Source organism: Oxyura jamaicensis, chromosome Z (assembly GCF_011077185.1).
Source record: "Oxyura jamaicensis isolate SHBP4307 breed ruddy duck chromosome Z, BPBGC_Ojam_1.0, whole genome shotgun sequence".
Taxonomy (NCBI): domain Eukaryota; kingdom Metazoa; phylum Chordata; class Aves; order Anseriformes; family Anatidae; genus Oxyura; species Oxyura jamaicensis.
Window position 1 is genome coordinate 74,316,282 of NC_048926.1, and position 72,089 is coordinate 74,388,370.

Sequence of the window (72,089 nt, forward strand, 5' to 3'; positions counted from 1 at the left end):
CCCAAAACCACTCACAAGAAAAGCAGGAGACAATCCTGGTCCTCTGAGCTGTTCATTTCCCTCTGATCCCAACATCCCAGTACAAACCTCCTCCATGAAGTGCAGCCCCACAGTAGCCATAGGCATATGCTCCTGAATCACTTTGCTTTTGCTTTCTTCCATTGCTGTTTTTCAGCATTCAGACAGCTGTTAGTATGATTAAAAAAATAAAATAATAATAATAATAAAACACTTTTTTTTTTTCACTTGGACATTGATTTTTATTTCTAAAATTTTTAATACCAGCTCAAATTCAAGGGGCTAACCAAGCTAACAACACACTAATCCAATTGTCTTCAGTAGTCTTGAAAAGATGAAACCCTAAAATATTTGTAAGCTGAAGAAAATTAACTGCAGCCACAATGTCTGTAGCCAGTGGTGTCCTCTGATGCTTTATCCCATCCAGACTTGCCAATCAGCAAGACAAACTTGAACTGCTGGTGGCGTTCCTGGTGCTTTCCAAGCTCTTGCTGCATCTGGCTGGTCGCTGTCCTTATCCTTCATCCCCTTGCTGCGGATCTGCTCCCAGCTGCATCTGGATGACCACATCGCTTTGTCATCATCACTGACTCGTTTCAAAATGACATGTTAACTTTTGCTGCAAAAAGTGGCAGTGGCAGCTTTTGGGTGAATTGGCAAGAAAATCTTGCAAGCTGCTTGTCTGCAGCTGCAAGCCTTTCAGTGGGTTTTGCTGGCTTCTCCCTGGGTGCTTGTTGCAGGGTGGGAACCAGCAGGACGCCTCCCTGCCAGGCTCACCCTGCAGAAAGCCTTGGGATAAACAGGAAGATTTGGCAGGACAGGCTGCTGCTGCTGCAAACACAGGCTTTCAGACCAAAAAAAAAGAAAAAAAAAAAAAAAAGAAGAAGAAAAAAAAAAAAGGAGTGTTCTTGGCAGATCTAGCAAAGTGTTTGGGAGTGAAAGTCCCAACAGAACCCTGTTTATGGGCATGTGTAAGCAGGAGACAGCTCATGGGGTGTGTGGCTGGTACCTGGATGGGGCTGCCCGGGGAAGACTTGCTCTGAGGGGCAGGACAGGGGCCAAGCTGCAAAATGCAGCAGCTGGAAGCAGAAATGCTGGATTCCCTTCGATTAAAATGGCCCAAGCCCAATCTGTTGCTCAGGGATGATGACAGGAGCTGATCTCTGTGGCTTGTGGGGGTTTTGCCCAGCTCTGGCTGAAGCTGTCTGGGAGCTGATCACCTCCAGGACCAGCATCTTCCCCCTGCTCATGCCCTGCCTGCCCTCTGCCCCTTCCTTTCTCCAGAAGGGGCAGCAGGGCTCAGACACCTTGCTCTCCCTCCTTCCACAGCAGGGCATGGACACACATCCTCACAGGGCAAACCAAAGTATTTTGGGGCATCAGCCTGCTGAGCTAAGGAGATCCCTCCTTGCAGAGGACAGATTTCTTGGACTCCCCCAGCACATCTTGTCCTTTTACCCTTCCTCCCTCTCTGGGATGAATCATGTGCTTCACATTTTTATTTATGAAAAAAAAAGACAGATCTCTCCTTCCCAGCCAAGCTTTCAAACACAACATAACAAGAAACCTCCTGGGCTTATTCCGGGACACATGCTTGCAAAAGGAGGTGTGTGGGGGAGAAAAGGAAAGCAAGTAAGTACAGACGGAGAAAGATGAGGAGGAGGGGAAATGTGCAAACCACTTCCTCTCAGTTGCCCCACAGCCAGTTTCATTTTTCTTTTTCTGTCCCTTACAATCTGAAAACATCATTACTGCAATAGGTCAGGGCTCAGCCAAGAAAAGGGGCCTTGGACAAAAACAATTAAGCAGTTTAGAAAGATCAGGTCTTTCCTGTTAACAAAATAATACACATTTCTTGGGCTAGTGAAATCTTAACCCTTTGGCCTTAAAATCTGTTTGGTTCTCTGTGCCTTATAAAGAGGAAGTTAAAATTCAGCATGTAGAGATACTGAGAAATAGCTACACGTAAGAAAATCAGAAATAGATCTATTGTGACGAAACTTGCCTGCCTTATGGAGCAGGAGGATGTTCACCACCTCAAAGGCTTCCCGGTGAAATCAGAAACCTGGAGCAAGCTAACCCCTGACCGAGTAAGGAGAGGAATTCAGCCTGCCAGGCTCTCCCTCCCTCCCTCATCACTGCTTGGCTTTCCCTTCAAGTCACCTCCCTGCTGGTGAATCACAGCAAGAATGACAAGGAGGAAAAAACAGGGGTGCAGCACTGTGACCAGCCTCAGTGCAGAAAACATCCTGATCCTGCTGTCAGGCTATGCTGGGGACACAGCTCTGCCCCATGGGTGACACGGCCAGGTGGCCATGGGCACCTTCCCTCCTCCCATACCATGACAGCCTTCAATCACCACCTCAGGGTGATTTAAGCAAGCCTCCTCCTCATGCATTTGAAGGCCAAATATTTTCATTTCATTAAGTTTGACATTTTGTACAAATATAAATTGAACACCAGCCCTTAATGCTATTTCTTGATGCCTCCCCTTACCCCAAAACAAGCCAGTGGGTTGATACATGGAGCTGGAAACAGCTTCTCAACACCAGTCTGCCCCTGCCTCTCTCTGGAAATCTGATCACTGCCCTCATAGGAAGCAGGTGCTTGGAAATGGTGAACATCATCAAAGTACCTGGCACATACTGCAAGCTCTGGGCACAAGGGTTTGTAGACACCATGCTGGTTAGCTCCATGTCAGCTGCTCCAGTTCACATTTTTCCCCCAAATTCTGAGTACGCATTCATGGAAATCCTTGCTGAAAGCATGCTTTGCCAGTGGGAGAAGCTTGTATCTATTCAGCTCTGTTTTCTGAAAAAGGGGTTGTTAAACACAGGTGGGGAGAGGCTCAATTTCTATTCATGTGAATTGACAGTATTCCAGCCCTGATGTTAAGTAAACGCCACTCCTAAAAGTGTTCCAGGTGGCAAGGAGGAGGCAGAGCACCCATGGCCCCATTGCCAGCAGCAGTGAACAGGTGAGGATAAATTTGTTTGGTTTCAACTCCAGCAGGGCTCACCCAGTGACACAGCTAGGTGTGCTGGTGCTGCACCCTGACATTGCAAACTCTGGGTTTGCACTCATCTTCATTCATGCTTTACCCACTTCTTTAACACATGCTTTACAGGAGGAAATAGATCTGCAAAACCCTAGTGCTTCACAGAGACAGGTAAAAGCTGGTGCTTCTGTGAAATGCTAAGGAAGATTATTGGGGCAGGAGCCAGGCTGCATATTAAAGGGCCTGGTGTTTCCTCTAAACCTTAGCTATCCTTCTTGGATATCAAGGATGTGGACTTTGTGCATTTTAAAAAAAAAAAACATTAAATAATATGGAGGAGGGGAGCACAACACCTGTGAAAGTAATTGTTTTCTGAACAGCTCCCATGAGGGTTCTCAAAAATGTCATATTTAGGGTGAACAACCCCTTCCTGAATCTAAAACTCAGCTTACTGTCCACATCTGAGAAGGAGGTAGGTGCAGTTCTATGGGTTGTAGGTTTTACGAATTACAATTTATTATCAAGCTCTTCTCCTTCCTCTGCCTCTCCATCCTGCCATTTTTCTCAACTTGCAGGAATTTACTAGGTGAGAATAATCACAGTTTGAAGCACTGATCACAGAAAAACTTCTCGGGGTCTCTCTCACTAGTCCTGCAGGCACCAAAGAGGTAGAAAGCATCATCAGAGACTTACTACAAGACTGATAGAAGAAGCCATTGCAAGTGGGCAGATCAGACACCAGACTGGGATGGTCCCTCTGGCACAGTACATCTCCACCAAAAGAGAGTAGCTTACTTGAGGTTTTCCTTTTCCTTTATTTTTTTATTTTTTATTTTTTTTTTCACAGCACTCTGAATCAAAGGTGAGTTGGACATTTATGGAGAAATTTTCCGGTTTCATTTCAGGCTCCTGGGTTTGAAGGAACAGTGTTCCCACCAAAGGCTGCAGAGCCCAGTATTTGTTTTTCTAAATGGTAACTATTGAGACCTACTGTGTTCTTGGCACCGCTTGGTGTATATCGTTAACAGTGAGTTCCTGTTGGCCAATGTCCCTGTCTCAGAGCATGCCTTTCGTTCATTAATATCACAAAGCTGAGCAAGAAGCTGGGAGAAGGAGTCTGTCATGGGTTCAGAAAGACACTCTGGGGTGTGAAAATGTTTTCAGACAGGATTTGAAGGAAGGCAGATGGAGGCCACGAGGTGGACAGTTATAGTGGGAAGCAGGGATGTGAGAGGAGGACAAGGGTTGGTGTTACTTGGAAAGAGATAACCCCACTGTGGTACATCCTTGCTATCAAAAATATCTTCAAAACACATGCAGATAGGGAAGACAAGTTGGGATTACAAGGTAAGTGTTCTGTGTCTCTGCTGGAGAATCAGCCAAGCCTGTGCCAGGGAAGGGACAAAAAGCAGCAACAGTTCAGGCAGCACAGTAGGAAAGGACAAAAAATGTGGTAGATGTGTGGTGTTTCATCCTGATGGCCAACTAAATTCCACCTCACTCCACCCCCTCAGAAAATACAATGAAAAAAGGGCTGAAGGTTTGAGATAAGGATGGAGAGATCGCTCACCAATTATCCTAACAGGCAGAACAGACTCAGCATAGGGAGATTAAAGTAATTTATTGCCCATTACTAACAGACTAGAATAATGAAAAACTAAAAGAAAGATACAAACATCTTCCCTCCAACCATCCTCTCCACCTCCTCCCCCTGACTGGAGCAGGGGAGCAGGGAATGGGGGCTGCGGTCAGTCCCTGACGCTTCTTCGTCTCTGCCACTCCTTCATGGCCCCTCTCTGCCCCTGCTCCATGCAGGGTCCCTCCCACAGGATGCTGTCCTTCCTGAACTAATTCTGCAGGGGCTGCCCACAGGCAGCAGCTCTTCAGGTACTGCTCCCACATGGCTCTGTATCACGGCGTCCATCCATCCCCCAGGAGCAAACTGCTCCAGCACAGGTCCCCCATGGACAGCAGCTCCCCACAGAACCCCTGCTCCTGTGTGGGCTCCTCTGCACAGGTTGCAGCTCCAGCCCAGGGCCTGCTCCTGTGGGGACTCGTCCACGGGCTGCAACATAGAGATTTGCTCCATGTGGGACCCATGGGCTGCAGGGGGACAGCCTGCTCCACCAGGGACCTCTCCACAGGCTGCAAGGGAACTGCTGCTACGTGCCTGGAGCAACTCCTACCCTCCTCCTGTATGGACCTTGGACTGTGCCAGGCTGGTTCTCACTCCTCACTCTCCCGTCTGCTGTTGTGCAGCAGTTTTTTTTTTGTTTTTTTTTTTTTTTTTTTTTTTTTTTTTTTTTTCCGTCTCTTCGATCTGCTCTCCCAGAGCAGCATCTCACACTGTCTCAGCTCTGGCCAGCAACAGGTCCCTTTTGGAGCAGCTGGAGCTGGCTCTGCTCTGACATGGGGCATCTGCTGGGCTCTGCTCACAAAGACCACTTCTACAACCATCCCTGCTACCAAACTCTTGCTGCATAAACTCAATATACGGGCAAACTTCCTTGCTTGGAGCAGAGTGCCAGTGACATTTCTCTCTCTTCTCCCAAGCTTCTCCCTTTTTCTAGCAGGAGAGGTGGCAGATGTCCTGCAGCAGTGTCTCTGGAGCTGCTGGGGATGCTGCAACACCAGCAAATTTCTGTCTTGCTGCTGAAAGCCATCTCCAGGCAATCCCCTCCTGCAGCACTCCTTTCCTGCTCCTCCAACGCACGAGGCCGCAATGGGATAGTCTAACAAAAAGAAGAGAAGCACAAGAAATCAATGATGAAGGCTTTGAAATTTCCCAATAGATGTTGAGAAATATTTGCCTGATGAGGATACTGAACAAAAGCATTGGCAAGACCTTCAGGATTATATTAGAGAACAATTTAATAGCTGAACGATTTCACCACACACCCAGGGTTGCAGCCCCTACGCAGACCTGGGCAGGTGATGCTTTTCACAAGAGCTGTCCCCAGGCCACCAGCCTAGGGATGCAGCTGCACCCCCATCAAGGAGCCCCATGAGTAAAGGAGGAGGCACTGTCTTCATTCCCCAAACCCTAAACACTGTAAAAATGGTTGCTGAAGCACTGGGAAGGTGCTGATGTGTGGCAAAGCTTCGTGCCGTCTGCCTTCAACACAGATGTTCTCTAATAACACCTCAGCATGGCCTTCTGCAGCATGATAACCAAGAGAAACCACCTGAGCACCATAAATGAGAAAGAAAGTGACCTGGGACCCCAGTGCTGCAGATCAACAAGGTTGTATGAGCTCTGCCAGCAGCAGTCCTGGTTTCTCGGTGCCTCTCTCTCTTCTTGTGACAGGGCTGTTCAGAGAGGCACACACAAAATGGTGAGGAGGAAGAAAACAGTGAGGTGAGGAGGAAGGAAGATTGCCAAAGTGCAGCAATTCCTGTTTCTATGAAGTCAACTACTATGATTCAGGTGAGCCCTTTCTCCAGGCGGGGCTCTCCTGCACTGTGCCAAGGAAGAATTGCGTGACTGCTGGGTTGCATCATTTCTAGCCCTGGGGACAAGGGTGTCCACAAAGGGCACTGTGGTAGTAATGAAAAAAAAAGTCTTAGTTATCCAGGAGCTGTACACAAACCCAATGTCACTGGTTACTCCCTTCTCAGGGGAACAGAGGGCCCTGTATGCCAGCCTGACCCTACATGTAGCTAAGTCTGCTGCCTCCCTGGGGCCAGGGTCAGGGACATTGCCAGAAACCTTCTAACTTGGTTCGCCCCTCTGATTACTATCCTCAATTGATAGTTCAGGCTAGCAGTTATGAAATTGCTGAGAAAAGCCTGAAGGCTATCAAAAGGGACTTCAGCGGGGTGGGGTGATTAGTAGATGGAGTGGGAGTACAGGTGGTGTTTTCCTCTGTCCCTTCGGTAGCAGGGAGGGACATAGAGAGGACGTAGAAAGCCCACCTGATAAACAGGTGGCTCAGAGACTGGTGCCAACACAAGAATATTTTTATTTTTTATTTTTTATTTTATTTTATTTTATTTTTTTTACCAAGGGGTGCTTTACTCAGCACCCATTCTGATAGCTGCAGATGGGTCCCACCTATCTCTAAGGAGAAAACAGATCCTAGCCCAGAAGCTGGCACGGCTCATTGAGAGGGCTTTAAACTAGGTAAAAAGGGGGACAGGGATGAAATAAGGCTTGTTAGATGTGAGCCAGGGGGAACAATGTCAGGATCTGAGGAGCAGGCAATGGCTCAGCTGAAGTGCATCTACACTAATGCACGCAGAATGGACAACAAACAGGAGGAGCTAGAAGCCATTGTGCAGCAGACTAGCTATGACTTGCTTGCCATCACTGAAGCGTTGTGGGACCACTCCCATGACTGGAGCGCTGCAATGACTGGCTATAGGCTCTTCAGAAGGGACGAGCAGCACAGAAAGGGTGGTGGTGTGCTCTCTATATTAGAGAGTGTTTTGATGTTGTGGAACTTGAGGCTGGGACTGGGAATGATGAGTCCCTGTGGGTTAGGACTGGCGAGAAGGCCAAAAAGGCAAGCATCCTGGTGGGGTTCTGTTACAGACCACCATACCAGGATGAGGAAACTGATGAAGAATTCTACAGGCAGCTAGCAAAAGTTGCAAAATCATCAGCTCTTGTCCTCGTGGGGGACTTCATCTTCCCAGACATATCCTGGACATGCAATATAGCTCAGAGGAAGCAGTCTAGGAGGTTTCTGGAGAGCATGGAAGATAGTTTCCTGACACAGCTCATTAGTGGGCCTACCAGTGGAGGTGTCCCACTGGACCTTCTTTTCACAAACAGAAGGACTGGTGGGAGATGTGGTGGTCGGGAGCTGTCTTGGGCAGAGTGATCACAAAATGGTAGAGTTCTCTATTCTTGGCAAAGTCAGGAGAGGGACCGGTAAAACTGCTGTATTGGACTTCCGGAGGGCAGACTTTGAGCTGTTCAGGACAGTGGTTAGCAGAGTCCCTTGGGAGGTGGTTCTAAAGGGCAGAGGAGTCCAGGAAGGCTAGGCACTCCTCAAGAAGGAAATCTTAATGGCTCAGGAGCAGTCTGTCCCCATGTGAGCCGGCATGGAAGAAGGCCGGCCTGGCTGAACAGAGAGTTGTGGCTAGAGCTTAGGGGAAAAAAAAAAAAAAAAAGAAAAAAAAAAGGAAAAAAAAAAAAAAAAGAGGGGTTATGACCTTTGGAAAAGGGGGTGGGCCACTCAGGAGGACTATGAGGATGTTGTAAGGCTCTGCAGGGGCAAAATTAGAAATGCCAAAGCTCATCTGGAGCTCAATCTGGCTACTGCTGTTAAAGATAACAGAAATGTTTTTATAAATACATTAACATGAAAAGGAGGACTAAGGAGAATCTCCATCCTTTACTGGATGTGGGGGGAAAATTAGTGATGAGAGATGAGGAAAAGGTCGAGGTGCTTAATGCCTTCTTTTCCTCAGTCTCTAGCAACAAGACCAGTTCTTTGGGTACCCAGTACCCTGAGCTGGTGGAAGGGGATGGGGAGCAGAATGTGGCCCTCACAATCTATGAGGAAATGGTTGGTGACCTGCTACAGCACATAGATGTATGCAAGTTGATGGAGCTGGATGGGATCCACCCGAGGGTGCTGAGAGAACTGGCAGAGGAGCTGGCCAAGCCACTTTCCATCATTTATCAGCAGTCCTGGCTATCGGGGGAGGTCCCAGTTGACCAGTGACTAGAAAACATGATGCTCATCTACAAGAAGGGCCGGAAGCTTGACCTGGGAAACTCTAGGCCTGTTAATTTGACCTTAGAGCCAGGAAATCTCATGGAGCAGATTATCTTGAGTGTCATCACATGGCACTTGCAGGGCAACCAGGCAATCAGGCCCAGTCAGCATGGGTTTATGAAAGGCAGGTCCTGCTTGATGAACCTGATCTCTTTCTATGACAAGGTGACACACTTAGTGGATGAGGGAAAGGCTGTGGATGTGGTCTACCTTGAGTTCAGTAAGGCTTTTGACACAGTTTCCCACAGCACTCTCCTTAAGAAACTGGCTGCTCTTGGCTTGGACTGGCGTACGCTTCATTGGGTTAGAAACTGGCTGGATAGCCGGGCCCAAAGAGTCATAGTGAATGGAGTTAAATCCAGTTGGAGGCTGGTCACTAGTGGAGTTCCCCAGGGCTCAGTACTGGGGCCAGTTCTCTTTAATATCTTTATTGATGATCTGGATGAGGGGGATCGAGAGCACCCTCAGTAAGTTTGCAGACGACACCAAGTTAGGTGCGTGTGTTGATCTTCTCAAGGGTAGAAAGGCTCTGCAGGAGGATCTGGATAGGCTGGACCGATGGGCTGAGGCCAACTAAGTTCAACAAGGCCAAGTGCCGTGTCCTGCACCTGGGGCACAACAACCCCAAGCAGCGCTACAGGCTGGGAGATGAGTGGTTAGAAAACTGCCTGGCAGAGAAGGACTTGGGAGTATTGGCTGATAGTTGGCTGAATATGAGCCAGCAGTGTGCTCAGGTGGCCAAGAAGGCCAACAGCATCCTGGCTTATATCAGAAACAGTGAGGCCAGCAGGGCTAGGTAAGTGATTGTCCTGCTGTACTCAGCTCTGGTGAGGCCGCACCTCACTGTGTTCAGTTTTGTGTTCAGTACTGTGTTCAGTTTTGGGCCTCTCACTACGAGAAGGACATCGAGGTGTTCAAGCGAGTCCAGAGAAGGGCATCGAGGCTAGTGAGGGTCTGGAGAACAAGTCTTATGAGGAGCAGCTGAGGGAGCTGGGATTGTTCAATCTGCAAAAGAGAAGGCTGAGGGGCAACCTTATTGCACTCCACAGGTAACTTAAAGGAGGCTGTACCAAGGTGGGGGTTAGTCTGTTCTCCCATGTACCTGGTGACAAGATGATGGGGAATAGGCAAAAGTTACACCAGGGGAGGTTTAGCTTGGATATTAGGAAGAACTTCTTTACTGAAAGGGTTGTTAGGCATTGGAATAGGCTGCCCAGGGAAGTGGTTGAGTCACCATCCCTGGAGGTCTTTAAAAGATGTTTAGATGTAGCACTTAGTGATATGGTTTAGTGGAGGACTTGTTAGTGTTAGATCAGAGATTGGATTGGGTGATCTTGGAGGTCTCTTCCAACGTAGATGATTCTGTGATTCTGTGGTGGGAAGTCAAGCTCTACAATTAGCAGAGCAGAAATGTGAGCTTCTTAGATCCTTTCAAACTGTTTTTAAATGTTTTGTCTTCCTAAAAGAACACCAAAATCCTGCTTTCAGCACTCTGGTTTGTGCTGTCTGCCACAGGCTGGGCCCTGCACATACACTTGGCGTTATCTGCTCCTGCACTACAGAACCAGATTTTTCTCCCATCCAGGTAAGACACTGAGAGCCATCACAAGGATAAAGACCAATGAGGTGTTTTGCCAGATTTCTTCTTTCACTGCATCTTGGTTAGTTACAAAGAAGCAGCACAGAAAATATACATATATATATATATATATATATATATATATATTTGCTTTACTACTTGTCTTCTGCAGCACACATCTTGGCACACAGGGATGGCACCTGAGGGATATTCACACAAGCTGAAACCAGTCCATCCGACAAAGAGAGGGGCAAGGGGAAATCTGTGGATGTTGCTCAAGCCCCTGCATGCCCAGGGCTCTTGCAGAGGCTGGGCTTTGGCTGGGAGATGTGTTGGAGGCCAAAGCTCTTGTGCCACCAGGAGCCCCTTACTGATGAGCACAAATCATCCACGTGCCCCATGGCATGAGCATTGCTCTCACAGCCCTCAGTGCCAAGACCCAGCCCTATTTCCTGATCAAGAAAGAAAAGAGGGAGTGAGGCTGCTCCAAAGGTTAAATAAATAAATAGCTCACAACTTCCTTCCCTGGTCTATCACTGATGCTTGCCACACTGGTGGGTGAATGTTTCTTGCCCTGTGACCCTGATGCACTGTCACTGGTACCCAGGAAAGGAGGCCAACCCCCTGAGAGACGGTCTGGCTGAGGGGTCCTCCTGCTTTTGTGGAGGCCAGTGCCTTTGCAAGAGGGCAGTCTTGGAAATTAAGACAAAGACATCGTTCTCCAGTTCAGCTGAGACCCCTTCCCTGACATAGAGGAACCCAGGCTTGGGGAGTTGTCAGGTCACTAATGTGAATTTAAGGCATGAAAGAGCAGAGAAATAACACTGCAGAATGTCCTGCTGCCTGTTGGGCATGGACATCCTCTGCGGTACAGCAGCTGCAACTGATTTGAAGCCACTTTTAATGTCAGACTACAAATACTCCTAACTGCAGAGCTGCTTGTAAGTAATGCCAGCGTGACCAGGATAGTGCAAGGCTTTCCCTTCATTCTTATTCTTGGTAATTCCTACTGCAGCCCCAAGCAAAGGCAGGTAGATCCTGTGTTGCAGCTCTCTAGAGAGTGGTGGTTTAGGCTGAAAACCAGATGGGACTGTGCTGCAGCACAGTAGCTGTCTGCGTGCACCTATTTATTTGATGTAAAAGTGAGATAAGGCGTTATTAGCTTGGTCTGTAATAAAAGAACATTGCACAACATTTTTCTTGTCATGGGCTGAAAATGTGTACTCTGATATTTATGGCAGCTGGGCTTATGCTCAGCAATTTCCCATAAAAGCTGTCAATTAACTTATTTCATTCTTGTACGCAGTCTCAGAAACAGCAGGGAGCGTGATCTGTTGTTGATGGCTTGTGCAGGGTCCAGGGCCATGCTATGCTTCTAGCACTGCTGTTCTTATTAATGAAAGTATTACCAAGGTAATGAAAATGCCTTTAAGTTGAGAACCAAGCACACTAACAAAGCTCTGGAGTGCCATGAAGTAAAGATGTACCCTGCCTCCAAAACACATCATGTTAAAAGGATAACGTGAAAAAGCAGCAGTGGAAGAGGAGATCAGCAGAATGAATTATGCTTTGCTTGGTCCAAAAATGGGAAAAATTAAAGCAACAGGATCTTGGGACTGGAGAAACAGAGGGGGATGAGAAGAAATCTTTCTCCAGAGGAGTGCAAGGTTATGCCTGCTGCTGATGCAGTAAGGTCTGCCCACCAGTGTTTCTCTGAGCTCATGGGGCACTCTGGAAATAGCAGGGATTAATGTGCAGGGAAGATGAGTCGGACAACACCTGTAGAATATGCCTAAGGTCCAGCATAGCCCAACAGGAAAATCTTATATCACACACAGTCACTGCAGCTGAGTCTTTCTTTTCCTTCTAGGTCTGGTCTAGGAGCCCTCTTCCAGAGATCTAAAGCTGAAGACTCGGGTGCATTTTCAAAACCCTGGTAGTATTTCATTTTGTGGTGCTCAACATCCATCTCTAGGACAGGTCAGGTCTGTCTGGAGGCAGATAAGAGGAAGAAGAGTTAGGAAGAAATGCTGTCTGAGCAGGAGGTGGGTTTGGAGAAGGTCTCCTGCAGGCCCAAAAGAGGGTTTAAGATTTCCCAGGCTCAGAAAATACTTAGAGGATGGTATTGGTGTTATACAGCAACAATTTCTCTTCACGCTGGCTTGGTGTCACAAGAGGTGAGGTACAATTCTGCCTGGTTCAGGCTGCTGATTGTCTCTTATCCTTTTCATCAATTAATTCTTGAGAGCTCTCTGAAGCTTAGCTACTTTTACCTTACATCACCTCAGAAGACATTTCTTCAGCTTTATAGCCTGGATTCATGACCCAAATGATGCATGAGATCCCTATTCATGATGCAGAGGGATATTTTTGTTTTGCATTTTGATTTCCACTAAGAAGCCTCCCTCTGGAGACTCCAGCAAACATTTTCATGCAATATTTACTGCAACCATATCACTTCCAGCATAGCTTGCTCTCACGGTTTTGCTTATTGCCTGTAGCTGGACACTTCTGTCCCTCTGCATGCAGGCCACAACCCATGAGATGCTCATGGAAATGCCACACTGCCTGAAATGCAGCTACACTCACATTTCCCAGGCCAGAGCTAGGTAATTAACAAATGCAGGTCCCTGTTCCTGCAAGGGTTGAGGATCCTCCTTGCTGACAGCCTTCATGGAGATTGAGCCCTTCGCTTCTGGGCTCCTGGAGGCCCCTGGTCATGCTCATGGTGGAGCAGATGCTGGCAGCTGGTGAGGTGTGGGTGACAGCTTTGTGTCACCCATCAGAGGCTGGTCCTGTCCCCGGCACTGAGAAGCTTTCTCTAAGGGACCAGCAGTGATCTCCAGTGCTGGCTGGTGCCTCGTGTGGTGTCTCATCTCCTTCTGCTTCTGCTCCCCCCTGTGCTTGCCTCCCACGTGCACTGCATGGTGCTGATGGTCCTCTCTGAGAACAGCAGCAGCTTGATTTCCTCAGCAAGCTAGGCCAGCACGCTCAGGTTTCCATTAATTGCCCATCATTTGTCACTGCTTGCAGCACAGCCCTTACAGGGCCGTGGCAAGGGTTTGAAAGTCCATGATTTAGCTGATGAGTCATTATGGAAAGGCTGAGATTGTTTGGTGGAAATTAGACTCAGACTTTCCACCAGCTGAAAATGAAAATAAAATGTGATTTTCCTCTGAACTGCAGTGATACCTGAATAGTAGGTGTGGGCAGATAAAACCTAAACCTTGCCCCTTTGTGTGAACAATAATGACCTTTCCCAGCTGTACCAAATGCAGCCACACGTATGTCAGAGAGATGTGCTGATGTCATCATCGCATAAAGGAGAAGAAGGAGCTGACAGGATTTTAATGGGAAGTGTCTCATCAACAGAAATATGTAGTTCAGAACTAGATATGTTATTGTTTTCTGTACACTTCGTTTTTTCACTGAAAACATTAAAACAAACAAACCAAGCCAATTTAGAATGTTGGGGATGAAAAATCTCTCTGGTTCCTGACATAGCTTTCCTGTATGAACATTTTCTTATGAATAAAACTTATCTCTGTATTGTCTTCTTCCTTCTTCCTTATAGTTTTTACTAGTCTTTTTTTTTTTTTTTTTTTTTTTTTTAGGTAATCATAAATGAAGATATCTTTAGATGGAGATGTCTTACAATGGCTAGGGAAAGAAGTAAGAGGACAGAAATTAATGATAAACAGAATAGATATATAAATAGATAGACAGATAGATAACATAGATCTCAAAGCTTTTACTCTGACACAGGCTGGAGTCATAAGAGACACAAGAAAACCTGCAGAAGAAGTAGTCAGTTGAAGAGAGTTATACTCAAAGTAATGGCTAAGTTAAGAATTTTTTTGTGTAAACTGCAGTAATTAAATAATGTACACAGTGTCATAAAATGGATGTTGTTGAGAGAACTGCTGGAGTGAAACAGATTTCTCACTGTGGCTATGTACACTCTGAAACATGCTTTCTTTTAAATGGGGCTCCTGAACCAAACACACCTCTAAATGGACCTGATTTACATGATCATGCAGACCTGCTGTGCTATGGACCTTGGCTATGCTACCCAGATTTATTGTCAAATTGTGTGGGTAAATCACACCTCAGTGCAGCCCAAGTGTCCAAAGAAAAAGGGGGCTACACAGGATTAAGGTAGAGGATGCAGCAACCTCAGGTTGTCCTGGGAGGTGTGAGTTTTCCTTGATAGATGGGCAGAAGGAGTCTGGCACACCCAGGGGCAGACATGGTCCTGGTCCAGTCTTCTCTACCCTGAACAGGGAAAATGTCACCAGGGACCTTAGCTTGCCTTAGGGGTGTGGAAGGAGGTGGTGGCACCATAGCAGAGAAACTCCTCTCTGGCCAGGAAGTGTTACAGCACCCTGATACCCCAAGTGCCCTCTGTGGGGGGGTCTGCCAAAATGTACTACAAGATGAGTGGTGGAGGTGCACCTCAGGGAGTAGAGGAAGACTGAAGCACAGGGGAGACAAATGCTCCTGACACCCAAGAGGCAAAGCCTGTGGTGATATGAGCACCCCATTTGCTGGAAAAGGCTCTGGTGACAGTAACTGCTGGAGTCACACCAGAGGTTGGAGAAGGCAGCTCCAGGGGTAAAAATTGCCAGGGGGCAACTGCTGTCCTTGCTCAGTCACGTCAGAGCACAGGACCTTAAAGGTAAAGATAGAGCTTAATTAAACCACAAAGTGCATGAATCTCAATGGTTGTGCAATCTAATCGTGGTAATAAGGAGAGCCTGTGCAAACATGATATGACAATTCTGTCATCCCTCCTATCGCAAGCACGCGATGAATCAACAGCCACTTTGAGTTTTAAGGTCATCAAGCCTATGTATCTGGAGCAATGGATCTTGAGGGTAAATGTTCCATCTTGTACCAAAACACAATGCCCAGAAAGTCCTTGGCTGCTCAGCTAATGAAGTTCAGCTACACATAGCATCCCATCACTGATTCTGTTTGCTTCCTGCCCACTCCATCTAGTTCAACCTTTTTTCCCTTTTCCCTCTTTATGTGCCAACTTTCCCTCTTTCAGATCCTCTTTGCAAACCTCTTCAACTAGCTGTGCAGTGCTAGTTCCCTCTGGGTAGCACCAGACCCAGCAGTCACATTTCCTTGCTACCACTAGTAAAACACCTTGGAACTCTAAAATAGAGAATAAATAAAGGAAAATAGGATATCATGGAGCCATAAACTCAACAGGAATACAACTCTAGAATCCAAAGTATTGGTGAGCTGGATCCTATCAGCTTCAAGGTGTTTTGTGTAGCAAGTCTAAACCCAGTAATATGAAAGTGTCAGAGAACTGGAGTGAGTAAAAAGAAAACCAGACTTGCCTTTATGCCCTTTAATGTTCTTGCTTTTATGTTCTGCAGGTGCTCATTTCCCATCCCTTAAGCTACCTCCCACCCCAATTTCCACCATGAAAACTGAAGAAAGGAGAAGGTTTAAAATTTTGCCTTTCTCTGGCCAAGACATGAGCAAGCCCTCAAAATTTCATCTGAGAGGAGGATTTGGAGGAATTACTGTTCCCCCTGAACTAATCTACACATATAGAGGGATGGATGGTTGCCTCTGCATGCCAGTGTGGGTCAAAAACCTGAAGATGACTTCTCAAGGTGCTTGCTGTGAATCACCAAGCACCAAATGATGGTTTTCTTCTAACTATGAAGCTCAAAACAGCTTCCACATGTGGCGTGATGTGGTGCGAACCCCACAGGAGTGCCACCACCCAGAACTACACTAAGGCACACTCCCATGCCACAGCTCACAACCTTGGCCAAGGTCCTGCCCGTGCCAGTCCACCACTGGGGGCTGACACCCACCAGACCCACTGGCAGAGCCCATCCCCAGCCAGGAGGTTCTGCTGTTCCTGCCCTCGGTGGTGGCCTCCTGCCAGCATAATGAAATAGACGATGGGGCTCAGCAGGCAGCCCACATAGGATTCAGTGTGAGACTCTTCTCCTTCTCTATTCTGATCCTTATCCTTATTATTATTATTCATACCTTTTTTTCTGTTGCAAGCTCATCTGGCACAAATGTGAGGGACTGTGAAGGAATGCTGTGAAGACCTGTTCATTTTGCTTACGCAAAGAAATTGTTCTTGAATTGGAGAAAGCAGTCACTCAAACCATTGTGACGGGCACAGAATTGTAAATAGAGGCCATCTTAGCCATAAAAGATGGAATTTCTTTTCCTTCCATGGGGATTGTGTTGCCCACAGCCTTGTGTGCACCACGTTGACAGATTTCGCAGGCACTGTTTTGCCCTTTGGCTTCTTCTCACAGAAGATCTAAGCCCTGCTGTTTTTCCAGGTCGTCGTAGATTAAGAAATGGTGTAACTGAAAAAATCACACAATGAAATCAGGGCAAAACTCCTGAACAGACATTGTGAAACAGACTTAAAGATTCCCTAAATCCGCATAGATTCAAAACAAACACAAGCCTTGGTTTACACTGAATTCAGAGCATTTGTCTTCTTGACCCCTCCCAAGCGACATTGGAGCTGGTTTCAGCAGAGAAGGCCCAGACCTGAGGGCATGGGATTCTGCTCTCCACAGGACGACTCCAGCATGCTCAGGATGCCAGCTGCTGTAGGGACAGCCAGCATCCCCTGGAAGCCCTGTCCTGGAGGACATGGGACTGGTGTCCATAAAGTAAATTGAAACCAACCATGTCGGTGCAAAACTGACTAGGCCTGAGCAGGTGTGTCCCATGATATCCTACACAGGTGGCCTGCACCTGCTGCTGCTGCTGCATCAGAGCAGCTGCTCATCATGAAAATAATGCTTCCTTCGGATGTGGGATCTTGTCAAGAGCTAGGGACTGCACTTGAGGAGCACCTGCAAAGTGTACAGATGAAAGAACATGCCTGCTTTTCTTTTCAGATACCCTCTGCTTCAGAGTTTGCTCTGTGCTGGCCACTGGAAAGGCCTGGCACTACACCAGTTCTCTGGGCAGCATCTTCCAATGCTTGACCACGCTCTCCATGAAGAAATTCTTCTGAATGTCCAATCCAAAGCTCCCCTGGTTTAACTTGAGTCCATTTCCTCACATCCTATTTCTTGTCACCTGAGAAAAGACCTACACCTCCTTCTGCAACCTCCTTTCAGGTAGTTGTAGAGACCAGTGAGGTCTCCCCTCAGCCTCCTGTAAGTCAAACTGCTCCTCTTGTGTAATAGGCTACAACTTCCTTCATCCCACAAAAAATCTCTATTTCAGGTGTATTTTAGGATATCAGACAAGCAAATACCCTGTGCATATATATCTGTTGTTCTGCCTTACTCCAGTTGCTACAGAAGAAAGACCAAGAGACAGCCCCAGAGGTGGGGAAGTGCTTGCCAGGAGAAAAAAACACTGCTGGTGTCCCTCTTCATGGTCTTTCCAGGATGAAATTCCTCACACCAGGAGGAACCTTTGCCAAAGTTTTTGTCAAACCTTTGCCAAAGTTCGTCAAAATGCAAAAACTCCCTTACCCTCACCAAGGAGCACAATTATTCCTCTGAGCACAGGACCATACGAAAATGATCAGTTTTCACCTTTCCAAACTCTTAATTATACCCTGATAAAAGACAGGTATGTGAGTTGCCAAAGTGGAGGCAAACCTGAAAGGGGCAGCAATACTGGAGGGGACAAAAGTGGCAGTCCAAAGGTGACAAAGAGCTAAGGGACCCTGGGAGCTGGGCAGCCACCACCCAATGGACCTGGCATGGTGGTACAGTAGAATTCCCACAGCATGGGTGGCATGGGGGTAAAATAAGCAGAGAACATTTCTCTTTTTCAAGTAGGTGGGAGGATAACTGTTGTGCACTGCCACGCCTTGGGGCAGTCTCCCCAGACTGGGGTTGTCCATGCTAAGACAATGGGCAGGCACCATCACAGCTAGATCTGCTCCTCACGTCCTTGCAAGCAATAAAAGAAAATACAAATGAAACTTCTACCCCTTCCTCTGCTGAGGTTACGGGGCCATCAGGGGACAGCACCTCTGCGGTTGCTTTGCACAGGAGCTTGTTGTCCCATACCAGATATTTGCCTGCACAGCCCTGTGGGCTCCTGCACACACCACATTGGTGCAGGGAAACATACCTCCAGGTGCTTTGGAGTACTGAGAAGAGATGAAGCTCTTTTTAGAGACAAATTTCACATGAAGAGTGCTTTATCTGTGCTAAAACTACCTAACAATAAATACCTGAAGAGAAGTGTCTATATAAAGAGACAGGCTCAGCTTTGCATAGGGAGCATATTCCCTCCAGAATTTTAAGTTGTTAACCTGCTGGATGGCCTGAAATGGTCTTACAATTCAGAATAAACATTACAACAGAGAAAGCAGAGATAAAGCCAAAACCCAGAGAAAAGCAGTCAGCCCAGTAGGCAGCTCCTGCAGAGCACACTTAGCCTGCCAAGCTGGGTCCTGCTCCCAAGATGGTGATGGGCACCCCAAACTCCAGGTGTATGTCTGAGCACCCTGCAGACCACATCAGGCATATATAAGGACCAGGATGGGTGACCAGCATCTTGCACTGACTGCATTTACCAAACACTGCCTAATCTGTACACCTCGCCAGAGTCTGGCATTTTATATGCAACCAAAACTATGAAAGAGCAGCAAAGGTTCTCAGTAGCTCCAAAAGGTGGTTGTGTTTCTGGAGATGCATTTTTCTCCACTTTTTTAGGTCAAAATTTTGACTATGTGTATTATTCTAAGTCCTTCCACTTGGACCTTAGGAGGGAGGGGAGGGAAATAGAGGATTTCCAGACTTCTGGAGATCAGCAGCCTTACCAACTCCTCTCCAAAATAAATATGCTTTTGTTTCTCTTCTTATATGAAACCATTTATTAGATCACTCACTGCAGTGGATTTTAGGGGTGCTCATTACTTCATAGGAAGAAATCCCGGGAAGAAAAACCACAAGGAGGTTGAGATATTTCCTCTCTCAGGAACCAGAATAATCCCAACCACACTTTAACATGCAGATAAAATCACAAACACCACATTTGTACACTAAGCCCTCTCAGGGCACCAACATTATTACGGTTGCACCACCAGGAAATGTCACTACCTACAAAAGCATGGAGAGGTTTTCCATGGCCATAATGCACAGGCAGACATTAATGCATGGAAGTAATAGGAATATGTCTGAGCACCTGGCAAGGGAATGCCACCAAGCAGATCTACAAGGGTGGTGTTGAGTTAGCAGGAGCATCAGGCTGGGGAGGTGTGAGCATCCTCCCCAGCAGAGGTGTGAAAGGCTCGTGGCATGTCTCTGGGGACGTGCAGACCCTGGAGGAAGGGGGCACCAAGGAGGCAGCTGTGTGGCCCAGCAGGGGGTTAGGTTAATGCTGCTGAGCACCACTGCTTCCAGCACAGACCGCAAGGAGGAGGTGAGCAGTGTGCATGCCAGAGCAGCTGTGCAGGGGCTGCATGGTGCTGTTGGTGGACTTCCCCTAAACAGCACGTCTCGCATCACTGCCACAAACCTCAGTCCCTGCAAAAAGTTTCCAACAGCCACTTTTTCTGGTGGTGCTATTACTTTCTTCCCCTTTTAAAAACAAAATAGCAAAACAGACCTCTGTGGCATCCAGCCTGTGGGACTGAGCCTCTAGCACTGCTGCAACTTCTCTGAAATGAACCAGTCATGGCAAAGGCTGCATGCACTACAGTGTCACTTGCTGAGAGGTGAGGCCACTCCTTTCACCTCTCTGGTCTTGCAGGACAGACATCCAAGGAGGATGCCAAGAGCACTGATGAGGGCCATGACTTGCTCCTCCAGCTTCCTGTTGCTGAGACCCATGGAGAGCAGGCAGATGATTTTGGGTGCATCCTGCACTGCCAATAGGGCCACAGGCATTGCCTTGGGGAATTGTCACAGGCTGATGCAGTAGTACAGCCTGTAATTACAAATATAAGTGTTCAAACAAGACACAGGGTTGGCACATCCTCCGCCTTCTGCATCTCTGCACCAGACAGACAGAACAAAGAAGTGTGGAGGACACACAACTTTGAACAGTCACCGTGTTACGGGTTTCTCCTCTCTTTTGCACAGGAACAAGGAAAGAAGCAGAGGAATCCAGCCCTGTGGCTGCCAGATAAATAAGGCAGCCTCTCAGGATTAGGACATCCCATCTGCTTCCCACCTTGTGAACAAATTCAAGGCTAAGACCTTAGCATGCTTGTATTCCTGTAATGTCTGGTACCCTGCTGAAAGAACACCGTGTTTGAACAATAGGTCTTTCTGGCAAGCAGGAATGTAAATAGCTCTAGACAGTAGGCAGGCAAGCACACAAATCAAAAACAGTCTTCTTTTACTTAAATAGCCACATTCTATATTTAATAGAAAATAAAAGGGAGGAGGTTTATTAATGGCATATTTTCTATTGTTCTTAGTTACATGCTATGCACAAACATATGCACCAACAAGCATGTAATTTAAAATTACATAGGATACACCCTCCTAAAAAAAAAAAAAAAAAAAAAAAAAAAAAAAAAAAAAAAAAAAAAAAGTTAATATGAAGTTAATACCTTGAAAGTGAACATAATTATTGCATATAGATACAATATTCTAGCAGTTAATGTTGCTTAGGTGGCTCAAAGCTAAGCCTAATCCAATACACAGCTTGAATTCCCACGGTTTAATACATGTTGTGATGTTGTGACTAAGCTGTGTACTTCTGCAGCCACTGCTGAAGCTCAACTTGCTCAGCTCTGGACCCAGACACCCTTGTGGGTACTGGGACCTGGGCTGAACTTCTGAAGGCACCTCAAGGTTGCAGTGGTGCTGCAGGAGGTCCCCTCCTCCTGCCAGCTTCTCCCCTCAGCTCCTCCATTTCTAGGGCAACAGCAACCAAAAAAAAAAAATGAAAATCCCCCCAAACTGGCCCTGACTACTCTGGATTTAAGTTCATAACTGGATTTAATGTGCTGAAGTGGCTTTGCAGAGGCTGTGCATGGGACACACCTCACATGAAACCATGGGGAGGCTTTGGGCTGCCTCAGCATGAAAACCACAATCAGGAAGGAGCCAGAAGCCCTGGCTTTCCTCAGTTTTTTCCCCAGCCTGCAGAAAGCTTGCCCTCAGTGCCAGAGGATGGTTTAGGTACAGCACAGACCAAGGAGGTTCAGCCCATGCCTCCCATGGCCCTGGCTCCATGCATCAGGGTTTGGGAAGGAACAGGGGGGAATAAACAGGGGGTAGCAAGGCCTGGAGGTCAGAGGAGGAAGGTGATGGCAGAGGAAATATTGGAAAGGCAAAGGGAGAAGATGGGGGCAAAGAGGGTTCTCAATGCCAAGGACAGTGCCTCAATTCTCTCACCCCCAAAACGATGACTCTTGCCTAATATGCAATGAACACATGCAGAACTCATGCCTGGATGGATACACCAGGGTTACACAAAACACACTTAGTTTCTTTTTTCACCCTGTTATTTCAGGAGTGAGTCACGGCCAATGAGTATAGTCAGCAATTCATTTGCATTGTTTCCTTCTCAGACCAAGAAAGAGATAATATTTTGTTCAGGGTAGTTGGAAGCTTTTCCCCATTTGTGCTGAAGTGAAATTATTTCAGACCCATGATTTGAATACTCAGAGAGAGGCCTGAGCGCTCTTCTCTGGCAGAATGCACCTCTTTGCAGACAGAGCAGACCCGGTTGCCTGTGTGGCACTCCTGAAATGGACGTGGTTTTTGTTTGAAGTTTGGGTGTCATGGGAGAGCCTGGAGGTGCCTGGAGTGCTTTCAGTCCTGGTTCTCACCAGCAGAAGTTGGATATCTTCAGAAACCTAACACTGCTCAGACCCCTAGCACACAGAGGCCAGAAACGAGGTGTGTGAAGCCCAGGCTTGGCACTCTTCTCTTTGTTCACACCTGGTACAAAAATAAGAAGTGGCACAGTCATTGATTTGTGCTGGCAGAAAGCATCAGAAAACTGCATCAGCTCCTCCTGCAGCTACCTGTACCTACAGTTAACTAACATGGGAAAAGCAAGAACCCAAATACTCAGATTCCTTCAATAGCTGCTTGGGAGAGCTTGCGTAGTTCAGCAGGCATAGGGCACAAAGGTTAAAGAAACATCACTGGGAGAAAAATTATGCAACTAGTCTGTACAAATGAGAACCATGGAGCTTTAGAAGGAGCCAATAAGATAATTTAATTTGCATAACTAAGATCTACCATCAAGAGGGCTCAAATACATTCATAACAAAGGGGTTTTTATCAGAAAGATCTCAAACGCAGCAGGACATGCGTTACCCTGCTATACCTGCTCCCTTTTTACAGGATGCTGATCCATACATGACACCCCACAGGGCCATGCTGCCATCCAGATGGACCTGGACAGGCTGGAGAAAGGTGCTGGCAGGAATCTCCTGCAGTTCCATGAGAAGTGTGGAGCCCTGCTCCTGGGAAGGAACAACCCCAGGCACCAGAACATGCTGGGGACACCAGCCTGGCAGGAAAGGACCTGGGAGTATAGGTGGAAAACCAAGCTCAATGTGAGCCAGCAACGTGCCCTTGCTGTGAAGAGCACAAATGCTATCGTGGGCTGCAACAGGCAAAGCATTGCCAGCAGGTCAAGAGAGGGGATCCTTCCCCTCTACTTGGCACTGGTGGGGCAAAACTGGAGCACCTTCACAGACAGGCCACAAAGAGGATTCAGGGACTGGGGTACCTGGCATACGAAGAGAGGTTGAAAGTCTGTTCAGCCTGAGTGTGACCAAGTACTGGCAAAGGTTGCCCAGAGAGGTTGTGGAGCCTCCATCCTTGGAGATGCTCGTAACCCAATGAGACATGCAACCTGTTCTAGCTGACCCTGCTTGAGCAAGGAACAAGACCTCCAGATGTCCTTCCCAACCTCAGCTGCTCTGCAAGTTTGAGGTTCACATCCAACTCTTTTGAGGAGAACAACACCGCGGCTCCCTGGCAGCAGTGTGTACATCCACTCTTGGACTGGCAAGAGGGTTCTTTGCCACAAGAATGCTCACCACTGGCTATTTGGTGCTGTCTGCAGATGCAGGGATAATCTCCACCAAAGAGTCTGATTCTCAATGATTTTAAGAGGATTTAGTCAATCTGATCAAACTCAGGTTTGCAGTGGTGCACTTTTTTTCCCCTCAAAACACTGGCTTTCAGCTAAGTGTGGAGAAAAGAGTCCAGGAACGTGATTCAAGAGATGGGGGGCAAAGACTGCTGTCTATAGTGAGACTTTCCAAACAACCTGTTTATCTCAGAACAAATGCTAAAACAAAGGCTTTTCTGTCTCTTTTTTTTCTTTCCTTTTTTAATACACTTCTCCTCTATTGCTACCTTGGCAGGAGCCAGAGCCCAGCAAGGTACTGCCAAGCTTCAGCTGTGTCAGACCCGTACCTCCTGCACACCATGGTACGTGGAGAGAACATTCACCAACCACAAGTTGAGCATGTCCTCCAGTGCCCTGATTTTCACCCACAGCTAACAGCAGGGAGGAGGTGGACATTTTCTTTTGCCGAGATGAAGCCCATTAATTCACTGATTGCAAAGCTACAGTGGGAACAAACGATTCTCACAGATGCAGCAGGCATCAGAAAAGGCTGCAGCACAAACCAGGTTAAAGCAGGGAAGTTCTGGTGCAGACTGATGACAAAACAGCATTTTGGTCCCTTCAGACACCTTGACCTTACCTAGGACAGCCCCCAAAAAAGAGGAAAAAATGCATCCAGCCTGTTTGTGATGACAGCACCAACTTCCTGTGGAGGGAGAAGCTCGAAACAATTTGCAGCCAAGACGGTTTGGGCTGTGTGGCAGATTCTGCTAAAATCAGCCTCAATCCCATGCACAACTGGAATCTTTCGTGTTCTACAGACATGGCTTTGTTATTTTATACATTAATAAAGATTGCGCCCTGCTGTTCAGTAGCAACAAACCGCCTGAGGCAGATACACACCAGCTTCTCTGCTAATCGTAGAACAGAGGGCTGGAAATGCCAAATCTCACTTCTGGCACTCATTTCAGCTATGTTTTTAAGAGGAATGAAATCATCTCTCTAGCCATCACCTGCTGCAAACAAAAGCTGTCTGTTTGATGGGCAAAGCAGGAAAATATTGTGCAGTTGTACTCTAGCTGCCCAAGGGCTGTCTTTATAAAAGTGCCACTGGATGTCAAACACAGGTACTCGCTGCTCGCAGGGCTAGCACAGTGCTGACGTGTTATGGTGAGATCATTGTTTGTGTCAGCCTGCATGCAGACGAGACACTTTACATTCAGAGGCAGTCATCCTCAGCCACGTGCCACACAGCCCTGCTTGAACATCATGATTGCAGGAGGATGCCGGAAATAACACCAATGTTTTAAGTCTGTGCTATTCTAGTAGTGGCAGTGAGAAGCTTCCAGGTCTGTACAGCCAGGATCAGGCACATCCACCATTGGAAATTTCAAGACTAAATACAAACACCTGAAACAAAGCTCATGGCTGCTGACACCCTCAAACCTGGGAAGGCCCAGCTCTGCCTGTCTCCCTCCCCACCCAGACAAGAGTGACAACCCCTCCTCATCCTACATGCTGTCTGCAGAATGTCACACAGAGCTGAATGCTCCAGGGCACAGGGAGCCAGAATGAGAAGGTGTCTGAGTGGTCTGCAACCCAGAGGCAAGAGCTGGAAGCTCTCATGTCTTGGTGCTCTCAGCACCACCACCTGGCTTTCCTCCTTTACCAGCTGTAGACCTCCAGGTGCACAATGCAGCCATAAAGGAGCTCTTGCCAAAAGCCCCATATAATTCAAGGGGAACAGGCTTGTTCTAGACAACTGGCTTTGAACCCTTCAGTGGTCTCAGCCTGTCTTTAAAAAAGAAACCTGAAGAACCTTCCTAAGATCTCACCTCTGATATTCTTCATTGCCCAGCATGTTGCAAAAGCACCCAGATTTGTCTATAATCTGTCACTCTTAATTATTAGCCATAGGCAAATTTAACACTGTATTCACTGCAGCTCTCTCTATTCCTTTTCCCCTTTCCCTCACATTTATGTCCTAGGAGAAATCTCCTTTATAGAGATCTTCAGGGACAAAACAGGTGACCAAAGCGGGGAGAGCAGACATTACCAAAAATGAACAGAAGGAAGGCAAGAGACAAAGTATGTTGCTCAGATTTTGTGGGACTGTCAGCTAAGAAAGCAATCTGAATTCTGCCTCAGTTATTGAGCTTACCCAAAAGACTTGAAGAATGAAACATTGTTCAAAATTATGAGAAAATAGTCCAGAAAAATAAATAAATAAATAAATAAATAAATAAAAAGATGGTGTTGTCCTTAAGATGTTATCTGCTTACTGAGAGACCAAATGAAACTAGTTACAAGGCCCAGTGGCTCAGGATTACTTGGTTATAATCTGCTGACTCTTAAATTAGAAAAAATATTTTATCTGTCTGGTCCACCTACAGAAAAGAACTATTTTGTTTGTTTTGTGCTTGTTTGTTTGTTTTCCTTTGGAGCAGCTTCTAGACATCTTAGTTTTATTTATTTTCTTTTGAGTGCTGCTTATATCTAGTTATAAGCAAGTATGTATAGTTATATATAGCTCTATATAATTGCATACATATGTATAATCATAGTTATACATGTAAGTGAATATATACAAAAATAAACTAAATTAGCTATACTGACAAAAATCACTAAAAGCCTTTGTAGTTCCTCTGTATTTCCTTATTCCAAAAGGGTTTGTGGCCATTTTTTGTGTGTTGCTGTGTTTTATACGGGTGCTGTTTGGAGCCTTGTGTTGCCTCAGCATATCCGCCAGCATTCAGGTATCAGAGGAAGGAAGTAGTCACTGCCACCAAAGGCAATTTGCTGCTGAGTAAGTAAAAACAAACATTTCCAGGTGACAGGTAGGCCTTGGAAGAGGAGGAGCTACTCATTGTAAAGTAAGGCAGGGGGAAGGGAAGAGCTCTGCAGTCACTGAGCTTGCTGCAGTCCTGTCAGCAGACCCAAGTTTAGCAGGCCCAGAGGATGTAAAACCCAAGTCATGAACAATAACTCTCTTCATGTCAAAGCCTGGTGACAAGACTCCTGACAGCTCCTGTTTCATGAATCCATTGGGTTTACTGGCTTCCTGCACAGCCCCAAGAGCGTTGGAGCCTGACCTCTTCCATTTCCCCACAAGCTGGCCACATGCAGATGGCATTAATCCCAGCTGGCACCAGGCTGGGCAGGGGCCCTTCCTCCCTGTCAGCAATGGGGGAGAACTGGGGTGTGTGGAAGTAGGACATGGGAACACACAACAATCCATGAACTTCTGCAGCAGGATGTCTGGTTTGTACCCCTCCACTGATCACTTACGGTCACACCAAGGTTTAGGCAAAAATGCATGGAATTAAGATCAAGAGAAATCCTCCCCATAAGCACCAAGCACATGTTAAGCAGCAGGCATTTCTCAAGTTTTCACCAGATTGAGAGATACAGCATTACAAAAGTGTGTTGAACACTAGAAACAGTGCTTTCCCTCCCCCTTCCCTGTCTCAGTTTACCAGGATGGGCTGATCAGCTACTTTAACCTCAGCGTGAAGATGAGCATCACTAGCATCTTCCCCAGAAGAGCTACAATTAGACAAGCTGCTCTCCATATATAGGCTGTGGGGCTTCAGCACAGTTAGAGAAACACTAAAGGCTCTAATCTAGAGACTGCTTTTTGAAAAGGAAACCTTGCAGGAGGTTATAGCTGCACATTGACAAAGCCTTCAGATTCACCAGATAGGCTTATTTGCTTGCATTCAACTAGGTGGATCTGAAGGCAGAACTGGACACCTTTTTGAGACTTCTAAGAGCCAGGAGTCAGTAGAAACAGTTTACCACACAGAAACATTTTTAGCAAAGCCTTGAAATATAGTCAATAGCAACTTTCTACTTGAAAAAGGTAACCAGAATTGTAACACAAACATGACAATGGCTGAGCAACTGCATTGAACTCTGTTTCCTTTCTGGAAGGTTCAAACTTCAAGAACCAGAGACACACACAGCAAAAGCAGAACACAGGGAACTTCAAGAAAACAGCCATCACTTATTTTCAGTTGCCTGATGTCTAGCAACGTAAATTTGTTTGTGCAATGCAGAACAGCCCAACTCCAGAGCAGTCAGACTCTACAGGACACACAAAACCAGTCTAGGCGTGGTTTTGTTAGTTTTTCCTTAAGAGCACATCCCTGATCACCGATCTGAGCCACCTCAGAGTTATAATGCTTGGTTAGGAACCATGCATACCTCCTCCAAGGCCAACATGCAAGTACAGTCAACGAGATTACTTTCCTAGGGGAAGCTCCCCATCCACCCAGATATGTAAAAACAGTTGGCATTGTGAAACAATGCCGACATGGGATTTAGTTTATTTCAAAGGAGTATGTTTTCTCATCCTTTAAATGTATACATTTACACTGAATATCCAAGCTGAAGACTCACGTTTGTAGACTCACGTGACAAACTTCATTTTATGCATTTTCAGACCCAAAAGCTGGATCAAGCTTGAAATTATTGCTATTCTACAGATTGCTATCCTCTCTTACAAGCATTTTTACTTTTCAGACATGCTTAAAAATCACTCTTAAATATAAGAGCATTCAAGTCACTTTGTACCACTAAAGAAGTTTGTCTATTACTATGTGACACTGTTGTTGATTTTTTAAGCTCTTGAGAGACAAGATTAACCTGACAACGCCTGGAGCTCAGACCTACCCTAAAATTGGGTAAGGAAATAATTGTGTGAGGAGTAAGAGGCCTTTAAAATGAATGAAATAGCTTTCAGAAGTGATCTGAAAGCAGATGGATAAGTAGGCATCAATGTTCAAGCTCACAAAACAGGAAATGAAGATAGTCAGCACTATCAGGAGACAGAAGAGTGGCAATGAAAGGAATCTGAGTGGGAAATATTTCATTTGAAAGCACAGAATAAAAGCCAAAACATTGCTTAATAGGGAGGAAATTAATAAAAAGGACTCAGAAGAGGGATTTAAGTATTGTGCTGTGCAGCTGCACTGAGCATGAAATGCATATATTTGTTTCTATAACCAGTTATCAAATGATTCCAGTGGTGTTTGTTTCCACCATCCCTCCCAGACTCTAGCAGCTCTATTGTGCACAGCCTCTTATTAAGATTTGCATGAAAACTGCTTTTAGGGAATGTATTAAGGAAGAGAAAAGACCAGTCAGATGACAGCACAAACACAAAATGCTTTCTCAGCAGTAGTGCCTCAAAGCAAAGTATGAATGCTACTCCTCAATTTCTGCAAGTTTTATAGCAAAGACATCTATCTATAAAGTCTTAATCTAGACTGATTAGTTACAATAGATAGTTTTCTATCTGTTCAGTTATGAAGTTTTCATACACTGAAGGTATTGTAAAAAAAAACTAAGGATAGCTCAAAAGATTTAGGCATATGAGAGTTAATTTCAGCAAAATGTAAAATCCAAAATAGATGGTATAGGTGTTAAAAAAAAAAAAAAAAAAAGAACAGCATGCCCATTTATTGCGGTAGAGATGAATTAGAAATGAAATCCATTAAAAACTGTCATAAATACTTTAAATCAAAGCTGCCTTGTTACAATGACATTGAACAAAATGCAGAAAAAAAAAATATTCCAAACATTGTATTCAAAATTTATTTTTAAATAAAAGAAAAAAACAAGACAATTATTTTAAATAAACATGGTACATTCTACATATCTGTATCAACACAGCTTTACAATAGCCATATTTAACTTTTAAAAGTTCTGTTGCAGCATGTTCTACAGTATCTGACAGCGTTGGTTTCCATTCCATAATCAACCAGACAATACCCAAATTAAACTATTTGCTTAAGCTTCAGTTTTCTTGACCAAAGATGGCTCTACCAATACAAAAGCACCCGTTAAACATTATCCCCACTTACATTTTTAAAATGAAGCCTGTTCAGCCTTTTTTGGTTTTCTGTTCCATTGCCTGCATAGAAATCAGCATAATGCTAAGTTGCAAGCTATGCTTCACTTCAACAGTGCAATGAATCACATCAAACTTCAAGAAACAAAGATACAAACATTGTCAGCAAAATTCAACTATGTAGAAACTCTTAAAAACAATGTTTTCGTGGGTCACAACTAGACAAGCTTTCAGTGTGCAACTTTCCTCAGGAAAAGTTTCTTCCTGATTCACGTGAAAAGAATGAAGCATGCATCAAAAGCCTTTGTTCATATAGAAATGCCTATTAAAAGAAGTTCCATTGTATCATAAGGCAAAAGAAATATTAAGGTGGATAAAGCATTTTGGCCCAGAGTATGTTTAACACATACATACATGTTACGCTAGTGTGTAGCATATGACATTTAAGGGATTGGCTCAGTAAGGTAGAAGTATCCATTTTTATAAATACACATCATTATTGCTAATGTGCTACACATTATAATTCAACTTTTAAAGCTGCTTTGTTGGCTTTAGCCTTGTAATTAACAGCTCACATTCATGGTGGCAATATTCTATTCCATCTGAAGTAAAGTAGCATAAATATGATTATGAAAACAAAAGGCTTATGCAACATCCCTCTCTAGCTTTGCTGTGTTTTTTGTTTTGCTTTTAATTTTAAAAGTTCAAAGAAAACAAGTCCAGTTCACCACAAATTAGGAAGTCTCACAATGAGGTTGGAAACCAAGCTACAGGGAAGGGGTGAGAAAACACGGCATGCATTATAATCTAGTCTTTTTAGTCACACCACTGGAATACAAAAGTCCAATTTAAAGGCTAGACTAACAGTAGTAGGCAAAAAGCCAAGAGTAGACTTAGTTTGATATTTAAATTAAGATTGCAATTTTAATCAGTAACAGCAAACTCACTCAGCCCTTTAATATATTCACAATATCTACTGCAATCGAATACTTAATTATGATACTAGTGTAGGTATGTATGTTCACTTTAAAAAGTTATTAAATACCTGCATCATGAAATTACATTCTTAAGACATTGTGTGTGTAAGAAAATAGCTCATGTGAAATGTTTCTGAAATGTATTTCTGCTCCTTTCCACCCCTAGTGACGCCCCCCCTCCCCCCCCCCCCCCCAAAAGCATTCACTCACACAAAACACCCCTTATAAAAGGATGGAAATAGTGAAGGGGACCAGTTAGGCTAGTTACAGCACAGTGCTTAACAAGGTTCAAGACCGAACCAGATCAGAGTTGGCCAAAAGATGCTCACAATACATGACTGTCTAGTAATTCCTTTCAACGCATTCTATCAAACTCAGTCCACTTTTGGTTCATTGCAATGACAAGTATTTCATATATACATATAAACACAAGACTCCAGCTTTACTTTAGCTTGTTTTTGCAAAGCATTTTTACCTTTCCATTAATTTTGTTCTGCAGCAACTACAAGAGGTAGGCATAAAGCATTTAAGAGCTTCTTTCCCAAGGTCCTATTACTGGTTCAATTTAGTGGGATATGACAGAAATCAGACATACTTTTTCTGTGATTTTACCATGTGCAGCCTTGTGCAATCCAGCTGGACAATAGCTATGTGACCCCTGGCTTTGCTAGGCCAGCACACCATGGAGTAAGAAGCTGTTCATATCCAGGAGGATATATGTATATTTTTAAATTAGTTTACTGCAGAGCATTCACATAGCAAATAGATGTCAGGACCAGTTCTCACCATTTCTATTTGTACATAGGAGCAATGTACCATTTGGCCAAAACTACAGATGTATTTTCACAGATGCAAGTGCCATGCAAAAATAAATTAAAGAACAGATACCAAAACATACAAGTAATAAAACTACTGAAGGTAGATTTTCTTAAAAGTACTTATATAAACAATTTATAATACTTTTGATCCCCTTTCTCTTTAGACATTCACAGTTACAAAGCTGTGGCTATACATCAAGGATTTCTTCTGCAGTGCCTCCGCAACGTAATCTGTAGCGTCCTGTCCTCCAGCTAATAGTGGGGTCCCATAAAGCAGATAGGAAGATATAAATTGTCATGGATTCTCTGATGAACCAAGCTACTGCATAATCAAGTTTTGAAAAGCACAAAGCACCACCCTAGGAATGTAAGAACAAACATTTAAACATACTATTCCAAAGGAATTTTGAAGTAATTAAAACACTTATGTTACAGATAAGTCTATACTAAAGCTTACTGGACAGATTTACATTACCAATAAACTTTTTAAATTTACATTATCAAAAAACTTTTTAGAATTCAATAAAGTTTTCCTGTTCAAAATATTACCCATCTGAAACATGCAAAACTTGACAGAATGACCCACAAGGTCCAAAGAATGACTTCTTTTTCAAGGTAAGGAAAAGTGTAAATATTTTTTCCTTTTGAAGCTCCGTAAAACGTATTCAGGCAGGCACCAGGTTTTTGCCACTGACACCAGAACAGCAGCATCTAGATGGAAGAAGTATACTGCACTTTCCCAGGAGAGTGAAATTCAAAAACATCCAAGCTTTTGGTCTTAGAAAAAAGTGGGATTAAGAAGAGTTTAGAGCCTCTGCCTTTTCTGTTCCTTTGAGAATTCCCAGCCGCATGCAGAGCTGGAAAATGAGGAGGCTTCAGAAGAAGAAGAATAGGCACAAAGTTATTTTCCTATTCCATGTACGTGTCATGCATGGTGAGATTAGGATTCAGAAAGGTGACTGTGAAACCTGCCTGTTGGTGTTCTCCAAAATTAACAGCATAACCAACTTATCTTTCTAGTAATTGTTAAGGCTACAAAAAGACTATTTTTCAATAACGAAAGCTATTTGATAAATTTGTGTACACAAGTAATTGTAGATCGGATTTAGATGGAGTATGGTCACAAAAAATAGTTTAAGGAACTACAGCATTAGAATAGCAAATGCTGTACTGACTTGTGACATCCTTCTATATTCAAAATTTTGCTGAGGCTTCACTTCTTCCAGCAATGGAAAGAATTTATTTTTAGAAGACTACATCTGTCCATTATTCAATATCAAAATAGAGTAAAACTCTAAGTATTTGTATACTTAAAACATACATATAAGCCTCAAGTCATACAAGACCAAAGAACTGAGAAAGGAAGGAAACTAAAATCCCGTAAAGCTGCTGTTCTTGGACTCTTAAAAAAAAAAAAAAAAAAAAAGCTTAATTCTGGACATGCTGAGGTAGAGCAGACTGGAAACAAGTGGAAAGAGATAAAGGCAAGAGAGAAGCCAACTTTCAGAGCCTATGCAGAGGTAGGGGCACTCTTGACAATGTCAAGAGAAATATTTTGTCCCTATAATCACATTTATCTTTTTGCTGAAGTCGTTGGCACTAAAAGCTTTCATTACCTTTGAAAAAAATGCTACATACCTGAACACCTCTTAGTTGAATGTAGTCAAATATAAACCATGCCAAGCAGTGACACATGAAAAATACCATTATATCCCATCTGAACACATGATGAGCTGCCCAACCAATAACTAGACTGGCAACAAAGCACTCTGAGATTGGCTCACAGATTATTGTAGCAGGCAACATATTAATTCGCAGTTTGGCCCACCTAGGAAGAATAAATAAATCAGTTCCAACTATAGACAATTGCTTATGTCTCTTCTACAGGCTCATCAGGTGATGAGCCAACAGGGTCTTTCTCAATGATAGTTTAATCTCATTTAATGTACGCCTCCAAATTAAGCATGGCAAAAAGTCTCCCTTTTAAAGCTACTCTGCATAGCATTTAAAAGGTATTAAAGTTTTTTTTTTGTTTTTGTTTTGTAAGGTTTTCAATGTTTGAATGTTTTTGCTTGTTTGTTTTTTAAAAAAGTGTTCATATCTCAGTCCTACTTTTGTGGAAAGCCAGCACCTCTCTTTCAACACCAACAAGAAGAGTACTTCAAGCCATGCATTAGAACTTCATCATTCTGGATATTACATCAAATTAGTTTGATAGAAGTTTTGCTCTCATCATTTAAGTTGTCCACATTAAAAGCAAGTAAGAGGTGAGAGGGAGAAGTAAAAATTAAAATTTTACCTGATCATTCTGGACTGAAACTGAGAAATAGAATATGAACCAGAGTTTTGCATTGCAACTTGTGTGGCCATTGCAAATTTCCAGCCCCTGAAAAATAAACATGTATTAAAAAAAGAGCAAATAAGAAATGCAAAGAGAAATTCTAGAACAAACATCTAAGAATTTTATTAGACTTGGAAAGTTTCTTTGTTATATATGCCACATTATTATATATAAGCAAAAAAATTGAGCAGATTTTATCAAGTCTCTTGCTTGGAAGGTACCAAATACCACTTGATTAGTATATACCCCTCTGAAGTTCTCTGAAACTTTTTTCCTAAAGAAATAGACTGCACTGTGACTTAGTCACTTCTCCATGAATACACTGACAGGACAAAGCACATGTAAAACATGTTTTCTGTATACACGTGAAATTGACCCGACTGCTTATACATATAATATGTAATGTAAAAAAAGAATTAAAACTGTACTTAAACTAATAAGCAATGTCCAGTCATCTTACCGGTCAGCTATAGCTTTGGCCATAAAATAATCTTCCGCAATATATTGTGCAAAAGCTATCAGTCCTCCAGCTTGATCCAAGACATCCTTTCTCATCAAGCACGACATTCCTGTCACACACTTAAAGCCAGTTAAATTGGCTGAAATATATGATCTCGGATGTGAAGTTCCAAAATAAACCTGCAAAAACAAGATAAGACTTTTAAAGATCTACCTGTATTTATGCAAGTACTACCCACAACTTCCTCCCATAAGTGTTTGGAAGAAAAAAAAAATCTAGACGTGGTCAATTACGATGATATATTTGGAAAGATCTTTACCAGCCATATAAGAAATCTAACCTATCACCACAACTGATAAATCTAGTAGTGATATATGCTGTTTTTATACATTTAACCTGTTCATTAAATCCATGTATTGAACTACCATATTTAATTTGGTATTTAATTCCTAATTAATAGAGGTTGTTTTCAGGAAGTACATACTAAAATCGTACTACCAATCATTAAAATTAATAGATTATTTTGCTGCCTTCTTTTAAAAATCAAGTAAATTTCTGCATACATTTTCAAAGAACCTTACTATATAGTTGTATAGAACCAGTGGAATTTTGTTTATTTAATGTACATGCAAGAAGAAATAGGCAAGATAAAAATTCAGATTGTAAGCAAGTTTTATTTGTAAGATCTTACGGTCTTACTTAATACACTAACTCATTCAAGAAGAGCCATGCTGATCTTATAGCATACTGCATATGGGAAGAAAAAGCTCTTCCAGGAATATAAAAGCAAGAGATGAAATACTGTATTAAGGAGATTAACAGCAATACAAAGAACTTCGTTCTATTGCTTCTTGCTCCCTTAAAAAAAAATAAATCAATTCAGATTTTCTTCTGCAGAAAAGTCACACAAGCTGCTCTCTCTCCACTGAATTTCCCTGCACTTTTGTCTCTCATATTTTTGCCTTTGACTAATGTTAGACCCAGGGCCAAAATGCCTCATTCGTGCCAGCTTAGAATAAAAGATAATTGATTAAATTACTTGCCTTGAGACAAAAGGAATAAACAAGAAAACTCAACCTCTTCATTCTACAAAAGAGAACTTACTGAGAGCAGAGAGAGGGAAGAATAGGACAGAAAACATAAGTGATATGAAGATGATAACATGAATCAACTGTTCACTATCTCCTCCAAATGAAGCATTAGGAGACATGAAATATGCTACAGAAGAACAAAGTTCAGAGTGAACAAGGTGGTGGTGGTTTTAACTGTGGAACTTCCTGCTACATACAGCTGTAGATGTTGAAAATCTAGATGGACTTAATAGAATGGAAATGGAAAGGAAAAATTATTGTAAGAAAACCATTCCTACTAATATATTGAGTATTAGTAAATAAACAAGACTACTTCCTGTTCAGGATCTCTCTCAGCTTTCTGCTATTTTCAGCTGAGCGACTACTATCTGAAAACAGCATATATACCTTGCTTAGGTTCTGTTCTCAAAGGTTCTGCTTATAAGCTAAGCTGTAAATAAGACACTGTATGAAAAGGACTTTTCTGACATACAGCCATTTTTGTATTCCTATTCAACAGGAAACAGAATGAATAGCCTTTTCTAAGTCTGAATAAGTGGTGAAGAAGTTTCCAGTTTTAATTAACTTTAAAATAAAATTCTGCACTCTTTCTTGGAATTGCAAACTTAAATATTGAGTCTATGTTTAGAGCACTGTGGTTAAATTTTCAAACATTTAAACATTATCCTAAATAGTCTGAAGTGTAACTGCAGCTAAAAATAAATGAAACATCCCTTCACTTAAAAGCTGCAAAGGGCACTATACAACTTTTAGTCAGCCAGCACTGTATTAGGGAAAAAAACATAAGTATTGCACTGACCTGTTCCAAGGTAGCAGCAAATCCCTGTCTGTCTGCAACATAGGGAAGCCCATGGACCAGGCCTACTTTCTCAGTCATTTGATTGGCCATATCCGTAAGTGTGTCTGGTGTGACTAAGCGACAAATGAGAGAACAACTCATTGAACAGTTATGTCATTAGCTACTCTATAGAAAACACAGTGATTCATTTTATTATGAAGAGCAGGTACATTTCAGTGTGCAGTACTTTCAGGCAAGAGTGTCAGTAAAATAGTAATTATGATTAACATTATGATCAACAGCAAATAGAATGAATGCTGTTTGAACTTTTTTTAATGGTATTTATAACTTTTAGAGATGAAGCATCTTTAATCTGTGATTTTTTTTTCCAGAATTCTATTTTAAATTTCTATTTCTATTCTCATTTAAAACAATCCCCCACAACTGCTTGCTTACAGCAAGTAAGGGCAATACAATTGTCAGTACAACACCCACCTACCTCGGATTCCACTATCACAGATCCATATCAGATCATATTTGGCAACTTCATAGCCAGGCATTAAGTTGTTAATTTTGGGGTTGATGCCAACCTTCTTACCACCTAAAAAAATGTAGACATCATACACAAAATGCATGCTTTTTAAAATCTAGGCTCAATATTCCAAATACTTAGATGCATTAACTGAAACACAATAAACTAACCTTTCAATTCTTTAAGTCCAACTTAATAGAAAGGATTAAAATTTTAAGTGTTCCTTCACTTCCATATTTTAGCTCTCACTACAATTATGCAGAGGGTTAAAAAGGAAAAGGATTCTAATGCTTCTTCAAAATGGCAGGATAATAAGGTTAATGACATTGAAAGGACAGTAGAACTGAAAAGCTTGTTACTACATTCTGTAAGGTCAATGTTGTCTGCTACTACTGATCATGATCATTATGCTCTAGGGTAATTTTAGAAAAAAACAGAACAGGAGCAAAAAGTGAGACAACATTTTGCTCCTAACAGATAGGATTCAGTTTATTTCATGTCAGAGAAGCATTATAGTTCTCTAGTTAAAACTAGTACTTAGTTCTAATATGCCTTATTCCTTTCCTCCTCTAATGTAATCAGAAAGTGAAGAAATAGCCTCACAGTCTCTAAGTTGATGAAAAAGGATTATTGTAGCACCTCAAGCTCAAATACACCCACAACATTAAGTAACTTCCTGCATATTTAGTTCAGCACAGAGACAGGATTTAAACTGATGAATTCCAGATTCAGTAGAAAAAAGCTGGGGGGCGAGAAGGGGCTTGCACAAATGCTACTTCCTACAGTTTGGTTTCATGTGTTTTTAAAACAAGGTCTCAAATTGTGAATACAAAATTAATTCTATACTCCACTCAAACAGATGACTAAGCTACAGAACCAACACTGGCAGAACAAGACAACTATTTATTGCAGAATACTATATAAGGAGTTGAAGGCCTATGAAGATGTTTCAAGCAAGAGTCTCACCCCAGAGCTGCACTGCTTACCTATGAATAGCCTAGCATCAACATTTGGGTATTTGCCAAGGAGCTTTTTGCAAACATCAATAGCTGGATCATCATGATCTTGCACGCAGAGTAGTACTTCATACTAGTAAAAAAAAAAATAAAAACAAAAGTGTACACAAATGTTTTTTTTTTAAACACACACACAATATCAGCATAGCTGAGGGAATAAAGCTTAATGGCATACCAAATTGAAAAAATAAAGAGCACCGCTATAGAATTGAAGAAAAAACTAACAGGGTTGTTTTACAGCTAAATAAGACTTTTTAAATGTGCAACCCCACATTTGAAAAGAACCCAAGCCTGCATCCCTATAAACTGTTGTTGTTAAGAATTCTCATTTTCCTGTTATTGGAAAGTTTTTACTGGGCAAAAAACAAAACATTCTGGTACATACACAAGGTAACATTTTTTATTTTACTGCTATTTTTGCTCACATATGAATCTTAAAACCAAGTTTGAAATTATGAAATTACCATACACAAAGTATTTAAAGAAATAATACAAGCCATTAAAGTGTTAGCTTCCACAGCAGACCAAGCAACCTGTATCTTGCCTTTCAGTCAACACATGTTAATTCCCCAAATGCAGTGTCAGAACTGTGTTGGAATTTGATCTTTACCAATAGAGCCTGTAATACTCTGAATGCTTGCATGGCAAAACAAGGAAGACACTTAAAATTGAATTTACACAGTCAGAGTTCTTTTTATACCCTTAAGAGAACCCCGTAAGATATTAACACAAGCTTTATTGTACACCAAACTCCATCTTCCTTTTCTTTACTTTGTAGATGCATAACGAAGATGTAGATGCACAGAAGCTAATCCTTTGAGACCAGTAAATGTGTACCTAAGCACATAATAAAGCTAAGCTCAGGGACATTCATCTTGCCATCGTACTTTCTATGTATTTTCCTCATCAACAGAAAAACAGAAAAACTAGCAAGAGGTAAAGGAAAACTAGTTGTTTCAGTGGTCAATCTACATTCTTATAACATGAACTACAGACACTGGGGTGAAAAAGAGGCATTTTAAGAATCACTGAACTTAATTTTTTGAGACAACTTTACAAGCCTTGAAGGAGATATTTGTAAGAGATTCTCTGAATGCTCCTTACTTGACATAACCTTCCCCTCTCCCTGGTCAAATTATTGAAGTATTAAAAGAAGTTAATAGTGCTCCATCCAAAGAATGATATGCATAAAATTTAGATCTCTGATCAAGATACCTAGTGGCCATTTTTACAGACCAAAAATTAAAAATTCTGCTTAAGAACAATTTTGTTGTTGAATCTTATTTACAATTGCTATGCCAGATGAGAAGTTCGAACTACTGATCAAGACAGTTATTTCATTCTCCCTCACACTGTTTTAACACCTACCTGAACTTTATATTACATAATCAAAAATTAATCTGAATTTCAAGAGCTGTCTGAGTTCAGTGACAACTATCTCTGATGTTTTCATTGAGTAAGAAGTAATGTTTTACAGTATTGGATAAAATAAATGCAATAAATACATTATTTCAAAGAAAAAAAAAGATACTGAGACACAAAAATACAGCCATCAAAACTCCATTCAGAATGCTGTGGAAACTTAAAATCATTAACCACTAAATGGTAGTTAGTAAGACTTGGTCTAGCACTACAGACGACCAAACAAGCACATTTATGTCTCAGAGTGCAAGCTTAAAGCCTGTTAGCCTAAAGAGTCAGTAATATTTGTTTCCTATTATTTTTACCAGCATAAAAAGTTGAATTTAAAAGGTAAAAGACCTGTCCCATTAAGCAGGCAGGTCCTTCCACTATTATAGAATGGTCCTGACATCTTGAACGTCATGAAAATTACCAACTGAAGAAATAAGCGTTTTATTGCTGATTCAATTAAATATGCAAAGGAACAATTATTTTTGCTGGTAACTCATAAAATTAATCTTCAATCCACAGTTGCAATGACATTTCTATATTCATAGTCCGGAAGAAATTCAATGAGAAATAACAAAAGGCTTTGACATGCCAACATTTGTACAGAGAAAAATTCCTTCTCACAGTAAATAGTCTTTGTATGCAGTAACAGACTGAAGAGCTACAAGGTATATGATTAAAGCAGAAGAAATACAAAGATGCTTATCTACATAAATATTTGAATCAGGTTCATTTGGATATAACAGGAATGGGGAGATTTCTGCCAAAATTTCAATATGCATAGCAGGTAAAAACAATTGTATTTGTAGTCAAGTCTTTAGATGCTCATTCAAAGTCACAGAACATCTTAAGGTCTTCTTGCAACCTTTTAGCATTGTTTGCAATATTAGCATATACAGAATGCCTCAAGCGTGCTTTAATTTATTTTGGCTACACTTAACCTTTATTGCGCTTTTCAGTGAGTCAAAGGATTCAAACCTGCATACCTCAAACTTTTCAAAGGCCACGGATGTCATTACAGAAGAAAAACCCCATTTCTAGTAAGTTCTGTTTTGTTGTTGTTTGTTTGTTTTGTGTGCGTGTGTGTTTTCTGTTTTGTGCTTTTTGTGGTTTTTTGTTTGTTTTTTAAACCCTACCAGACAGTTTTGAACTCACTCCTAATAGGATACACAACAAAAACCCATTGTACTGCTTACCCATATCTTTGGCTTTCTACAACTGAAGGAACAGTATCAGAAATTGTTTTGAGAAAAAAGTCTTCATATCTCCTAAGTTTAAAATCTTGATATGTAATAGGACTAGCACAGTTTCCACACACAGTAGCATAAACCAAGTAGTGAAGGATGCAGCAGGTATTTCTCCTTTATGCTGTATGGTCCTTAAAGCAAGGACAGACTCTGACACTTATCACTTATATTACTTATCACTAATATTACAAAGTCAAACAGTGTTTAAGAGCAAATGGAAGCTTTTATTAACTATTTATTTTCCAGCAGTGGCTAAGTGGCTTGGAGACTGTGCATCTCAATGTTTTTTTTATAGGATAATCTCATCATTGAGCAATTCTTTGTTATTAATGTCTAGAGTATGTCTTATTCCCAAGCCTTGGTCATATTTCTTCATAAGCAGCTTTTTTTTTTTTTTTTAAAGAGCAATAAATATTGTCTGGTACACATAAAACATCTAATTATGCATTAGCTGTGGAAGGAAGAACAACTCACTATACAATCAAGTTGAATAGTTCTAGCACAAACAATTGATACCAGTTTAGAAGGCAGAAGAGGAAAGACTGTAAATAGTATACATACTTTGGGATAATCCAGTTCAAAGAAAGTTTCTAAGTTGTTGATCAGATTAGGATCCACACCTTTTAACGGCTTGAGAAGTGAAACACCAGGAAGCTTGCTATATGGCTGTTTATCTGTAGCTTTCTTATTTAGGTGAAGACGTCTGTAAGAGAAATAACACACCACCATAAAAGAATGAAGATACGCTAGAGAACTCCATTCAAAATACAGTAAACACTAAGAAATTTGGAAGTTAAAACTGCTACAAAACTTGGCTTGTTCAGCATTTTTAGACCTGCTGACAGTTGACATGTCAGAGGCAATGCCCAAAGAGCTTTAGCGCAGAATGGGTTAAATTCAACCTTGTTCAACTTTTGATATATTTCAGATAAACTTCCCAACAGTACATATTTTGAACAGTAGAAGTATCACTTTTTGCAATCTAGACAGGAGATGAGTTTTTCCTACCTTCCTACATAGTATGAAGAGTTACTGGTATTACAATGGGATAAACAGAAAAACAACTTGCTGTAAACAATAGAAAAAAAAAAAAAGAATCATGTTATTTTTACTATACTAAATTATGCAAAACTTAAATCAAGGTGAAAGCAAGGGGGGAAAACTGATCAGCAGAATCAACAGCTAAACATCTCCAAGAAAAGTATGACTATCAACTGTAGTGTAAATACCCTAAAAATTGGATACCAGACTTGGTAAGCATGGATAAACTGAGAAAAAATCTAAACTATCACTAATATTTCAGCAATAAATATACAAAGTAAAATTTAAAACCATGCCACAACTCACTAACATGAATGTTTAATTCTACGCTCCTGTGTGAATTAACGCAAAATTTAATTCTAAGATCTCAGCGGGCCAGAACACAATAAAATTTTAATGAAGTAAATATGTAATCTAAGTAACTGCAGAAAAAACGTATTTGCTGAAAATTAACATTTGCAAATTACTACAATATCTTTTTCAAAATGAGCTCTTATCTACTGTATGCTGCAGTTTTCTCTAAAAAACATGCACAGTACTCAGACTGAAATAATATTTTATATTTAAAAATATTGCAGTTTACAATTCACAAGATGCTGCCTAAAAAAGGGAATAGAGTAGTTGTTCACTGAGCACAATTCATTCTGGTTAAATGGCAAAACAAGAGGTCATGTTCCTAAGAAGCTTGATCCTGAAGAACATGCCTGATCAAGGGAAGTTAGTGATCTACTAAGGAGCTCTACTAAGAGATTCCAGTAGTTTTTTATAGTTTTTCCTGAAACAGGACAGTGACATCCTCATGTGTTATTTCGTCTGCTTCCCCAGCATGCTCCTTTAAGCTAGTTTTGTAGCTGGACAGCAGAAGCACAGCACAGAGAGAACCTGCATTGTTTGGCCCAAAAGACAGAACGACAAAAGATGATGTCCTCATGCTGTCACCATTCTGAGCTTGGGCACTGCAGAGGTGAACCGAAATAGTCTTGCAGAACAATTAACAGAGAAGGGACAGTCAGAATAAAATAAGGAAAGTAATAATTTTAACAGTTCAGAAAGCTATCACAATTATTTCATTGCCAATTTTCACATAAACATGCCCTTGTTTGCTGTTAAGTCTGGTGTGAAGGGAGAGCAAATAATGCAACTTTGAAAAGGAGGAATAAGAGGTATATAAGGGAAAAAAATAAAAAGTAATCCATTTTAAATGGATTGTAGCAATGCACATATAAGCTTTGCATACCAAGGCAAAATCCTTAAGAACAGGATGGGAAGAAATGAGTGAATGGAGAAGAAAAAAAAAGTGAAGAAAGACTTGTGGCAGGACTGTGACCAAGAATAAGCAGCAAGTGACAGAACTGCCAAGCCTCGGCAGCCATCACAGCACAAACTATGCTGACATGCAGGACTACGCAGGTGATTGAATTACATAAGGAAAGCCTACACACGCTGTGAGAGAGGGAAGCCCTAGAAAACCTGCAAACGAGGCATGTGGCATTACCAGGATCAATCCAGCTACACAACATCACAGAGAATTTTAACAGAGGATAGTGCAGTAGGGTAGCACCGTCTGTGTGGCGCAGTTGACACACAGGAGGGAAGGGATGCCATCCAGAAGGACCTGGGCAGGCCTGAGAGGTGGGCCTATGCGAGCCTCATGGAATTCAACAGGGCCAAGTGCAAGGTGCTTTACCTGGACCATGGCAATCCCAAGCACAAATACAGACTGGGAGGAGAACAGATTGAGAGCAGCCCTGAGGAGAAGGACCTGGGGTTGTCAGTGGATGATAAGCTCAACATAAGCCAGCCGTGTACACTTGCAGCCCAGAAAGCCAACTGTGTCCTGGGCTGCATCAAAAGCAGCATGGTCAGCAGGGCAAGGGAAGGGATTGTCCCCCTTCATGCAGCTCTCTTGAGATCCCAGCTGGAGTCCTGCGTTCAGATCTGTGACTCCAGCACAAGAAAGACACAAAAGTATGAGTCCAGAGGAGTGCCACGAGGATGATCAGAGGGCTGAAGCACCTTTCCTGAGGGAGTTGGGGTTATTCAGGCTGGAGAAGAGAAGGAGGTGCCCAAGGCCAGGCTGGAGAGGGCTTTGGGCAGCCTGGTCTGGTGGGAGGTGTCCCTGCCCATGGCAGGGGGTGGAACTGGGTGGTCCTTAAGGTCCCTTCCAACCCAAACCAGCCTACAGTTCTGTGATTCTATCCTATATTATCTAAGGAGCATCTGAAAAACTTGCAGAAACTTGGTTCCTTCCCATGATAATTAACCCACAGAAGCAACAGTAACCTAGCTTTGCTCTCTTGGATGTACAAGTGCTTTGAAAGGCAGAATCCAGGCTACTGAGTTATCACTGCCCAGAACACTACATGATGAATCCTTGCTAACGTGTATCAAGCTAAACCAAACCTTTTCTTCCACTCTGTTAAGGCAAGGGGAATACTCTAGCAAATGCAAAACGCTTGCTAGCAGGGACTGCTGGGTCTCTATGGCTATTAAAATCAATTAAAAGAACCTCTTTATTCATTTCTTTCAGCCTTCCCTCAGCTACTTTAACAATTCACTCATCTGGTGCAAAAACATGATTATTCACTACAGATTGGCAGCAGATCCTGCAATGCTACAAGCCAGCACTAACAATGCCTGGGAAGGGCTGAAGACATCCCTTGGAGGCTGTGGTTGCACAGGCAACTGAGATAGCCTAACAGTTCATTACTTTTGGAAGAGGCTGCTTTCCCTGCTTGTAATTCTGAATTCACACAAACACACCCTCTGGTCAGTTTCCATCTTAGCTTAATCATTTCACACAAGGATTTGTGGAGAGCAGGATCTGCTATGGAATACCAGATCCGGGCTCAGAGCATGAGAAATAAAAGGGAGACGGTTCCTCTTCTTTTGGAAGCAAAAAGGTAAAAAACAGGAGTTCACCATATTTAAGAATATGGGCATACTACTGTGCACTTGGAGGTCTAATAAACTGTTCTTTTTTAGGGTCCTCCCTCAACTGCAGAAGGATTTGAAAACTGCAAAACAGATCTGTAAGCAGAAGACATCACCTGTGGCCACTCCCAACAAGCGACAGAATCATTCTTTAAGCAAGAACTCAACACCTGTATCTCTTTCCAACCTTCCTCCCCTAGAATGCAGTTTCATAAAATAGCTGAACCAGTTTAGGTGTAGGCTACTGCTTAGAAGGCACTCCCTCTCTCCTCCTTCTCCCTCTTCTCTGGGCTGTGCTGAGCTTCTTATGGCAGTGCTGACACTTGTCTGATCCCACAGTGACCCTGCTGAGGTACTTAAACCACCACAAAACTGGTATTCCATTCATAATGTCAGCATTTTGTCAATGTAATTTAGCAAGCATACACACTGAAAGGATGGACAAGATGACCATGCAGCTTCACTAACAGCAAAGAGAAGGTTCCCCTGGTGTTCCTTCTCTCCCTCGCTTCTGTCAACACCAGCCAAATGAGACATTGTGCCAGCACTGATGCCCGTGCAACCCTGCTGTGAGCTGCTTCGACTCACTTCAACAGAAAATTAAACCTGAAGTGTGTGTGTGGGGGGGGAACACAGACTGTTTTCTGCCAAATTAATGTTGGAGTGCCTTAGGGAAGGACACAATAAGCTCCAGAGCACGTTTGGAAAGGCGGCTGTGAACACACTGCCAGGATTGCAGAAGAGGAGGAACATGGTCTCCTTCCCCCTGGCTTAAGCAGGCTTTCACAAGGACTGAGCTGCCCATGCAAGGCATGTAGTGCCTCAGGGCCAGAGCAGGACCCATGCCATCAGGAGCATAACCCCTTATCTGGAAGCATGCACAGGGATGAGGGTCAGTCCCCTGAAAACTCCTCCATAGCTGGCTGTCACAGTTGTTGTCCTTTGCAGTATCCTTTCCCTTGCAGCTTGTTCCCTGTCCTTACTTGCCCACCAAAAAGGGCTAACCGGTATCAGCTGCTAGTAGAAAACGCCGCTGCCACTCACAAGACACACACAGGGCATGCCACTCTTCTTCCTCACACGGCTGCAAGGAAGAGACTTGGCCTCAGAGAAGTGAGGTGGCAGCAGCTCGCACACCCCTGCCTGGATGATGTCCCCCTCACGGAGGGAACACAGGGTCATCCTGGGGAGTCCCCAGCCTCATGCCCCAGGCAGAGGGCACAAGGACACATGGCCAGCCATCCTGCACATGTACTGGTCCCAGCTACAGAAGTGCCAGGCCCAGCGAGAGGGAGGTGCAGAGGCGTGCTGCCGGGAAGAGGGGGAACAAGACTTCCGAGAGGAAACCCCAACGTCACATCTGGTGTGACTGTTACCATGACAAAAAGCACACACTTGACAGAGTGCTCAGAAATGGGAGAAGTCCCTTAGGATTAGTACACTGAAATCGTGATGGGGAGGTGCAGTGAAAGGCAATGGTTTAAAAAACTTGAAACAAGCCCCAAAACAGTGAGAGTGAAAAGGCTTTCCATACACACTCACAAAAAAAGCAGAATTAAAAGTCTCAAAGAGGAATGGAATGAGGTATAACCTGGGCTGTGATAATTACACTTTTTCAGGAGGTACATGCTTTCAGAACACAAACATTAATTTGCTCTTCCAGTTCTGGGAATCAGGAGCTCAATTAGCGGGTGGTAAAGACAAGTACAACCATACAATGCAGAACAATAAAAATCTTACCTAATGCAATTTAGCATTTTTAACTTCAAGCCTTCATACACAGCTGAAACTCCCTGAGAAGCACTTTCTGAACAGCTTAAGATGTTATCACAAAAGTCACATTTAGCAAAGGCAATCCGTAAGGTGGTGCACTCTTTTCAAAGGTGGGGTTTGGGATTTTATTTTTTTTAGCTCCATGTTTGAAAAAAGCTAATGCAGGAGAAAAAAAAAAAAAAAGCAACTTATCTTTTGGAAATAAGAGCAAACACTTTAGATCTCAACTGAAACCCTCTAGCAAATACCCCCTTTTTTTAATCTAGAAATTCCTTCCCTACTCCCCTCTCTTATCCCCACGCCCACAAGATAAAAGGGAAACAATCAGGCTCCCATACAATAGGTTGCAGTTAAACATAAAGGGAACCCTTTTACCGTCCAAATCCTAGGTCGTGCACAATTTGCCAAGCTGAACCGACATGTGCTTAACAAAAGCACTGCGCATTGTCTACACTGCAGTATTACTAGATCATAGCAAGCACTAAAATGAACACAGCTCTCCTTGAAGCCTACCTGCAGGCTGCCATCAAAATAGCAACTCATGCCCTGTTTCTGCTTTCCCACACCCTCAGCAGACTGGTGGTTATAAAGCAGTCAGGGCCACAGGATAAATTGGATCAGCCAGCTGATCAAACTAAGAACTATCCCACAGAAAAGAGTCAGTTGCTGATCTGAGTCACCATGTGGCCACATGCCTGCTAGAGGCAGATTAGAATGGCAGAAATGTTTAGAAAAGTGTAGGGGTAGGAGGGGATTTAGATTATCCCTTTGGGCAGCAAATTAAGAACCAGAGAGGCACAGAAATAGAAGTGCTTTTTGATACAGACTCCTTGCAACAAGTGTTAGGCAGCTTCAGAGAACTGCATCCAGTGTTTTATTTATGAGGGCACCACCAGTGGATGGCAACAGCTCTGGGACAGATAAAACACTCACAGCAGTAAGGGCTTAGCACAGAATCAAGTCCCCAAAGCGAAGTATGAAAATTTTAAACAAAGCTTTATAAGATTTGCACCGTGAAATAATTCAATTCACCTTTCTGACTTATTTTGCAATTCTGTAGGGAGAAAATACCGCATCACAATTAATTTCATAAGGGACAAATTTAAATGACAACATTGTTTTCTAAACATTAAATAATGTGCTTCCTACAGCCACATTGCTCCTTACTGCTCCTGTTGTGCCACTCATCAACATTTTCCATCTTCCTCCCCCCTAAAACTTCCAAAACAGTTAACTGCAAGTAACAGAATTGTAGTAATAACTAGCCAGAGATGACATGAATAAATAAAAGACATACCATGTCAATACTTTTTTTCCTTATTTTAGTGAGTTACAGTCTCTTTTAAATTAACTCATTTGCAGAGTACAAAACAGAAGCAGAAACCTCACCCAAACACCAATGTACTCAAGTCTGAACACACAGTCCTGGTCCCTCCTTGTATCAACTGAGATAATAAAAAAGCTACACACCTTGTCTGGCCTACAGGACTGTCAGTGCTCTCTCTGCAAGTGTCTTAAGGGACCTTCAAGACTTTCCAATAAAGAAAGCAATTATGAAAACCTTCCAAAGAAAACATTAGAGTAATTTCTATATTCAACACAATATTAAAGGCTTCAGAAAAGTAATCCCCCCACTCGCTCTGTAGATGGAAACCAGAAAAACTACCTTGGTAAATTTAATCTGTCTTCTGTACAAAAAAGCCACAAAAACATACACACAACAGACCCCCCCCAAAAAAATCCTTCCTTCACTGCTACGTGATCTACGTAAAACAGTCTGCCTGGAAATGCTATTGTGAAATGTGCATTTCACCTCCCCTTTAAAAATGTTTGAAAGGGGACATGGAGTGTCTTCATTTTGAAACACCTCACTAGTATTTCAAAAGGTTGGTGGGTAAAGCCCTCACCACAGCATCTCAGCCACCAGCTGTACCACCTCATTCTGTCGAGTCAGGCATGTGAGAAGCCAGCAAAAGACTCCTGCAGCCTGAAAATCCTGTCTGCTTCCTCCATCCCCCCAGCTCAACACATGCGTCTGTGAGGATGAACATGGGCAGAAGAATTTCTCACTTCCCCATGCGTACTCTCATGAAGGAGACAAGTCTGAAAGCTTTCTGCTTTATTTCTGAGTCTTACTCCAGCAAAGTCTGCAAGAAAAATATGTTTAGGATTTTAAAAAAATGATTTCGTCAGAAAGCGCTTAAGACACCTCCTCAAAAATAGCTCTGCATGTTGACTAAAATCTAATTTTCAGCATCTTAATTTTGCTTCGGGCAAGGTATGCATATGGCCAGAGAAATATTTCTTCAAAATGAAGGGTAGCACACTATCATTATCGAACCATAGCAACAATCACCTGAGAATTCCTTATTATACAGACAGAATGAAACAACATCCCAGAACTAGCACTTAAAAATAGGATACTTGCAAACATGAAAATTGATATTTCTTCACCTAAACAGGTTCCTTGTCCATGGACTATACTGCTGACAGAGCTGAGAAACCTTACCAAGGGGTTAAAAAAAAAAATAACAAAAAAAAGAGAGACTTTGGTTTTCCAAGAGGTATTTCTGAACAGGGGAACGGTCAATGGGCTAAAATAGAGCAAAGCAACTACCAGCATCAACTGGCAACAGAGATGTGTTGTTTGTTATGTGGCTGTTTTAATTAAATTTTTAAAAAGTTCATAGGAGCACCTGTGAAATAGTCAAACTGCTTCAAGGAATACAGTTTCAAAGCAAAAAAAAAGTTACAAGCAGCACTGCCAAGATAGTCTAAGTCTTTTGCTTAGTACAATACTTCACTGCGGCTTTCTGCATTTGTCTACGTTTGTAAACATGTTTTACCTTACTTGCCCAGAAGACACCATAAGACTTGTTTTATGCATGCTACTGCCTCAGTAATTTGACTCAAGGTATGAATTAGCTCAAGCCAAGAATGAGAAGGTATAATCTAGCCTCGATCTTTATCAACTATAAGTAACGTATTTAAGAAAACGCAAACTATTTACCTTGCAACAAGCAAAAATTAAAGGCTTTTTTGATCTATTGCAAAATATTTAAAGTACATTAATTATTTTTCTAAACCATAGTCTTAAGTAAAATGCAAGACCAATGTTAGGTGTATCAAAATCACAGAACTTCCTTCAATTATAAGAAAAAAATTACAATCCCAGTGAATTTGACTATTTTTAACACAACTTTTTTGACTTTAGAAGTGCTTTAGCAAACTAGAAAAACTAGTTACATACTTTGCATGCCACACAAGAGTTCTGACAAATTCCACAAATTCACTCTTAAAGTCACTTGTCATTACCATCTACCACCTTCTACCTACACAACTCTACACACCCAGCTTAATCAAGTTACATCTTCATGACAACCTTTGGTTTACATACAGTCTCAGCTTCTTTCCACTTTTCTGAAATCTTGATAACCTTATGGTAGCCGGCACGCAAAATATATTCTTCCTCATCCCAGTGCTTCCTCTGCAGCTGGCATGCAAGGCTGGATGCTTCTTTGCCTCAAAGATCTCCACTTATACCAGTAACACAATCCATTTTGCTTCCTTTAACCTAGTTTTATGCCTTACATACTCCACATTTTGCAGCCTTCCATCTTTCCTTTCCACACAAACCATACACCAAGCAGACATAGTTGGTTCTAACAGTGCACTTGTCACGTTTGTTGCACCACCACCATTCCTCTTTCACAACATAATGAGGGTATCATCCACATGTTTGCCACACTTGCTCTCCTTTAAGCCTACCTTAGATAGTCTTTAATTTTGGCTTTGGATTCTACCAAACCATTCATGTTAAGAGCCTCCAATATTATGCTGCTCCCTCGAAGTTTATTACCTGTACCTTATCCTCCTGACTCACAACATTAAAAAAAAAAAAAAAAAAAAAGTCAACTTTCTAACTGCCTACAACATCATGGTTTTTCTCCTACATTTTTACCGCTCTGAGATTTCTGGTTCTGTGCTGTTTTGCTTTCCTTCCTTTTAGTCTAGAACCACTCGCTCAACCACAACCTTAATATCCATAACTCAAAAATTAACTCTTGCCTTCTCCAGGTCTCTTTCCCTACAGATTACCTAAAATTAAGCCTGGTGACTATGAAGTGTCAGGTAAGTTTAAAGTTTTTTAAAATTAGCAACATGTACAACTTACGTCCTCCACACTACCTCCATTCCAATCAGTCCCTAGGTAACATGGACCTGTATCACAGCCCAGAATGCTGTCGACTTTTTGTGCTGCCACAGGTAATGCTGCTGCTTCAAGGGCCATGTGTTGTTCACCAGCACCCCCAGGTCCTTCCCTGCAGTGCTGCTTCCTGGACAGCTGGCTCCCAACCAGTGCTAATGCATGGAGCTATTCCTTGCCATATGCCTCGATGGAGTTTCTGGAGGTTCCTCTTGGGCCATTTCTCCAGCCTGCCCAGGTCCCTCTGAACAGTAGCACAACACCCTGCCGTTCACTGACATCTCCCATCATCCAAGTCTTCACTGAAGGTTTCGAACACTGTTGCCCCAGATGATTTTGTGCCTCTCAGTTTCTGAATACCTTTGGAGGCTTCCAAGCACAAGCTGTTGTTGTCCCTGTCTGTGCACTGAGTCTGGAGCAAATTGCTCTAAGTTGGCCCTGCTTTGCGCCAGGGGTTGGAGCAGAGAGCCTTCAACAGGCGTTTCCAGCCTGAAGTGCCACTTTCCTACTCCATGTTAAAAAAATTGACCATCAGTTCCACCCATACTCTTTGGTTTTCCTGTTCCTCACAAGAGGTTCTACTTCACATCTTTGCATTGCTGTCATTCACTCGCCAGGTAAGAGCAATCCAACAAGCTTGAAGGACGCAGCACTTGCAGCAAGTACCTCAAGGTTCCTGCAGAAAGCAGGGTCTGACCTCCATGCACAGACTAGGGGAGAGGGTTGTGCAGAGAGAGTAGGAAGATAGAAGTGTCACCCAAGATCAAACAGAAGTTTCAGATAACTGTTCAACTTCTTGTAATTCTCTAGTGTCCCTCATTGTGGTCAAACACGCAAGTTCTGTTTTTACTTGCTTTTAACCCTCTGCATTTTTGCAGAAAGATTACTAATGGCAATCATGAGCTTGCTCCATTCTCTGTTCCATGCACATGAGACAACAGATGACAATCTACTATTACAGTTACCAATGTTTTAGATCAGGTTTGTTTGTCATCAGCTATGTAACAGGAAAAACTATTCACCTGCATGGAAAATTTCAACCTAAATGGTTCAAGTTCAATAAAGATTCATCTGAGTAGTGCAGAAAAACAAACCCAAGAACAGACAGAGAATTCTGCATGTGCTAGAAATCTTCTAGTCATTTCCTGGAGGAGCTCCAGCACACATTTCTCAGTTTTCTGTTTGATTACCAACAAGAAGGAAGGGTACCTCTCATCTCAGAGACAGGTATTTGCATTATCTCCAGGAAAGTTTATCCAAATGTTAGCTCGCTTATGCCTGGCAGTACTTGATAGCACGCTTCCTCCCCTCATAGCTTCTGTCTGAGGACTGCCTCTGAAGCAGTGCCACAAAGCAAAAAAAAAAAAAAAAAAAACACATCCCTGTCACAGCGAAGGGAATTACTACTGCTTATCCACCTCCTTTGGTCAATCCATTGCCAGACACTGACAGTGATGGTGGAAAAACCAAGACAGCCCAAAGGAAGGAGCCACCATGCCAACAAGCAAAAAGGTCAGAAGAATGTCATTGCACAGCAGGGTAGGACTGGACACAAATCATCGACTGAGCAGCAAGGGAGGGATAAATAGAAATACAGGGGGACAAGACAATAAGATAAGGACAACAGAATTGTTGTTTTAAGAAGGAAAGGTCACAGTTGCTCTACAGTAACATATTATTAACCCAAAGATCAACGTGACTTCATAAAAAGCAGAAATCAAACGCCAGCTCTGCTGGAGGAGAAGGGAGCTGGTGTTTGTTTAGAAGAAAACTTGATTTTTCTGTACCTTTGAAAACTGAATTTCATCCTTGGATGCATATGATTCAAACTAGGGGTATTAGATATGTTTTTAGTTAGATTTAGGAGCTTTACTAGATTTATGTTTCTGGAAATCTTGGGTTTCAATCAGACAAGGAATAGCTTGCCTAATCATACCTAAATACTGCGTGGATACAAAATTTGTTTTTTTTATCATTGACTACTGTTTAGCATATAGACATTTTAACTATAATTAAAAGCTAAAAACAGCAATGCAGTTATCAAGTAAATGATATGGTACGGTCCTTCCCACTTATACCTGGCACACCAGCACAGTGAAGAACTTATGCACAAACTGACTATGGATCCCTTGGGGGAAAAAAAAAAAAAAAAAAAAAGTAATTCAAATGAGGTGCTGCTGACAATGGGTACAAAAACAATGGAGACTCAGGGCTGGAACACGACTCCGTGAGTCCAATTTTGTGGACCAGGAAAACAAAGCCGGAAGCAGGTTAAGAGATTTTGTGAACTCGCACTGGCAGAGTTCAATGCAGTTCACCAATTACAAAACATCTTAGAAGATGTCCTATCCTCTCTTTGGTCCCCAAAATACACACTTCCGTGTGGCATACAAGTTGAAATAATCAAGTCAAGTTATTCAGGGAACTGTAAAACATAAGCTTTCTTTCGTTTCTAGACTAAAGCCGGAAGACATAGTAGGGAAACAGATAGGGTTATTCTTAAGTAAGGCTTTTTCTAGCTTCTGCAGACTTTGTTTGCCGGTCTTATTTTAGAAGTGACACAAAGTTCAGAAAACTATTATTATTAAAACTAGAACCATCTATTTTGAAATACTGTCAAAGCAGCAAACCCGCTGTCACAGAATTTGCCAGTCAGTTATTCAGAAATACAGGATGTGTTAAGAGTGCCATAAACCCTGAGAAAGCAGCTTTAGTTTTTTGGTTTTTGCTTTTTTTTCCCCTTGATTTAAGACAATTTCTGTTCCACTGTTTAAACATCTTCAGAATCGTAGTTAGGCATAATTAACTTAACATTGATATTTTAGCAGCCTTGAAATAAATTAAGATTTACTCCTTGGTCTCCTGAATAACATTTCAGCCAATACTGTAAGACCCTTTTTCCTTACTGCACATCATACACACTCCTTCCATTTCAGACATAGGTATAGGTTTGATTTTAGTTCTGAAAGTCTGTTTTAGCTGTCCACACAGCTTCAGAAGGTTTCAGAATTGGCATACCCAGTAACCTCCAGAACTGAACTCCTGCTGGATCAGTCAGTGTCTCAACCCCAGTTCAAGAAGCTATACGCACACAAGGGTCTTGCCCAAGGACCCAAGCTGGGCATGAAGGATAGAATCTCAAACAGGTCAGTCATCACGGCCTTATTACACAGAGCAAATACATGCAAACTGCCCCTTACCTAATTACTAGCAATAAAAAACTGCCATTTGGCCTGTGTTCATTTCATTTACTCCACTGAATCAGTGCTACACAGAGAGCACCAAGTATGTACTGGTTTCATAATCACATACTTGAGACAATTTACAGAGATCACCTTTTGATTTAATAGTGGGACTGTCTGAATTTCACTGTTCTAGCCCACCTGCTTATTTTGAAGGAACATGAAATCCACCAAACCTGCTGCACTTTTTATACATTAAAACATTCACAGTGGGAAAAGGTGGTAGGGGAAGATGCTGTCAGGAACCAAACTGACAATTGTACATGATTTGTATCCCATGCAGCAAGTGCTTTCATGGGAGAGCAGACAATGGACAGACATTCTTCCTCAACTGAAATCTTGTATGCCACCCTAGATATCCAAAAACTACATCTTTTTAAAGCAACTGAAATGCAAACCAGCACAACTGAAATGCTGTTATGACATTAACCTTGGCAACTGCTGGAAGCAATTAAAAACAAGAAAATATTACTTTAACAGATGTATAATCCCATTTATCTAATTAATTCACACATCTTCTTAGTGTATTACCTTTTAAATCAAGCATCTAAAATGCTGAAGAGGAACCACAGCATGAAGATTGCCTTGGCCACAAAAGCTCTGCTGAATAGTTTTAACATTATCATTCCAGTAGCACAGATCAGCCCTTCCAACCCACCAGCCAAGCACCGCTGGATGCAGTACAGGCTGAGAACAAGCAGCCCTACCCCTATTGCTTTAACAAGTGTTAAACCAACGATATCATCCACGCAAAGAGAAAATGGGAAGAGTAATTACTTTTATCTTCCTTCCTCGCTTTCTGTAGCGGGTACAGTTTAATTAGTTTTCCATACGTGGTAAACATGAGATAATTCTGCTCCGATGCTACATCCTCTCCCTGGGATTGAGAGGAGTTTCCACGTGTAAGCAAAGACCCTTCACACCTCAGAGGTCTAGGGAAGGGTGCAGCATGCTGTACCCACTGTCCAGGACAAAACAGCCTCCACACAATGAGAGGTATTAGTAATGGTATTTGATCACCAGAGCTTTCAGGCCACATCACCAGTGGCAAACACCTTTTTAGGGTCCCTTCCTTGTAAGAGCACAGCAGCAGCTGTATCCATGTCTGCTGCTCCAGCTCCCCAGCACCACCACAAGGACATCTCTCTGCAGTGGTTGCTGTAGGCACCCAGCATTTCTTTAATTTCACCTCCAGTGAAGGGCAGCTGAGTGGTCACACTGGGTGCAGCAGTCCTGTTTCCATATAGCTGGGGCCCTCCACCACAGCTTGCCATCTGGTCACTTCAGCTACCAGCTGCTCAGCTGTAGTCCAGGGACATCCTCCTGCATTAAAGAGCCCTGTTGCTGGCCTTTCTCCTGCAGAGACAGCCAGATCTGCGGGGCCAGTCCCTGCGGAGCCCTGCTGGAGCAGGCCTTTCTCCAAGGATGTCACAGCCCACGGCAATCACCCGCCCAGCTGGCAAGTTCCCAACCTGTTATCACCTTGTGTACCAAGCAGGGGTGGCACACACAGGCAACAGGAACACCACAAATTCCCAGTTACAAAACCCACAGCTCTGTCCAAGTTTCACTGCCATGGCACTTACTCTAGGGCCAGGCCACGTCAGGTCTGGCCACTGCCACCAGCTACTGGAAGAGGAAAAGCAGTTTCAGCCTGGGGAATTCTATTCACCTTGAGTTATTGCCAGTTAATGGAAAATTAATCACTGTTTTGGGTGTTGAGGAAAGAAAGTAGACCATCAAACTTCTAGAGAAGTGCCTTTTGTTTCCTTTACCCAAACTCATTTTCAGGCAAAGACCTTTCCTCCTCACCTGGGCTCCTTGTGCTTCCCAGCACCTTACGCTCAGTCCCTCCTGACCCACTCAGCCAGGCGACACAGGAGGCCATGGTCAGTGCATAGTCACCTTCTGCCACTCCTCGCTTCTTGCTCATTTTCCTTCCTCCTTAACTGTTCCCTGCTCCAGCAGGTGCACCTGCTCTGCCGTGACTCACCCATGTGTTACACTCCCTCTGGCAGCATCCCTGCCCCACCGCGGGTTTTGTGGGCTTCTGTCTCTCAGGTGTCCCCTGCCCACCCTGCTCGGGTGTCACCCACCCATGTGCACCACTGCCCACCCTGTCCATCCCTTCACACCTGGGTCCTGTGGCGAGGGCTGCCAGTAACATCCCCCTTCTGTATGGTCGGTCCCCTGGCTCCTCTCTCGCAACAAACCTCCTGTTTATCCTCTCGCACGTCTTCTCCCATGTCTCTGCGTGGGTCTCCCGCCCCTCGCAGCTGCCACTCTTCCTTAATTATTTATGGGCAGCAGCAGGACCGCCACACACTCTCACACAAGAGGCTGAAGTTTTGGCACGCAAGGGGCTGTTTTCATCTGGCTCAGAGCTGTCCAGAATCAGCTGTGCTTATAGCAGTTCAGTTCACTGCCTGTTCCCACACAGGGCACCCCTGCAGCTCACCAATACCAGAATACTGTCATTTCTACCCAAAACAAACCATACAGCTAGCCTTCAAGACAGGAGTTAATTCATTTAAATAAACATAAGACCTAAATGCAGCCAAGCGACAAGACAGAAAAATTAGTAGAGATTTTAAGTGATTTTGCATGGAAAAAGGAACACGGCAACCATGACCAAGGACAGCAGAAACAAACCTCCAGCATCCATGAGCGCAAGAGGAGCTTTGTCTTCAGCGAGGGCAGGGGTTTGTCAGGGATACCTACCACACGCGGGGAGCAGCACGAAAGGAAGCTACCCGGGCACAAACAGAACAAATTTATATATTCTCTAATGCCTGCGGTGATGCAACAGCGGCCTTTCATTTCAGGGAGAGGCAGAACGAGGTCTTTCAGGGGGAGAGGCGCCTTCCCAGCCCCTTCCCATATGGAGGATCGCTCTGCCAAGCTGACAGGGCTGAATAAATCTGCTTTGTTTGCCAGCCCCCGAGCACCCCGCAACTCACCGGCCGGGGGACCTGCGCATACCCACACACCGCCATCATTCATCAAACCACCACTTTACCAAAAATAAAAATGAAATAAATAAATCCAAAAACGGGAGGAGGGGGCCTCCTCACGCCGTACCCCCCGGCACCCCGAGAGCCAGGCGGCGGCGCAAGGTCGCCGGGCCTCAACACCAACGATTATTATTTTTTTTTAATATTATCATTTCTATAATTTTTCCAGCCCGAAGCGGGGTGTTGGGAGCTGCGGGTTGAGCTGGGGGTTGAGCTGCGGGCTGAGCTCCGGGCCCGTCCTCTCCCCCACCCCCCCCCCGGAACCCCTCGCTTACGTGTAGATGATGGACATGAAGTGCATGAGCCAGAGCACGACGAACAGGACGAGCCCGAAGATGGCGAGTCCCTCCAGGGCCAGAGCCAGCACCGCCATCCCCGTCAGCCGCAGCTGCGCCTCTGCTGTGCCGGCTGCTCCCCGTTCCCCCGCCCGCCCGGCGGCCTCCGCTCCGCGCACCAAGGAGGAGCCGCCGCTGCCGCCAGCCCGTCCCGTCCCGCCCCGTCCCCGTCCTCCCCCCTCCTGCCACCGCCTTTCTGTCAGGCGCAGGCCCGGCCCGCCGGGGAGGGGCGGGCGGTTATGGCCGGTACCGCCCCGCCGAGGGGCCTTGGGGCCGGCCGGCCATGGCGACGGGGCTGAGGGGCTGTTGGAACCGCAATGTCGGGCGGGACTTGGCGTGGGGCGCACACACGCACGACGTGTGTGTGTGTCTGTGTGTGTGTGGTGTCTGTGTGTGGTGTCTGTGTGTCTGTGTCTGTGTGTGTGTGTGTGTCTGTGTGTGTGTGTGGTGTCTGTGTGTGTGTGTGTCTGTGTGTCTGTGTGTGTCTGTGTGTGTGTGTGTGTGTGGTGTGTCTGTGTGTCTGTGTGTGTGTGTGTGTGGTGTGTCTGTGTGTGTGTGTCTGTGTATGTCTATGTGTGTGTCTGCGTCTCTGTGTTCATTCTGCAGCTCCCTGTTGGTGATGCGGGTGGAGGAGTGCTCGTAAATTCTCCTTAAGAACTCTGTTGCTGCTATTACAATACCAAAATGCTTCGGAACTGCACAAAAATCAGGCTACCTAGTAACTCTACTGAGCATCAAGGAGCCAGGTGTAGGGATTGAAAGCCGTGGCCTCAAGTCACACCAGGGGAGGTTTAGGTTGGAAATTAGGAGAAATTTCTTCTCAGAAAGAGCAGTCAGGCATTGGGATGGGCTGCCCCGAGAGGTGGAATCCCAATCCTTGAGGGTTCAAGGAAAGGTTGGACGTGGTGCTTAGGGACATGGTTGAATGGTGACATTGGTAAAAGGATGATAGTCAGACCAGTTGATCTTGGAGGTCTTTTCTAACCTTAATGATTCTATTATTCTATCCACAAAGGGATCTCAAGTGCTGCAGCAGAAAATGACTTACTGAATTTAAATTGAAAACACAGCTTAGAACTGAAATGGGAGTGGAAAGCTACTGACCAATCTCTGGTAGGAACAGGTGAGGAACTGGTGTGCCAAAGAGCCAATGCTACACGGGTAATCTGTTAGCTCCTGCTCAACAGCACTTAACCATGTTAATTGTAAATCAAATCATGGTGGCCAGCAACATACCTTTACACTGTCTGGCTTCAGTCTTTTTCTCAGGAAAACTTAAGTTTAATGAACTTTTCACAAAAAACACATGGCCTCAGTTTTCAAATTCACTTATCACTGATTGTACCTGATTTGCAGCTGTGGGTGGTAATCAGTTGGTTTTTCATTTTTCTCTGTTAGGATCTAAGGATCGTGTTTATGTGGTCTTAGGATCACATCATTCTTAATGAGCTTTATGTACATTTTTAAGCTGTGAATTGAATAGTAGTGCTCAGTTTTGATAGTGTCACAAGGCCAGCCAGAGAATTCTGAGTCAGTACATCCAAATCATGAAAAGTATGAGCTGATATATGTAATAAACCCTTACTTGGCTGTACTCTTCCGAGGCAGAAACCAACAATGCAAAATAATATCTTGCATTAAAATATTACAGTATAGTGAATTAGTGAATTAGAAAGATTGAGGGCCAGTCTTCAATAGTAAGTTGAGCAAATAATGACAGTTTAGTAAACTTTTTCTGGCTCTGAAATATTGAGCTGAAGCACTAAAGCTTAATCTTTGTCCCAGAAGGTGTTTGCGTGGGAGATTATGTTGACCAACTGTTTATTTTGCAATAGCTGTTAGGGTCAGTGGCTCCATACAAACATTCTGAGGCTTCTGTAAACTGTAGCATGTGTTTAAGAATTGTTAGAGTATAAATAAAATTAATAAAAGTTATTTACCCTGCTACTGACTCCAACCTTCAGCAAAGCATACTAACGATGAATGAGCAGCCATCACACAGTGTCGTGTGGGAAAACACCAAGCTGGCACAAGTCACTTTGGTTTTGCAGAGGCCCTGTCTTTCTGCCATCCTCTGTGGGTCAGCAATTGGTCCTGCTTGCTCTGTTGTATCAAAAGGAAGAAATTCATCCTCATGAGAGGTCTAATGTAAAAAGAGCAACAAGAAGCCTTTGGGAGACTGTGGCATCCAACACTGAAGTTGATATCTAGTTTAATACACGAGTCTCCAATACACTTTCAGGAGGTTCACTGGGAGCATGGTGGAGAGACATGAGGTAGGGTAAGGCCTGAAGAACTTCTTTAGCCAAACCTGCAACATGGCTTCTTTCAGCAGGTATATTATATATTTCAGCAAGTGGGTATGTCCCCCAGCTTAGTGGGGGACAAAGAGTAAAGGATATGACTTCCTGGAACAAGGGGCCATCTGGAGCTGCGGCAGTTTGAAGTGATGGATGACGTGCTCCTGGTCTCCCCTGTTAGTACAGACTGCGTCGATTCACAAAGAGCAGCGTTCTTCAGCTAGTGTGAATCTGCCTACTCCTCAAAGATGGCTCATCACGCCTCAGAGGCATGATACACCCTGGAGTTTTAATCAAATGCCTTGGACTTATGCTAATGTGTACTGTGTTTAAAAAAACTTTCCATGAGTTATAGAGCTACTGCTCTTGGTTCATTCATCATTTCATTGCCAAAATATTGATGAATATGCCAGAATATTGATGAATTTATTTACTAGGGTTTGAGGATAGCTTTGTTGCATACTGGGAAAAAAAAAAAAAAAAAAAAAAAAATCATTGAATCATAGAAAAATTAAGGTTGGAAAATACCTTCAAGATCATCTGATCCAACTATCACCCTACCACCAATGTCACCTACTAAACCATGTCCCTAAGCACTACATCCAACCTTTCCTTGAACACCCCTAGGGATGGTGACTCCACCACAGAATCACAGAATCACAGAACTGTAGGGGTTGGAAAGGACCTTAAGAGATCATCAGGTCCAACCCCCCTGCCAAAGCAGGTTCCCTAGAGCAGGTTGCCCAGGTAGGCGTCCAGACAGGCCATGAATATTTCCAGAAAAGGAGACCCCACAGCCTCCCTGGTCAGCTTGTTCCAGTGCTCCTTCACCCTCACCATGAAGAAGTTCTTTCACATGTTGGTGCGGAACTTTCTGTGCTCCATTTTGTGGCCATTGCCCCTTGTTCTGTCCCCAAAAGCCACTGAAAAGAGGTGGGACAAATGCCTCTGTCTCCCACACTTAAGGTTGCCCACCTCCCTGGGCAACCCATTCCAAGGCCTGACTACTCTTTCTGAGAAGAAATGTCTGTCTCCTCATTTCCAACCTAAACAACCCCTGGCACAAGGTGAGGCCATTCTCTCTAGTCCAAACACCTCATGACGGCACCCTTACCTCTCTTGGGATGTTTGTTCCTGGCAAGAGGCGTTCAGGCCCACATCCTGAGGCCCAACCGCACCCCGACATTTCTTCCTGAGGATCCTCTATGGATGCAGAGTATGTAGGTATGAGACCTGTTGCTCCAACAAAAAAGATGAAGGATAAACACTCATATGTAATTTTGTACTGATAAAAAAGTATATATATTTAAATCATTAGCAAATTATCCTTAGTAGTGACGCTGGGATTAGTTCTGACAGGTCTGTGTAAGTTTTGGAGAGACAAAACTTGTATTCTAGTTCTCCAGCTGCAGATGGCAAAACAGTTTTTCACCTGAACCCCAGCTAAAACTGTATGTAAAATCTGCTGAAATGCTATTTCACAGCCTGTGTGTGCCTTTGTTAGTATTTCCAGCTATATCCTTTCCCTGACACTGTCCTGTTAATTTTTTTTCTCTCACTGGGATATTTCTGAGGTTCTGGGCAAATAAAAGGCAAGAACAAATTATTCATGAAAATATGGAATTGAGGGGAGGGTGGAAGTTTACCCTGTGCATAATGACTTAATGCACTCATGCATCTGCACTCTGAAACTGCTTTGTAAAACACCTTATTATAAAAGTAATATGCTTTGGTAGCAATTGTATGTATTTGAAGTGAAGTTTTAATTTTTAATAACTTAAACACTGAAAACCCTGCCTCCAAGGCTAAGCAGAATGTTGGATATGTCTAACTAACCCTTCATTAAAATTCTTTCTTCCTTCCTTTTAAATAAAATCAAATAAATAGGTTTGTTACTGCTAAACATGTTTTTTATTATCAGAATGTTCTCTTTTGTGTCTTTCTCTTGTTTGAGTCCTCATTTGCATTGAGAATAAAGTACGCAGTCTTTAGCAGGATTCAATACAGAAATTTACTCAATTGCTCTCTGTCAGTCATTTCCCTTGCCTGAAAGTGTTAGAGATTTTATTCAAGTCTTTGAGCACTTGTAAAATTTGAGGAAAATTCTGCCTAATAGAGGAGAACTAGAGAGGCCCAACTTATCAGAGAAGTCTGCCAGTACCCTCATAATTGTCAGTAGTAACAAGCTTTCTAATCAGCACATGTGAAGTGGCCACTGAGGTTTAACAAATGTATCTCCAGGATAGCCATAGCACAGGCTGTCCCTGTCTGGCAGAGTGTCTCAACAAATTAAACACCTGAAGAATTAGACACCCAAGCTCTTAAAAAGTCCAATAGTGGGGAAAAAAATAAAAACAAAAATCAACCTAGAGCTTGCAGTGAAATCTCAAGGTACAAATCTGTCAGGAATGAGTCTTTGATACTTTTGACCTTCAGGAATGTTTTTGTAGGAGAATATGAAAACAATTTAAAAATAAATTTTAAAATAAATTTAATAATAATAATTTTAAAAACTCATCTATATTATAAAATGTATGCAAATGTTTTAGTTCTATAATGTTTTTTGGGGGGGAAGTGAGCCTGATCTACACTAACCTATAAGCATTCTCCCCACTATTGCTTTTGAAAACAGCCATGCAGTCAGCATTAAATTAAGGAAAACTTGGAGAAAGCATGCTCAGAGTTTAGCCTTAAATTTAGAAAACCCAAGTAAACAATTTCAGGGAGTCACACAAGAGCTGAAGAGACCAACCTCCTGCTCAGGCAGGGTCAACTAGAACACTTTGCCCAGGATCACGTTCCAGCAGGTTTGAATGTTTCCAAAGACAGAGACTCTACAAACTCTGTGGGAAACCTGCTCTAGCATTTGTACATCTTCACAGTAAACAAGGTTTTTCATATGATTAAATAGGTGTTTTTGTTGTTTTTTGTTTGTTTGTTTGTTGTCTTCCATTTTGTGCTCATTGTCTCATCCTGTCACTGGACACCATTGAGAAGAGTCTGCTTCCATCTTCTTTACTCCCCTTGACCCAGGTAAGGTACACATGGACAAGAATCCCTTTGAGCCTCCAGGCTGAACAATCCCAGCTCTTTCAGCCTCCCCTTGTCCAGTCCCTGCATCATATTTGTGGCTCTGTGGTGGACTCAATTCATGATGCCCATGTCTCTTGCAGTGGTAATGCACTTAGTAATGCAAACCAGAATGCTGCTGGCCGCCCTTGCTGCTTATGGTCAGCCTGGTGTCCACCAGCACCCCCATGTCCTTCTCTGCAAAACTGCAGGTACTGGCACCTGGAGTTGTTCCTGCCCATGTGCAGGACTCTGCATCTTCTCTCATTGAACGTCATGTCAGCCTATCTCATGTATACAGCCCATCTCATATATACAGCCCATCAATGCCTGTACGTTTTGTGTCATCTGGAAACTGGCTGAGCAAACACCCCATCATTAATGAAGATGTCAACCAGTGTTGCCCCAGTGTCAGTCCTTGGTGCATTGAACTGGTGACTGACCTCCAGCTGGACTCCTGCCACTGATCACAAGGCATGGGGACTGGACATTCAGCCAACTTTCTGTCTAACTCACCATACCCTTATCTAGTCCAGTCTGTGCCAGTTTTATCTACGAGGATATTATGGGAGACAGCATTGAAAGCCTTGCTCCAGTTCAGACTCACACCATTCATATCTCACCCCTTGTTCACCAAACCAGTCAGCTGGTCAAAGAAGGCTAACAGGTTGGCTGAGCATGGTTCCCCCTGCATAAACCCATACAGAATATGAAGGAAGAATGTGGGACTGTCAAAGAGCAAAGTCAGGACCCTGAACTTCCAAAGAGTGAGCTTCCAGCTGTTTAAAGACCTAGCTGATGAGATCCCCTGGGGCACTGTCCTTAGGTATAGAGGAACTGATCAAAGCTGGCAACTCATTAATGACATTTTTCTTAGAGCTCAAAACATCTCCATTCCTTTGTGAAAGAAATCAGTTGGGGAAGGAAGGAAATCAGCATGGTCACAGCCATTTTTAAGAAGGCTAGAAAGGAAGAAATGGGGAGCTACCTCCTGGAAGCAATGTCAAGGCACATGCAGGACAAGGAAGGGATCTGGAACAGCCAGCATGGCTTCACCAAGGATAAATCATGCCTGACCAGTCTGGTGGCCTTCTGTGATGGAGTGACTGCATTAGTCAGCAAGGGAAGACCAACCAATGTCATCTACCTGGACTTTTGTTAGGCCTTCAACATGGTCCCACATGACATCCTGGTCTCCAGATGGAGAGAGATGGTTTTGAAGGGTGGACAATTCAGTGAATAAGAAGTTGGCTTGAAGGTCACACCCCGAGAGTGGTGGTCAATGGCTCTATGTCCAAGTGGAGGCCGGTGATGAGTGGTGTACCTCAGGGGTCTGTCCTGGGCCTGGTACTGTTTAATATCTTTATCAATATTGTAGACAGTGAGATTGAGTGCACCCTCAGCAAGTCTGCAGATGACACCAAGCTGACTGGTGCAGTCGATCCAACAAAAGGTGGGGATGCCATCCAGAGGGACCTGGACAAGCTTGAGAAGTGGGCCCACATGAACCTAATGAGATTCAACAAGGCCAAGTGCAGGGTGCTGCAGCTGGGCTGGGGCAATCCCAGACATGAGTACAGACTGGGAGAACTCACTGAGAGCAGCCCTGCAGAGGACTTGGGGATTCTGGTGGATGAAAAGCTCAATGTGAGCCAGCAGTGGGTGCCTACAGCCCAGAAGGGCAACTACATCCTGGGCTGCATCAACAGAGGGGCGGCAAGCAGGGCAAGGGAGGGGAATGTCCCCCTCTGCTCTGCCCTTGTGAGGCCCTACCTGGAGCACTGCATCCAGCTCTGGGGCCCCCAGCACAAGAAGGATGTGGAGCTGTTACAAGGGGTCCAGAGGAGGGCCATGAGGGTGATCAGAGGGCTGGAGCTCCACTCCTGTGAAGAAAGGCTGAGAGAGCTTGGGCTTTTCAGCTTGGAGAAGGCTCTGGGGTGACCTCATTGCAGCCTTTCAGAACTTAATGGGGGCTTATAAAAAACTGGAGAACAACTTTTTACATGGTTAGATAGTGATAGGCCAATGGGGAATGGTTTTAAACTAAAAGAGGGGAGATTTAGATTAGATGTTAGAAGGCAATTCTTCACTCAGAGGGTGGTGAGGCACTGGAACAGGCTGCCCAGAGAAGCTGTGGATGCCCCATCCATGGAGGTGTTCAAGGCCAGGCTGGATGGAGCTTTGGGCAACCTGGTCTGGTGGAAAGTGTCCCTGCCCATGGCAGGGGGTTGGAACTGGGTGAGCTTTGAGGCCCCTTCCAACCCAAACCATTCTGCAGTTTTATGATTCTATGAATTTATACCTTTTCTTTACTGTCCTTCACAATTCTTCCTTTGAAGTTCTTACTCTTGACTCTAGAGGCCCAGCAGAGCTCTAAGTTTCTTGCACTTTAATGTCTCTTTCTGGTGCCTTGCCAACTCTTTTTAACCTCATTTCCTAAATCTCTTTATTCCATTTTATGCCATCCCTGCTTGGTCCCTCTACTATCTTCTGCAATATTTCACAGGCTTTCATTTTCCAAGGCCTGTCCCCAAGCATGTTTGCTTATCCTTTATAGGTATTTCAGAATTTCTCCTTTCAATTTCCAGTCATCAACAAGCAAGCAAAGTGTGAAGGATTTGTTATAAGTAACTGGAAACAACTTTTTTGTTTGTTTGTTTGTTTGTTTGTTTGTTTGTTTTTGTTGTTGTTGTTGTTTTCAGTTTCCATCTGACCTTTTCTTTTTCCTTTTCCTTCTCTTGTCTCCATTCATTTTATATTGTGAGATTTTCAGGACAAGGATAATCTCTGTAATGTGAAAAGTTATTTTTTCCAATATACAAAGTGACAGAAAATTGTAGTGTCTACACTGTTGTGAATTATTTTGCTTTTAAAAAATGTGACATCCCTATAAACAAATTATATCCTCTTTCTGAGAAATATCATGCTATCCTTGCCTCCTGGAAAACAGAACCATCTGGCCACAGTATTTCAATTATTTCTGAGCTGCAAGCTAAGAAAGATGGCCAAGACTATCCCTGTGTGCTGATCCAAGAAAAAGAGGTGATGATCAGGGTTGAGAGCATCTGGTAGCAAGAACTCAGTATCTGTGGTGCTTCTCATGTCTAAATTTTTTCCCAGGGAATTTGTGTGAATGCTTCAGGAATAAAAAGATAAGATAGTATAATATAAATATATTTATATTTATAAGTGAAAGTGTTTTGTTTTGGTTTAAGCTCTCAATTTCTCTCTCATTTGGGCTAGCCCTGTTTCAAAAACAATCCTTTTATTCCAGTGTTTAAAACAGTGTTTCAAAGTCAGCCCTCTAAGTAAACAGCTCCCCTTTAAGACTTAAATCTGTTTGCATGTATATCCACAGAACTGCATGTGCTGAGGAGAATATATGTCAAAATATATTTCTGTTTCTTTAAGACCAAAACCCACATGATTATAGAAATATTGAAAATGAACATAGAGAGAAAATGAGAAGGTCATAAGGTCTTAAGACATTTTGTTCTGACATTTTAAAATTTGTCTTTTTTTCATGAATAGCTCTTAGAATTAACTTTGATTTTTTTTTTTTTCACAAATAACTTCTTATTTTTTTTGTTTGATTGTTTTTTAATTGCTTGTTATCCATGCAGACACAGACTATCCATGGACTTTCCACTCTGACTAGAATTTATATTTTTATTCATTGTGCTCAGTTGGTCATTGATATGACTGCATACTGGTCTAATGCCATGTATGGGCAATTCTGTTTTATAAAGAAAAGGAGAAGAAGAAAACAACATTGCAAAATGATTAGATAGATAATCTTGCATGACTTTTGTAGCAGGAAATAATCATTCAATGGGAGAGTTTCTGCAAGTTTTCATTAATAAAAACTATATTGCAAATAAAAATCTCCCATAAATAAGTGTTTGCTGAGTGCCAGTCAAAAAGCATAGGACCAATGGAAACACATATTTTTCCAAACATTGGACCTAAGCAGACACTTGTGCTTCCTGGCATGTAGCAATCCTTTTTTGCTGTGAAACTGTTCCATTGTTTTTATCTGGGCACAGGCAGTCACGAGCAGTTGTGATTTCAGAGTTGTCATTTCAGCATTGTAATTTTAGGGAGAGCAAGTTGTTGGTGGAGTCAGGAACTGAAGGTGGCCAGCAAGGCCTAGAGCTGAGGCTAAGAATTTGGTCAGTGAGAAACGGAACAGACGTTCATTTCAGCACCAATTGGTCCAGAGGGCCAAAAACACAAATGCATTTTAAGCTAGGTGCAAGAACCAAAAAGAGTGAAATAAAGGCAAAATTGATAGGGGGAACAGTGTCAGTCCGCAGAAGAAGTGAGCTAAGTAGTCACATTTCATGACTGAATATGACACTATATTTATAATTAATTTTGGTGCTTCCATCAACAAATATTTTATGTTCGAAGAAAATGAGTAGATACAAGTATTATAGCTAGACAAATCTTTAGATGTCAACACAAAAATTCATCCTTAAGAAAGCAACTGGTGCACTCTTGGGCCCCACGATGGTTACCCATGGTGCAGAAATGGCAGCGAGGGTTGGAGGTGGCTCCTGAGTTCAGTGGAAACAGACCCAGGAGCTCTGGAAATCTTCTGTGTCCTTGGTCACTAACACAGCCACGAGAGCCTGGAAGCAAAGTGGCCTTGGCAGATATTTTGGTCCTTACTTATGAAAGTACCCCAGTACTGGAGGAGTGGAGGTTTAGAAAGACTTCTGGCTTAGAAATTAAGTTAACCTCTGCCTCAAAACAGAATACCCAGGAACATCTGAAGTTTGCAATTAACACACTGATTAAAAGAAATCTCTTGGGATTAAATGAAGTCATCAAGACATCATGGAGTTTCCTACTCTTGTCTCAATGGCTACCACAATTATAACATACTACATAGCTCTGTTAGGGACCTTCCCAAGGATTTTCTCCTTCCACAGTGTCTGCAAAGATGCAAGCTGTATTTGTATCTTCCCCCACTGCTGCACAGTTGCCAAGTATCCAGGAATTACCCTGTGCTTTCCAGGTACTGAGATCTACTTCCTGATAACCATGAGCATTTGCATGCAATCTTCCAAAATTTGAATGCAGATGCAGATTGAAGATGGAAGAAAAGGTTACATACAAGCAACTAGAACTCCTTGAGACCAGAGTTTTTGGTTTCTTTCTCCAGATAACCAATTATATCTGAGTTTCTGTTTCTAAAAATATTTAACATTCCCATAGCATTTTTAGGTTCTTTGCAAATGAAAGATCCTATTTAGCCATCCTTCATTGTGTTGTTACACCTTTCCTGATGTGAGCTACTCCTTAAAAAAAGTAGGGAAAGTTTGTGGGAAATTAGAATTTAATTAATACTTATACTATATGTATATACATATAGTATTTGTGTGTGTATGTATACATATATATATATATGTATATATATATATATATATCAAGTTTCAGTTACTACTTAAGCCTATTACAAACCCACCACAGTTTAATGGTCATATAATTTTCTTTGCAGTGGAGTATTCTTAGAATTAAGCACACAGCAGGTGAGTGAGTAGGCTGAGCTTTTGTGCACTACAAAGGAAGTAAATCTGAGAAAAGTCTGAGAACCACTTTTTTATTTTTATTTTTTAACAGGGATTTTATAAAACTCTAAGTACATTTTCCTTTCTCTAAGCGGAACTGATTTTTGTTGGTTTATTGTAAATATTAAGTTCTGAGTTGTATGAACTGGGTGCATGCTTGGGACTAGTAGCTGGAAGAGCTGTGGGATTACCAGAGCTCTCAGCATCATGGCCTTTTCTTGTACTGACTTGTGCTTTTACTCTGGAGCTTTCTCACCGTTCAGGTCTTTACAGTGAGCAGCCTCTGTGTAATGGTTTTCTTTATGTGCAGACAGGAATGAATTTGATTTCATATGGATGGATGGCAGAATGGTGTCTGAAACTGTATCCATTAAACAGGATATAGACTCACCTGCTTTTGAAATCAGCTGTCCTTAACAAACTTCAGTGTCTGTTATCAGGCATGTTTACAGTTGAAAGAGCCAGGAACAGAAGCAGAAGCAGCTGGTTGCTGTTGTGTCAGCTTTGCTCAGAACAACCTTGACATCAGGGAAGAAACAGAAACAGTGGGAACTGCTGAAGGATCCACTAAAATTTTGCCTTCAGGAACACGATCTGCTTCATATACGGAAACAAACAAAAACAACTCAAGAGGGGGGGGGGGCGGGGCGGAATAGATGGCTGTGCAATTCATCTCACTTTCTTTTGACTTTGAGGCCTCAGCCCATAGTGTGAAAGCAAAAGATGCAGGGTTAGCCCATGATTTTGTCCTCCTGCTAGCCTGCCAGTGCCAAAAAGCCCTGTGGCAGACAGAGCTATGCTCACAAATGGGTCTTCCCTTGGGTGAGCCAGGAGACGTCATGGAAGCATTGCGCCGTTTCTGGGAGTCATTGCCGCAGTGCCCTTGCCTAAGGACAAGAAGTTCAGTCCTTCATCAGTAAGTCATAACAGGGCTGACTACCTGAAATACAAGGGACAGGCTCATTTTGCGTCCTCACTGTCATGAGTCATCGCTGCATTGTGTCACGTCCTCCAACCCCCTGGTATCAGGTTAGGGTGTGACGGTTGGTTTTGATAAGGAAGTGAGTGTCTACAAATTACTTCATCCTGCAAAAGGGACTACTATGAGATCGTATCTTTTCACCCATTTCTTAGTGACTTGCCCTGGTTTTCATCACAGTTAAGGATTCTTTTCAGGCAAGTAGTTGTACATATGGGTACAGAAATGCTGTGTTCTGTTCCTGGGTATCTCACCCTTAAGGACTTGGATATCTGTAAAAACTAACAGGCATTTTGTCTTTGGTTAGCTCCACCGCAGTTAAATAATACTAATATATATATATACAATATATATAATATATATATGATAATATATGTGTGTGTGTGTATATATGATATATAATATATATAATATATACATGTTGAAATTTTGCCTTTGCCCTTCCTTTCCCTTTGCCTCTCCGGCTATAAGAAATATTACTCAGACAAAAAATATTTGTGTGTGTGTGAGAAAGCAATGATTTGGCTAAATGGCAAGGTTGCTCAGTCTCTGTTAGCTCTCTGGCATGTGTATTTGTGTACCCAGTACGGCACTGCCTTGCTTTCCATTGGGGTGTGACGTATTTGTTTCTCAATGCCACAAGAGCCCAGGAGGCTCAGCTGAGATGCTTATACGATACAAACAGGTATGGCTTCAAAAGAAACTCCAGAGTGCTTCCAACAGGAAATTGTTCACCAGCGAAGTGTTTTCACAGTTATCTCCTCGTAGGAGCGGGGCTGGCAAACCATTGGTCAGTAAAGGTATGTGCGGCATGAAGCAATCAGATTTCCCAAAAGGAAAAAGAAAGAAAGAAAGAAAAAAAAAAAAAAAAAAAAACCCTCACACTGGCCCTGAATCACTCTTAAATACTGAGTAACACTGAGAACGAAAACAAATGGACAAGCAGCCTGTGAGCAGCAATTTTACTACCAGGGTCCAAATAGTGACTCCAGACTGGCGTAATGCCTTTCAGTTATTGGGGAATATTGAACCCTGTCTGCAGCAGAGCTATGCCCAGCTACACCGGCCTAAACCTGGCCCAATATGCCAGAAAACCAGTATTTTAAAAATCCTATTCCCAAGGAATCAGTGAGATTTTTATTATTTATCCTAGAAATTAAAGAAGTTTTAAAGACAGCTCAGTGCATAAGAAAACTTACTGTGCATAAAATGGAAACAGAATGAACCTGCTTTCTGCTTTCATGAATCTATGTAAAGTACCTAACTACAGGATGTTGCACACCCAATCATTTTAAATTCATTTATGTCTGTACCCTTTTGCAACTTCACCTATATGTATTTAATTGAACCTTTGCTGAGCAGGTTGTTGTTTCCTTAAAGACAAAGTCAATGACCTTCCTTATATATACTATTCCTCATTTTCAGCTACATTTCTGAGGACTAGGAAAACCGTTTCCAATAATATAATTTCAAGTTAATGTGATTTATAAATGTGCAATGTGGTCTAATAGTGTTGCACACAAAATTTTCTAGGTTCTTTACTACAACTTCCCTTCACTTCTACTCAAAGTATGTTGTACACTCTGCAGAGAGTGCAAAGAGACCAGACCGTTCCTCAAGGAGCTCTGGTCAGATTGTCACCCTGACACTACACAGACAATAAACAAAGAGGGGAAGACAAAGAAGAGAAATCAAGGTTACAACTAACTTACAGTTAGTTTTAAAGTAGACCGCATCAGAAATCCATTTCATATTCTCTCTACAGCAAAGTAACAAGTATCAAATATAAAGATTGTGTCTCAAAGCATGTCTGAGCACAGTAGCTCAATCAGTTTTGTTATGATAATTCTGGAATAAGACAAATAAAACTGAAAGCAATAGCAGTATACTGAGAAATACATGCCATATAACACTACAAATGTAGTTCTGAATTTGAGGTGTTTAAAAAATTAGCAAATTAACACTTTCCCACTGTCTCTTCTTCCTCACCATCTCCAGTCTGCTGCTGGACAGGATTAAAAAATAAAAATAAGAAAATGAAAGGTTGTAAAGCATGAAAACAAAAAGAAAATATTAGAAATTAAAAACAAAACAATACAAATATTTTTGTTGTTACAGCAGAATCTGGTTAAGCAAGCAACAGGAAAAGTGAAGCAAGCCAGGGAGGTGTGGGCACTCATGAATCTTGACAGTCACCAGAACCTGTAGTAAGAATGTCATTCAGAAGCAAAAATATGTGGCAAGGTAGTTTGGAAATTTTCAGAATAGGTTCGGGGCACGTTGTCATTTTTCCAAAGTCCACGTGCGTGTGTCTGTGTGCGTTGTGCCTGCAATAAGCCTGTGTGTGCAGCTTACCAAACAGAGAGCTCCTGGTCACCAGAATGATTCTCACTAGAAAGAAAGGGTGGCCCTACTAGCACAGCAATCTGCAGGAATGCTTGGCCCACAGATTTACATATTTCTGCTGATATGTAATGAAGTGCAGCACTAGAGGCCATTATTGCCCTAAGAGTCTTATTGAGAATATCTGCAACTTACACTTGGATATCTACAATGGCTGTGATTACAATGCGTTTGGTGCCAACCATGCCATCAGCAGTGCATGAGACAGAAAGCAAATCTCTCCCTCCTTCCCAAAGCTTCAACTTGTTTTTTCCTACTTTTTCCTCCATCTTACACCCTTTTATGTTTTTTTTTTGTTTGTTTGTTTTTTGTTGTGTTGTGTTTGTTTGTTTGTTTTTATTATTATTTTATTTTCATTCTGCCTTTTTAAGTATACCAAATCTAGCAAAACCTCATTTTTTGCAGTATGGACAGGACTGCCATGACATGCTGATTTGCAGCTGGCTCAGAATGGAGCAGGATTTTGTTTCTAATGAGGGCAGAGTGTTGTTCTGCCACCAATACCATAGTCTCTGTCACCCCACAAGATTTTTCCTATGACAGGCTTTAACCTGAGTCCTGGCATTATATCATCTGTGTGTCTTTAGAGTCATGCCTTCAAACACTGTCAAGAAAGATTTCCAAGTTTGAGTCCATATCTTGATTTTTTCATTAAGCTCTCCCAGATGGCAAGTGATATTTTAATCCTAACACTCTCTTGCCTTCCTCTTCTGTCTACACAGTAGACTTTTGATGAGCCTTCTTGCAAGTAAGAATATCATTTTTATGCAACATATTTTACAATCATAGGTCTTAGGAAAAAAAAAAAAAAAAAAAAGAAAAGAAAAGAAAAAAAAAGATTTGCAACACTGTCAAAGAACACAAATTCAACCAGCGTGAAATTTGGTAGTGCTTAAGCAAAACTCAACCGCATTGATCTCATGGGTAGTGAGGCCACAAATTTTGATTCCAAGCAGATTAAATTTCTTGATTCTAGATGAAGGGAGAATGAACAGGAGAAATGCTATTCACATTTGGTTTAACTCAGTGCATGGGGAAATTGAATGACAGCTGCTTGGCTGGTGGACATGAGCAAAACATTGGCAGAACATGCCCTGACCTAGATGTTAACTTCTCCCTACTGCTCAACAACTATTTGGCATTATCAGACTTTTATTTTAGGCAGGGGCCCAGCATTCCCAGAGGTGCTCAGCTTGAGTTCCAGACACACATTTTAGAAAGTGAAAACTTTTCTGTATGGACACAAAAAGCAATCTTAACTCAATAACTACATATATACAGACAATATATGTATATACAGATAGCAGCACCTTAAAACAATATCATCCCTACCTGAGTCTGA

At 42.7% G+C, this 72,089-nt stretch overlaps 1 protein-coding gene across 1 annotated transcript; it reads right to left on the reverse strand.

Annotated features, from left to right (window-relative positions):
- Nucleotides 1-28,923: 28,923 nt before the first annotated feature.
- On the reverse strand, nucleotides 28,924-56,515 carry UGCG (UDP-glucose ceramide glucosyltransferase). Its single transcript, XM_035310230.1, has 9 exons — nucleotides 56,361-56,515; nucleotides 40,436-40,577; nucleotides 37,188-37,290; nucleotides 36,169-36,270; nucleotides 35,691-35,803; nucleotides 33,801-33,979; nucleotides 33,299-33,385; nucleotides 32,638-32,827; nucleotides 28,924-31,358 (listed from the first exon to the last, which is right to left on the reverse strand). The coding sequence occupies exons 1-9, from the start codon at nucleotides 56,456-56,458 to the stop codon at nucleotides 31,188-31,190; spliced, it is 1,185 nt and encodes a 394-aa protein (XP_035166121.1). The 5' UTR covers nucleotides 56,459-56,515; the 3' UTR covers nucleotides 28,924-31,187.
- Between the last annotated feature and the right edge of the window lie 15,574 nt (nucleotides 56,516-72,089).

Bases quoted from the DNA above. Each gene is read 5' to 3' on its own strand.
- UGCG (XM_035310230.1), bottom strand. From the start codon at position 56,458: ATGGCGGTGCTGGCTCTGGCCCTGGAGGGACTCGCCATCTTCGGGCTC. The intron at 32,828-33,298 runs GTAAAATTTTAA...TATTCTTCCTAG, and splicing joins TTTCAGTCCAGAATGATCAG to GTGGGCCAAACTGCGAATTA. The intron at 31,359-32,637 runs GTATGTAGCATT...TTACATTCCTAG, and splicing joins TTCAACTAAGAGGTGTTCAG to GGTGGTGCTTTGTGCTTTTC.